Here is a 72,089-nt window from a genome sequence, read left to right as displayed (position 1 = left end):
TGTTTAGTTGACATTACTCATCATTTGTATTTACATGCAGACCGACCCAGGACATCATCCACACTCATTCTCACAGATTTCAGCAAAGCGTTTGATCGCGTAAACCATAATGTCGCCATCGAGGAATTGCTGAAGATGGGTGTAAATCCGCAATATGTTGATTGGATTGCTGATTTTCTGTATGAGAGGAAACAGTGCGTCAGATACAACTCCAGCACCTCTGACTGGATTGATCTTCATGCAGGAATTCCACAAGGGACCAAGCTTGGGCCCATAATTTTCCTCGCTCTGATCAATAGTGCCTGTTTGGATATCGACAACACTGTGAGGAGATACAAATATGTTGATGACTTAACACTGCTAGAGTCTCGCGAACACAATCAGCAATCGCAGCTTCAGGGAGTCGTAGATTCTCTCCAGGCCTTTTCAGCTTCTAAGTACATGAAGCTGAATCCCTCGAAATGCTTAGAGATGGAAGTATGCTTCATGAAACGACCACCTCAAGCTCCACTGGTACAAATAGCGGATGAATCGATCACTCAGCAAGAATGTGTTAAATTACTCGGCATTCACATCCAAGCTGATCTAAAGTGGGATAAACAGGTTGGTGAGATGCTGAGAAGAGCAAATGGTAAGCTCTACATGCTTAGGGTTTTGAAACACCACGGCGTACCAGCGAGAGATCTTCTGACAGTCTTCAATAGCTTTGTAAGACCGACACTGGAGTATGCGGTACCAGTGTGGAACGCTGGTCTTACAAAGTATCAGGTTAGAAGGATTGAGAGCATCCAGAAAAGAGCCTTGAAGATCATAATGGGCTCTCATTATTCAACCTATGAGAGCGCTCTTCTAAACTATGGTATGGCTACCCTGGCTGATCGACGTTATAAACTGTGCAAAGACTTTGTAACTAAACTGGACTATAAATCCCGATTCAGCCACCTCTTTCCAACTGCCCCCGAAAGAGGATCAGCTATGAGGCTCCGAAGGAGGGTGAAGGTACCAGAGATAAGATTTAGGACAAATAGACTTCGGGATAGCCCGGTACCCTACTTGATCAAGCTAATTAATGAATCGTGATCACCAATAAGACATTGCCTATTTTGATGTATATATTGTATATTTGATGTATATATTGTATATTGTATATTTAAGTACCTGTAAAATAATATACATATGACAGTCATTTGATTTGCATTCTGTGATTTGGTCAAGTTATGGAATTAAAAATGAATTTAAATTATGATCAAATAACATCAATAAATAAATCAAATGTCTCAACAATTGAAATTTAAAAAAATGCAATCTCATTTATATTGTATTATATATCTACCAATGTATTAATTATCTGTATATATATATTGTACATAAACATTCAATTAATTTGCATTTTGTAATTTTGTAAATTTTGTAAACTTTGGTCAAGTTTTGAAATTAAAAATGAATTTCCATTATGATAAAGTAGCTTCAATCAATCGAATGCCTTAACAATTAAGATTATATCAATTGCAATCTCATTCTTGTACTATATCTACTTAATAATTATCTCAATCTTAAACAGCTCAATTCACAAACTGATCGATGCATTATTTAGTAGCTAGTCGCAGTTATTGAAAAATTTGCAATAGTTTCTCAACTTCTCATTCAAATCATTCCTAGTTAATATTATTTCATTATTGTCGCCATTTCACATTTTGTTCTATACATTCAATTAACTACTTTTCAAAATCAATGTTTATATTATATTTATCAATTAATCTCCTGTTTAAATCAGTTTCAATTCAATTTCTTCTAGTTCACAATTATCCAATTCCAATTATTGATGCATCAAGGATTACAGTTACATTTGCGATTAATGAATTTTAATGAATTTGCATTTTAATCATACTATTAGGTATTTATATTCAACAATACTTGCGTTCATTATTATTCATTTCAATGATATGTATTCAATTTTGATGTATTGATTTATGTTTTAATTTATATGTAAATGCATCACAATTCGGCTTGGCCGCCATGATGTATGAGTTTTATCAAATAAACCATTTATCTATCTATCTATCTATTTTATGATAGATAATAATATAATTGATTGTAACTTACAAAAGGCTTTTCTGAAAGGTATAAATGGATGTACTGAACATAATTTAGTGATGCATGAAGTGCTATAAAAAAGTGTTGTAAAAAAGTGTTGTAAAAAAGTACTGCGAGTACTGCAGTAGTATTGCGGTACTACTGCAGTAGTACTGCAGTACTTACAGTACTTTTGAGGTATGTGCAGTACTCCTGGTACTTTTGCAGTACTTTTGCGGTAGTACTGCAGTGATACTGCAGTAGTATTGCAGTACTTGCAAAACTTTTGAGGTATGTGCAGTACTCCTTGTACTTTTGCAGTACTTTCGCGGTAGTACTGCAGTGTTACTGCAGTAGTACTGCAGTATTTGCAAAACTTTTGAGGTATGTGCAGTACTTATGGTACTTTTGTGGTAGTACTGCAGTACAACTGTGACAGTACAGCAGTACTTGCAGTATTCCAGATACTGGTGCAGTACTTTTGCGATAGTACTGCAGAGATACTGCAGTATTCCTGCAGTACTACCGCACTACTCTTAATACATTAGAGGTACCTGCAGTACTTACAGCACTTCTGCAGTACTTTAGCTGCTACTGCATGTAATACTGCATAAGTAACTCATATTCACAGAACTTTTGAAATAATTGTGGTGCTTATGATCTTCTTTGCTACATTTCCATAGTTGCTACAGTGATACTGTGGTACAATAATGTCATGCTCATAATTTGGAGTTATGTCAAAAATTACAAAAGTTATGACAACAAACGTGTAGAGAAAAAATGTTAAAACGTCTATAACAAAAGGGTTGAAAAGAAAGATATGAACACATGTTTTCCTTTTTTATTTTTTATTTTACAGCTGTTCCTGATTTATACATGCAGTAATGACAAATGGTTGATATGTTACCAGTATGCAAAGTAACAATTTTAACAAAGTATCAGGTACACTTCCACACTTGGACAATTCAGATTTATTTGATGTGTAACATAATAATATTTTCATGAAAGGAATTGCTAAAATTGTAATCACAACAAATAGCAGTTTAACCCTAAAAAGACTGGGGGGGGCTGATTCAGCCCCCCCTCGACATTTTTCGCGATAAATCCGCTGCGCGAAATTTTTTGACCGCGTCGTTCACTGACTTTTTACTTTCAAGTCTCGCGCAACTTTTGAGACCAAAATTGTGACTCCCGGGTACGCGGTTCCAAAATTACGCAACATTTCGTAAGTGCATGCAGACCCAAAATTACTCAAAAACATGAATTTGTGTACAAATCCAATGCAAATAGTGTTCTTAGCCAAAATTCATAAATGTTTCATTATTTTTCCTTTTACTGCTTAAAATCAATTGATTTTATCTTGTTTATGGTCAAAATAAAGTCCCCGACAATTTCCATTAAAAAACAATAAAAAACAAAAAGTCGAAAAACAAAGAAATACATAAGAAATTTAGAAAACAATAGAATACATAAGAAAATAAATTTGATTTTGAAATTTTTTTAAAATCAATTTGATCAGATGCCTATCTAGAGTATGTGAAACAAAAATTAGCATTTCAGGGGCATTATTTTATTAATTAGAGCAAGCTTATGATTTTACGCATAAATTAGCATAATTAATGAGACATGAGATTTTTTGCCGAATTTGATGTTATAGTTTTGTAGATAATGCCATGGGTAAAGCGTGTGCCAATTTTCGTCGCGATCGCGCGATCAACGGCCAAGATCATAAGGGGGGGGACTGAATCAGCCCCCCCCCCCAGTCTTTTTAGGCGTCGAAATAGCCCAGTCTATTTAGGGTTAAGAATAGTTATATAAATTGAGCCAATTCCATGTTTTCACATAGAAAAAAAGTTATAATTCTAGTGAAAAATTATTGTACTTTGCAAAAGTCTATTACAAAATCTCAGGATGAAAATTATTGTAGCCAAATGACCATAAGGCAAATTACAAAGTGGAGTCCCGAGTGATTGGTTAATCAGTGCAATATAGTTATATAAGTGACGTATTGGGCCTAAAGATTTGATAGAAGACGGTTTCACTCTAGTAGTAGCAATACTAGGCAACAAAATAATTACATCAATAATTACAACAAACAATTTGTTTTGTGATTGATGCCGGATAGCTAAATCAGAATGTGCTCTTTGAAAAGATAGTTCTTAATGAATTTAAATCTATTAATTAATCTATTAATCTAATTAATTTGTTCAAAAAAATTTGATGACAAAGGGATATGTTGTCAAAATTTACTTACTGCTCAGCTTAATATTACCCCACCCCCTTCCCTCTCCAAAAAAATGAATTTGTCTAATAGTGAACCAATACAGAAATGTGATATATTACATGCAATTTATTTGTAATTTGTCCAATAGTTACGGTAGATTTTTTTTTCTTTCGCAATCTTTTTTTTTGTAAAGTACTGTAAAAATCAATAATTATTCCAGGTAATGGATTGTTTTTACATGCTAGGAAGAACACTGTAAACACACCTTTATTTCATTCAACAGTTATATAATACCTAAAACTGATAACATTTTTGTGTTCTGATTATCTGTTAACCAAGCATTTCTACACCTGCATGCTACAACTGCATTGATGGGGTGCAGGGACTCCAGGGAGGAATCACATATGATACGGTGATATACTACCATGATAAGAATTTAAGTATAAAATGTATCATTTCCTTCTGATCAAATATCATTTTCAGGACACAGATTTCAATCAATAAACCTATGTTATCATTTTCATATGCTTCACTTTTCCTATGCCTTAGAACCTGAAAATACATTTTTTTGAGGTAGTCCTCACCTGCATAACTTACTTGAAAATGTTTGAACATTTGTTGATGCAAGGAGATTGAAAGCAGCAGACCCCTTTACACCACACCCCGGATAAATCTTGCAGTGAACTACCACCACACCCCATGATAAAGATGACTTTGGGACCAGGGTACAATGAATGTTATATCCCTGGTCTGCCATAAGTTACTATTTCTGTTTGAGAGTGTCATTTAATCTCCCGAGACCATATTTGGAAGAGTGGCAACATATTCAACATCATTAATTGAAAGGAGTATACCTTTTGTGATAATATTATCACAGTTCATTGCAAAAATACTGCCTCTTGAAACTTCATTGATGAAATCAATTGTACTGCCCAGTTCTTGACCATTCACACATCTGAAAGGTCTATTTACATCCAACCTATCTACCAACAATAATACATGTTTGTAACAAATACAATCGTCAAGATCAACACAATTGTGATTTTGGAATGAGATAAGATGAATTATTTCCCCAAGGAAATCTCTTGTTTTTATGGTAGAATCATTGCGTTTGAATTTATGTGAGTACTGCTTAGTTGAGAAAAGAACGTTGTTAACTACAAATCGTTCAAAGCATTCTACACGAACAACAAGGAGTTCTTCTCCAAGAAATTGTTGAACAGCATTTTGACAGGCTTGACTCAAATCTAGTAGTCTCGACCTTCCAAGACATACTACCTCAGCAGTGCCACTTCTAAATCTTGAAATATTTTTAAGGATTCGTTCACTGCCAATCATTTTGGAGACGTATGCATCAGCACCCAGTGAGGTTATGAAAGACATATTCCTGACTAGGGTTTGTAGTCTACATACTGACTGAAATATTTGCTGTGGTACATAACTTGTTCCAGAGAACAATTTTTTGATATAACCATTGTAAGATTCAAACGGAAAGGCAGAAGTAGCCCACAAAGGGCCCCACTGTTTAACACTGTCAGTCAAATGTAATAATAAGTGTACATTAAATGTTGCTTCTCTTATACCATACAAGGGTTCAATAAACATGACAAATTTCCTCAGCATGAATTCACTACACTTCAGCATATTGGGTGTTATTCTTGTTGAAGTCAAATTGTAAATTGCACCTATTAGCATTGTCCAGTGGGCCAAATATCTATTAGGAAGTATATCTTTTAAAATCACTGGAGATATGTACATAAATGTTCTCCATTCAGATGCCTTCCAGAAGTGTACATCACTCAGAGACCTGGGCACTCGTGAAATGGCTTTACACACCTTCACAGAGAGTATCCTCTTGTTAATTTCCTCTCTCCTGTTTCCCACATAGAAGGGTAATTGCCTGTTGGCAGGGTCTAACCACATGTTAAGAAATCTCCTTATGGTACCTAAACACACTGCGTGCATATAATCCGGCACAAGGCTAGAGATGATATTGAAATAAACCAGGAATGAGAGCACACTTACTCCTTTCACGCCCTCAATACTTCGTCCTGATTCTGCAGCAAGTATGCTCTGCCTCATTGTCTCACCAGGTGTTCTTTTCTCTGCAGGAGGGTCCACATAAGGGTATTTCATGGCCCCTTCTGCATATGTACCTTTCTGCTTACAAAACGAACACCCATAAAAACCATTGAATTGGACAAAATTCTGTAGAGCTGGCCTTGCTACAGAATCAACACTACATACAAGAGGGAAAACTCTTGACGTCTTTTCTTCACCAATGTGTGTCCACTTTAGGCCTGTAGAAGAGAGGATATTACTCTCGTCTACAAAAGGTTTAAGGAAAACCGACATATCTGGCTTTTTGCCTCCGAACCATAGTGCTGTGAGAATAATGTTCTCACTTCTCATTTTTTGTGGCAACTCATTTATCAAGCATAAAATGCGCCACATGGATGACCTCGATGATTTGAAAACAGGCACACCATCCGTGTTCCATGTCAGGGATAAGTTGTTGGGATTGGAAAGCAGTCCACTTGTAACCAACTCTTGGTACAACTCCCCATCAGTGATGTCAGATATGGAATCACCAGTTTCAATAACTCTGTTCAGAACTGTAGTACCAACAGCTGTACTCTCCAAAAGATACTTTAGCTGTTGGGCTAAAGACATTGTCAAAAAGAATTTTCCTTCTTTTATCTTAATCTCATGATCAACATGCTCTCCACAATAATCACACCTTTCTGGAAGCTGCCCTATCTTTCCTAAGTAATTAAAACAGTCACAGTAGAAGTGGAACTCACATGTATCCTTGTAATTATTTAATACTTTATTAAATAGATACTTTGATTGTGGTAGGGACTGAGGGCAGTGCAAATTGATTAGATGTATCAGGTCCTGAAGGGCCTCTCCTGTTAGGTGATGCTTCAGTGCATAGGCAAGAACTGCCAGGAGACTATCCATTTTAGTCAGGTCACTTCCATCGCTCGAGATAGCATCATTCCCATTCGGAACCTGCATATGATTCCTCTGAAAAAAGAGTATGTAAAAAAAAGAACTGAATCAGAGATACCAGACCACATATCACGTGAATATATATGAGACATGTTCCAATTGAGGAAGTATTCGCAGTGTCTTAAATTGAAAACATCAGTGGTAACTGTTCTTCTGTTCATATTTTGATGATCCCCCGAGAATATATAAATGAAAGAAAATAAAGAAGAGAAAATGTATTTAATCAGTTTGCGTAATCAATCTTAGACAGTTTTACTAAGAAATTCACATTCATGTCACCACACATTTAGTTGCACATCAAATGTAGGAAAGTGTAAAAAATAATAATAAAAAAAATTCCAAGTACAACATTAAAATCTTGTCTGGCATTTACTTCTTCATATCAAGATGGAAAATAAAATGAAGTTAGTATTTCACAAAAACAGGAAAAACAAATTCTGTTACGGGTTCAAATATTAACAAGACACTCGGCAAATAGGAATTGATATTCTCTGCAGCCTAACTTGCTAACTCCAATTTAGACTTCTTTGATTTCCATGATTTCTAAGGACAATACTCCATGAAATAAATTACAGAAATTAATATTCAAATTGGTATTAAAAATACATTGTTGCCTTTTCTATGAAAAGAAGATTCTGTGAATAGATGTACCAACCTCCTCCACAAATTCTGGAATCCTTTGTCCATCTTCTGATCCCTCATCAGAGTCAGAGTCATGGTTGAGATCAATGTCATCCTGAAAAAGTTATGATGGAAAAAGTGTCACACACTGTCTGTTTTAATTCATTTATCTATTTTTTAATGAATTTTTTTTTAATTTAAATTGTCAGTCAACTAGGCTTGAAAATATGTCTGAGCTAGAGAGATGTATGATTGGCTAATTTAGGAAGGCAAGAATTAAGGGATGGAGTCAGCCACAGCTGCATGGAGTCTAGGATCAGGTTATGCACTTATCTCCTCACTGTAGCTTCCAGCTTAAGTCCTGAAATTTGCTAGTGTTGCAAAAAAAATAATAAAAAAAATAAATAAAAAATAAATCAATTAAATCTGGGCGAGAAGGCATATATTTTTAAATTGTGAAAGCATGAAGATCAAGATTTCAAAACTAGAGGAGGGGTTGAAGCAAAAATTGAGGAAGTGACTTCAAGTTCACACGCACACACACACACAAGCACATTAGCGGTGGTAGGTGACAGATTACTTCGCGCATGCGCAGCGCTCCCAAAATTCCTTAATCTCGTACGTCCACATGGCACGTCACAGAAAACTAAAGCCCCGTATTGCCTACGGTGCTCCTGAGATTTTAATTTCCACTCAAAGCATTTTCTGACTATGTGTGTGTTGGGGGGGGGGGAGCATTTGAACACCACTGCTAGGATTATCAAAATTGCATTATGTAGGCTATAGTATGTTCCATCTTTTAAGACATCATGCAACATTGACTATTCATGTTGGATAAATTTAACATCTGATCCAGACATATCATATGGTTTCAAACCATATAATATAGGTAAGATTTTGGTTTCAAACATACCTCTTCCCACATGCCGTGCCTCCTTTCTTCATCATTTGATCCTTCTGACCAGTCTTCATGAAGATTAATATCCTCCTGCAAGCAATGAAATGAAGATTCTGAAATAATAAATGCATCACAGTTCAAGACCTTAGTCTGCTTTTTGGGGGGATAATTGAAAATTGAAAATATTTTGTTTCACTCCTTATCTCTCCGACGTCAGTGCTTAGTGACACTAAGTACATTCTGAAATGCTGACAGAAGTAAGTTTTATACAAAAAAATAAGTTGAAAATATGTGAAAGCTTTTCCCCTCTATTTAAAATAATATCAATCAAGTGGGAAAAGAAACATAAAATACAGTTACTTTACAGTGTTATTTACTGAATAATTTTCTTATCATTTGGGAGATTTTGGCAGGCTAAGAATGAAGAGAACTTCCAAGATTTTGTCTTTTTGATGACAAATACCCAGGTATTGTCTTACATTTGTACACAATCTGTTTGGTTGTACTTACACTTGCTTGACTACTGTTGGAATGGCCATCATGATGATCATCACTCAGACTGCTGATGCTGTGTATGTGTGGTGATGGCAAATCTGGCACATCATCGACCGATTCTGGATCAGAATCTGTAAAGTATGCAAAAAAGGAGAAAAATACTTAAGAGTCTACTCCTCAATTGCATGATTTGCATAACCCATTAACACAGCCCCATGGAGTCCAGGGGTGGTCACAGACCATTAGACATTGAACTAATTAGAGAGGTGTACAAAAAAATAATAATAACTTTATCATAATTTATGCTAATTCCGGATATAAAGTTACTATGTCTATGCCTTTGATTTTGCTGAACTTAACAATAAATAATACTTGCTGAAAGTTTTGCAGCAGCTTGTCCATGAAATGATTTCTGAATGTGATCGCAGTGATTAATACAGGGATTGCATTGTGAATTTTTTTTGCCCCCCTCCCCCCCAAAAAAGTCGGCAAATTAAACCAAGAAGGCAAGAACAAAATGAAGTGCCTGGGCCTGGCACAGTGCACTCTTTCAATGAACAAGTTTATGATATAACCTTGTTCTCAGTTACATCTCCATGTGTGGCAAAATAAGGGTGGCAATGTTTGGTTTATTTTCTCTTTTTCTATGGGACAAATGCTTGATTTTTCTTACACTGACAGTTTTCATTACAGCTATCTATCATATCACTTGGATCTTATGCAAATTTAATTCTTTAAATTATTTTTTTCTGAATTAAAAATAGAGATTGAAAAATGAAAATTTTCTTGCCATATTACTTTCCACCAATAGAGGGCGTGCACAAAAATATGCCCCCAAAATTCAAGTTTTTGAGCGCTCTAGTGAATACAAAAATTATTCCCAAGTTACTAATGAAATATTAATTGCAACTGTATGGAAATAAGTAATTTTGGTCACAAAAGTGATATTTCAATGATTTTTTTAAAGTTCGTGCTATGTACAGCATTGGCATACCATAGTCCTACCTGTAGATTCCCCACAGGCAGGATGGTTGCAGTGAAGAAGTGCACAGTGCATTACATTTACAATTCGCTTTCTTAAATTCTAGTAGTCTACGTAGCTAGATCCTTAACCTTACCATGACTGACAGTTAGATCGACCAGGACCTAATGAAATTTTTGTGATTCAGAAAATTTCCTGCAACAGTGCATGTGAGGCTGGGCCAAAAATAGAAGCATTGATAGAAATTAGAAAACATAAAAAATAAAATTATTTTTTTTTTTTTGGAAAACTAAAAAAGTTGGATAAACACAATGAATGATGAAGTTGGATAATTACCAGCACGTCTATGAGCATGAGCATCAGAATCCTGATCACTGAAAACATCTTGATTTTGAACAAAATCTAACAACTGCTCAGCCACAGGAGCGTCATCTTGATGATCATGATCTGATTCTGAATCGGTTTCCAGCTCCACTTCATGTTGCCGTCGTCGTCGTAGAGCAGTAGTTCTGGGCATTAAATTTTCCCCATCCTCCAGCAAATAGCGTTTGTAACGTCTTCTTTCGTTGTCCATGGTAGTAACTAAAAATGACTTAGTCTACTTGGCCGACTAGTTAACAAATGCACGTCTTACTCATCTCTTGGCTTTCACAGCACATGGATCTGCGTGCAAGTACCGTATATCACCTCAATTTCAATTATGTGATTCCACGCGCCCGGCCCGGGCGCGGCCAGGGCTCCCCGCCGCCCTCGCCCGCGTCGCCTGTCTCGCCTCGCGGACTGCAGGTCATCAGAGCTAGTTAGGGCCGTCGTTTTATTGTGCCGTGCGCGCGCTTATCATTGGAAATAAATCATAAAAAAATAAAGCTGATGGGGGGGGGGGGAGGGACTCTGTGACATTTGTTCGCCCAACCCCCACCCCCTCCCCCCCAAAAAAGAAATATTGATAATAATAATAGATGAAATAAATTCATAGAAATAGAATAAAAGAAAATTGCAAGTTAAAAAAAAGATAAGAATTAAGATTTAAAAATGGTCCCCCGATTTTTTTTGGGGCCCCCTCTAGATCCGCTTCTGCACGGTAATTCTCGAAGAGCAGAATCAAGCTTATTATTTTTCTGTTCACCTAACAGGATTTATGTCCAGCCTAAGCTACAGCCGCATATTTTAGGGAATTATACCGCTGAGATTTAATTTGGCGGCACTGTATTATGTCCGCACGGCACGTCGCCTCGCTCGCTTGGCTTCGGCCCGGCCACATCACACACTCACAACAAGCCCACCGACAAAAAAATACAAATCGGTACCGGTACTGACAACAGAGTGCACGGTACGGGCATGGGCCGGTACGTCGGTGTATGTTCATGCTGCATTGGGCGCTTGGCAGGCGGGGTGCCGCCGTTCACACCGCTCGCGATCGATCGCGATATCGCATGCATGGCCTATGCGCGCGCAATTAATTTGGAATCAGATTCCGCCATTTTCAACTGTAACTTGTGGATGTGTATTCGGCTCGCTCGATGTTCGTCAGTGCAAAGAAAGTTTTAACATAGAGCACGAACGTTCTTCACATTGCTAGGACTCGTATCAATTTGTCTACATATTGCAGTGACAATCCCAGTGAAAGTGAAAAGGTATTCGATAATCAAATTCAAACGACAGAGTCAAAGACAAAGTCAGACGTCGACTCGTCTGTGACAATATGGCATTGGCCGTGCAGGGAAAGAAATTGTACTGCCTGTATGAATTTGACGATGACAGCGTGGAAATCGGCCCTGTGGACTGGATTAAGGATGTGGGTTCAGACGTAAATGTTGACTGGATCATAGAGCTATTAGAGAAGGAGAACCATCTCCCACTTTCTCTGTTAATCCTTTGTTATCGCTTCCTTCAGGCGAAGGAACGATATCTAACATCAATCGGCGAGCCGCCAGGCGAAAGTTAGAGCCCGCTTACGCAACGCGATAAGCCCTCTCGTAAAATCTGAGGTCAGAGATTTTTTGAAGGACCCTGCGAGGCACCGCCGTAAACAACGTTCTTCCACGTAACCTCTCTACGAGCTCAGTTTTTTTTTCAAAATTGAAACACGACTTGCTGTTCTTCTGACATCCATATCTCTTCGTACGGATTCCTGATGTACGTCTTTTATGTATGGTTGAACTTCTGAGATGATCCCCTTTGCATACATACCAAATACGTCACAATCTCATTTGATTCAACAAAATTATAAACGGAGGAACTTAGAGGTTGGCCATTTTAGGTATGTCTGTTTTTCTTCCATGGTTAAATCTTTTCCTACCCGTACCTGTTTTAGACATTATAATAAGATGAAAGAGCATATTTTGAGCTAAATTTTCATGCCAAGATCATTTGGGTGAGTACAATAGAGTCGATAATATAACGACGAATCTGCGGGGCATTTCTGTGGCGATTGTCGCATCGTGGAGTACCCTCCGGTGCCCCACGTATTCCTTTTTGTGTAAGTTGAAAGTGAGTGTAATGAATGACGGGAGATCCGAGTTCGCTCAGCTCGTCACTGCTCAGCTCTGGTCTCTGGATCTTTTTTGGAAAATAGCAGGGGCCGCGGAGCGAATAAATATAATTTACAAACCAGTATAAAGGAGAAGAGAGTACAAAAATATAATTCTACATAATAAAGAACTTAAAAAATGACATGTTTGGGACCACAGTCACAAAGAAGTACAGGATCAGGACGATCCATTTTATTTTAATTTACAAAGTCATTTGTAAAATTTTACAAGCAAAGTTTTACGATTTTTAGGACAAAAATATGATTTTAAATATTATAGAGAAGAAAAATAAAAGGTGATAACAACCTTTGAATTCTTATTTTTAGTTTAATCGAAAGAAAAGAGAAGGCTTCCAAAATAAAGTGTCTGGACACCTGTCCCCCCCCCCACAGCTTGTTTACAATTGGGGGCCCCTGAGTTTTCAAGGGGGGGGGGGCTGATGCAAATGTAGGGGTGCTGACCATGCAAAAAAAACACAATCATGTGGTCATTTTTACATTTTTGTTCACGGTTTTAGAAAAAAAGTGGGGGGGGGGGGGCTGAAGCCCCCTGCTTCCATGGATACTACTGAATACTACTGGGATACACTCATCCTATGAACGAGGTTATAATATGCTGGGATAGGTCAAATTAACGCAGTTGGAAGATATATGATTTGTTAATTATGATCTATGAATTTTCTTTCTATTAATAATATTACCCATTTGCCATTGGGACCGAATATTAGCATTTATTATTATTGACTGAGCCTATTCAGAATTTCATCAAGTTCAAGTCTGTCATGTACTACTAACTACTACTGGCCCATTTCTAATGCCATAACAAGGGTATTGAGTTGAAATAATATATTTTTTTAATTGATTCAGAAGTACAAAAATAATTAGAAGTTAGTTCTACAGTCTTGTCTATATGATTTTTTGCCATGTTTTTTTTCTTTTTTTTGATGGGGAAATTCAATGATTTCTCAAACACTTTTTATTTGGTTTTTGTGATTTTGTGTAACAAATCACTTATAAACCATTAATAAACAAAACAGGTATTTTGAAAATAATTTTTTTTTAAATGCAGCATACACATTTGTTTACATTACAAAAGTTTTTGTAACATTGGCGGCATAGAGCTATTAATAGCTCTATGTTGGCGGAGTACAGCAATTAGCTTCCATATATGCCCACTTAACCCAAGAAAAGTAGTTAGTTTAGACATAACCATAGAGCTATTAACTAAGGCCTGGTACAAGTAAACTTGTAATCCATTGATATCATTCATTCATATCAAATATAATAATACTATTAGTGGGTACCTGTTTTAATCGTTGATCTGGACGTGCCCCACACTACTCTCTGGATTATTGAATCATGTATTTTTAACTTTTTTATATTCCATTTCAGAAATAGAGGCCTTGTGATCATGGAGTTCAATGTTGTGATGATTGAAGCTGAATCTGAAGCAGTTTTTGTAGATTCTTGAATTTTCCAAGGAAGGGAATCATGGAAGTGGAAAAACACTGCTCCCTTCTTCAATCCATGTGCCGGTTGTGCGGATCAAAGAAGTCAAGAAGATTTTTTCCCAAGCATAGACTCTGTGCTATTATACAGAGAGCATTAAGTATTGATATTTCGAACGATGAAGAATCCGTTCACCCTCCAGTTGTATGTGAAAGGTGCCTTGCCAAATTGGAGCGATTTAGAAAGAAGAGTAACCGAAGGATAAAAGTCACACACACCATTGTACTACACCAATTTGAGCAACATGGTGAAAACTGCAGTATATGTTCTAGTGATGGTGATACTGGAGAATCATGGTTTTGTCATGTTGGTAATGAAGCACAAATGAGGGGTTTCCTTGCCAAAGTTTGCAAGGATGGTGGCAATACTGTGATACTTTCCATTGATGAGGAAGGTAATACAAGATGGTGCCTGCTAGTTTCTACGGATGGGGACTGGTCTGTGAAAGTGTATGGACGAAAAGTAAACAGTGACGTATTTGATAATGTCCCTTCACAGATATCTTCTCGCACCCACATCATAGCAATTCTCGACCAACTACAATCTCTTCATGTCTGCCCTGGAAATCCAGAATACTTCTTCCCAGAAAATGTGCTTCGAAGTCGACCAGTTTACCTTTCTCATTCCTCTTCCACAACAACGATCCGTCATTCATCATGCCCACTATTGACAAAAGAGATGACAAGATGTTTGCCATGCCGCATTTACAGGTCAGATCTTGCTAAATTACACCACAGATACCAAGTTGAATCCTCTCCTGCCCCCAAAACAAACTTCCGCTATCTGTCAAAAGAGAGACTTTCAAAGAAACTTGAACGCAAGAAAATGGAAGGAAAAAGTTTGAAGAAGAAAGTAAGCAGATTAGAAAAGAAAATTGCAAAAATGTTTGAAAAAACAGCCATCATCATCACAGAGGAGCAGAGCAATTCTTTTTCCTCTATCTTGCAGAGGGAAGCAGACAATGTTACAGATTACTTTGAGGAGGGCTCTCGTATGAGCCTTCTGTGGAATGAACAGGAAAAAGCCCTGCAGAGACACAAAAAAGGAATGCGATGGCACCCAGCAATCTTGAGGCTTTGCATTGCCCTTCATTCCAAGTCATCTGGGGCCTGTGACCTGTTGAGGAAGTCGGGATTTTTGTCCCTTCCGCATGACAATACTTTAAGAGAGTACACAGGATTCGACACCAACAACCCGGGCTTCAATCCATCTGTTATTAAGCGAATCTTCACTGATATTGGGATCGATAGCCTCAAAGACCATGAAAAGAATGTTGCTGTTTCGTTTGACGAAATGAAAATATCAGAAGGTTTGGTGTACTCGCATTCTTCTGGCGATTTGATAGGGTTTACATCCTTGGGTACGCTTGATGATGAACTGGATAGATACAAGCGAACGTGTCCATCCAAACAGCAAGGTATGGCGTCACATGTCCTGACGGTAATGATCCGTGCTATATGTTCCTCCTATAAAGCAGCCATTGCCTACTTTGCTACCTCAGGAGCAAGTAGCGATCAACTTTATAATATCATTGTTCGGACAGTGGAAATTCTTGAATTGTGGGGACTGAAAGTTCGTGCATTGGTATGTGATGGGGCGGCCCCTAACAGAGGTGCTTATGAACTCCTGAGCTCCTCAGAAGAAGACAATTTCTACTTTACAAGCCCCTTTACTGGAAACAGAATTTACTTGTTCACTGACACACCGCACCTTATAAAGAACGCCCGTAACAACCTAGAGAACTCTGGTTACCGTAACAAGTCTAGGAATATGATGGTATGTTAATGTTCATTTTAATGTAATAATGACCCTTTCAATCATGTACAGTTAGAAGTAACCTATTTAAATGTGAGAAACTGTATTGGGAAAATGTCTGAAAATGTGCGAGATTAAACAGTTACTTTAACGTCAGTTGGCTAGGCTTTCAAATGTACGATAATTTATTTTTGCATGTACATTCAGTTTCAGTCATTGCATTGAATTTCTAATAATAAAGATTTTATTACATACACTACATGGATAAATTATTGCTTCAAATATTAGATATTATACATGCTATTGCTCATTTAAAGAAAACAATTCATTTGATTCATTTTATATATTTTTTTATAATTATCTGCTTTTACAGTTCCGTGGCCTGAGTATTACCTGGAAGCATATCATTGGTGTTTACGAATGGGACCAGCATTCAAGTGGACTGCGGATGTTGCATCGAGTCTCATTAGAGCACCTTCACCCAACACCTGCCCAGCGTATGAAAGTGAAACTAGCTGCTCAGGTAGAAGATTAACTGTTAAAACATGACTTCTGAATGATTGTGATTAGAACAAAACAACCTAATTGTATTCAAAATAATCATGACACATGAGGTTCCTTTCCAGCTTAGAGATACTTAGAGCATTTTCTGGTAATTTTCAGGCTTCATTAATATAGCCTACTACACTGTACATGAATTTTTTTACTACCACTACATGTATAATGGAGATAATTAATATCTCCATGTTTGCACTATGGAGCTAATATTGCAGGGTTTTTGAAGGGAAAGTAATCCACCCTGACTGAATTTGATGTGAAAAAGTTGGTCAAGATTTCTGAGAAAATCGATAAAAAATAAGAAAGTAATTCTTAATTTAAAGTTTCTAATTTATGACATAACCACGAGGGACTAGCCCATGTATCATGTTAGTGGTTCATGGTGAATGAAAATGCTGCAGAATGATTTCTATACTGATATTCTGAATATACAACCTTTTTTCTCTCCTGTTCTCAAAGATATTGAGCTCATCTGTGGCAAATGCCTTAAGAGTCCAGGGTAAAAGTGAGACGTCAAGCACAGCACTGTTTCTTGATTACATGGATCAGTTCTTCGACTGCCTAAATGTAGCTCATCTTGACACTGGGAAAAGGAAGCGGAAGCCTGCACTTGAGCCATATCGTGATTCTTCTGATTGGAGATTTGTGGTAATAATCTTTCCTCATTAATATATTTTAATTAGTTTTAATCATTTTGTTATATTGTTTGGACATAGTATCTTCATTATAATTTTTTTTCAAAATTAAGAAATGCAAAATGGTGAAACCATTGAGTTAGTATGTACTATATCCATGGTGAAATTAGCTTTGAATATAGAAAGAAAGTGAAGTATTCAGGTTCCAGTGTAGCTTATACTAATACTTTATGAATACACAGATTGGTGAAGACTTGGTTATATCAATGTATGTTTATTATTTTTCATTCATAGATCATACATGTAGTCCACCCAACACTTATATTTCTATTATGTTTACAGTGGCTAGAAGAAGACTTCTTAGGTTTCCTTGAAGAGTGGGAGACTGAAGGGAATGTTACAGGACTTCCCGCTTCACAAAGGGATAAACTTTGCTTGAGTAGACAGACTCTTGATGGACTGAAGATGACAGGTGGGTAAATTGGAGGAGACATGGCACAAATAAGGAATATCATTCATTTCTGTTGTCTCAATCTCCCCTTTTTTTTTGGGGGGGGGGTGGTATTGGGACTTTGAATGATTTAGCCATTTTTGTATGCATGTTTCCCTGAACAAAACGTCCACAACATCCTTTTCCTCTGGGGAAGGTGTGTTTAGTATCACACATGAAAAAACTTTTCACTCTGATCATGAATTAATACAGGTCAACTTACTAAAATCTCAATTATGCATTACCATTTATATCAAGTAGTCTAGCATTGATTTTCTTAGAATTTCATTACTATAATAATATTTTATATATATAACTCACCATTTGATGTTGTGGTTCATATGGTTATTAGATTTGGGGTTGTATACACTTAATTAGAGCCAATTTGCTATTTCATGCATGAATTAGTGTAAATTAATCAACAAAAACATCTGATTTCAGAACAAATATCCATAAACTCTCTAAGATTTTATCACATACAGTACTACCACTGCAATCATTTGCAGTGATTGTGCCAAAAATCTCAGGGGTGTGTGCTGATTCTGTCCCCCTCTGAATGGAGATGGGACCAAGTAACCTGGTTCTATTTTAATCTTTTATTTTAATATGAGAAGAAAATTAGTGAGAATATTACCTACATGTAAAAGGCATTATGAACTAAATGCATGATATAAATAAGGTATAAAATTGTGACTTTAATTGAAAATAAGAGTATGTTTTTTTATTTTAATATTTCATCCTTTATTGCAGTGAAGTCTTTTGTCTCATTGACAAGAGAGATGCTTAATGAGCCAGGTGTTGACTTCATATTGAGTGAGAAATTCTCCCAGGACCCCCTTGAAGAGTACTTCTCGAAGCAGAGAGGAATGGGGGGGAGTCATGACAACCCAACAGTATTACAGTTTGGAAGTAATATGACAACCTTACATGTAGCTGGAGGTGCTGTACGTGCATCCAAAAGAGCAAATGTCCATGTTGCAGGAACATCAGCTATCTGTGATGACCCAATCCCAAGGAAACGTCTCTTTAAGGACAAGAAATGAATACTTTCACTTTCTGTATCAAATGTTATGGTCGTCATGTAGCTTTACAATCGGACATTCACGTGTATTGAAGATTTCTATTTGTCATAATGTTCATGGCATGACTCAAATGATTTTAATAAAACTGCTCATTTTGGGTATAGATGAAATTAAACATCAGTATTATATTTTGAAAAGCACATTGATTGAAATTTCTAATATTAAAAGAAATATAAAATGTCACATTTCAGGCCCATATTTCATGGAATTTCCCAAAAGCATGGAGTTATTATCAAGTATTAATCAGTTTGTAATGCAGCCTATATGTACCTCTCTTATCTTTCTTCTCTCTGCATTTCGCTCTTATCTTTCTTCTCTCTGCATTTCGCTCTCTTCTCTTTCTTCTCTCAGCATTGTGCTCTCATCTTTCTTCTCTCAGCATTTGCTCTCATCTTTCTTCTATCAGCATTTTGCTCTCATCTTCTCTCTGTATTTCGCTCTTATCTTTCTTCTCTCTGCATTTTGCTTTCTTATATCTCTTCTCTCTGCATTTTGCTCTTTCTTCTCTTCGCTTTTTTTTCTTTACAAACTTGTGATAAATGTAAGGCATCTTCTGTTGTTTAAACATGTCTCAGAGCAAGTAAATCACTTGTAAAGGTATTTGGAGATGAGATGTTTTTATTTTGCCAACTTTTCATTATTCACCATCTCTCTTTTTGTGAAGTGATTTTTGCTGGAAATTTGATTTGATTTTCTTTTATTTTTCAATAATAGTATCATTTTGCAATATGATCCTGTTTTCTTCATTCTCTCTTCCCAGTTCTTGCTTTCCTCCCTCTCTTAATATTTTTCTCATTCAACTCTTTGTTTATTCCTACTTTCCATTACACATGTACCTCAGTCTCATTTGCTCCAAGGTGGCCGCATGGCGACAAAAAAACCCAGCCATTTTCGTTAATCTTCAAACCAACTATATGCCGCTGATGAAGATATCAAATTTTCTTATTTTTGACTTACTGTACGGCCGCCATAGAGCAAATGTGACCGAGGTTTTCGTCTCATGATCTGTAAATGTTCATGGTCATTCCCTTCCAGAAGAAAGTGAAAAATCAATGAAACGGACAAGATATTGATATCACATTTGAATTGACTTTCTTTTACTCATGTATATTTACAAGTACAACTTTCATCAATTACCATATTGTACAGAATACAGTATTAACCAGAAAGAAATTTCAATAACTGACTGTGGTTAAATGCCTATATTATTTGTTGTTAGGGTGCTTTACTGGAATGGTTGGTGCTTTCCATCAGGTATATTATATATTTCATGCATAACTGCTCAAATGTACTTTAATATCACGCCAAAGTTTTGCCATTTTTTTTCCAAACATACATTAATCTATTAAAATTTCATGATTTACTTTTGTCTTCACATTCTAAAAAAAAATGGAACTGCTTTTACACTATAGCACCTTGTACACATGTATTTTCAGCACTGAAATAGTTGATAAAAAGAGTAGGTGGAGAACATACCATATGTTGGAAAAGGATTTGAACTTCATAATTATGTGATGCAAGAATAAAAGTCTAAAATGTGTGACTGCCAATCACACATGTAAATGACATATTGTTTGTAAACAACAAATTCTGCCCTATACTTTTTTTCACATCTTTATTCACATCTTCCAATTTGAATTCTGCCTCGTGTCGAACAGATTTACATGTATTTGATCCAAGAGTATGAATATTCTCACTTTTATATAGTGTATAAAATTACTGTTTATAATGTACACGTATAAGGACATCGTATTTTGAACAGCTAATAAATATTTTTTTTTATCTCAATGAAATGTGTCCAATTCATTCAGTTTAAATGATACAAGAAGTCTATCATACAGCATAGTGCATACATGTACATGTACTTGTAGATTTCCACGATTTTATGAGTGTTTACAATGCCTAACCTCAAGTCAAGACAAATTCTATCAGATAAGAGTATTACAAAAATATGCAAATAATTTTATCAATGTGATTGTACTTCAAACTTTTGTATACTGGTATTGCTGAAACATTTTTTAAATTGACCTTCCATACATGTAAATTGTAAGTGAAACATTTGCCGCAAGTGGCAACAATCTTTTTGAGACCAGACTACAGTAACGGGTACATGTATGTAAAAAAATGAGTACATGTACATGTATATAAATACATGTAAATAAAATTTACAGTAACAATATCTAAATGTCATGAGTTACAACACATTCAAAGCAAGGCTTTCTTATAATCTTTCTGTGCTTTCTTTAATGTGGGTATCTGTAATTGTCAATGTTAAAAAGTTAATTAAAAATGAACATACAGTAAGATGAAACTTCAGTCAAACTTTGCAAAGGAGAAATCAGCTCATGGATGGGTTAGTCAATTGCAATGAAATTTATTTTAGGAATGTTGGATGTTTATCTTTTTACAGTAATTAATCAACTTCTTGTTGGGTGGACTTCTTTAAATCTGGTTTATCAAAAGAGAATGCACTAATAGTCCAAAGACTGGATAAGTGTTAGCTAAATGAATCCAATATTGCGTGGCTGGCAAGAAACAGAGTTTACAAGCTGGCATCTTTCTGTTTTCCTTTGAGTCCTTTTCGAAGGCTCTTTTTTGATTTCCTGTCATTTCTTTCCTGATTTTTTACGATGCTAACATAGGACCTAACATAGGCTGAAACTCTAATCTTGATCCAGTATTGGATAATGGTTTGAAACAAGCTCTCTGCCAAGTTCTTGCACAATTCACTTGAGAGCACACCCCACATTCTCTGAACATGTGTGCTCCCACACAAGTGCTTGATCAATTTTTCTTTGATTGTCTCACCTCCCTGTAGACAATTGCCAACAAAAAGTCTACGGGAAACAAATTCAATGGACCTGAAAAACAAGTATACATTGTCTGATACTACAAAAAGTCCACCCCTGTTTTGGTAGGTCAACCACACTGAAGTGTAGTGGAGAAAAGTATCTGCATTAGTATCGTCATCATCATCTTTTCTCCACCCATTAAGAAAAGCTGCCAATTCCTTTGCAGGGTTTGACTGAAGTTTGCTATAACGCCTGTGGAGAGCAAACGGGATGTACCCAGCCAGGTAGCGGAGGGCTTGTTCCTCCTCACGTGATAGTTTATCTACTGGAGCTCCAGCATCAAAGTCCTCCTTAACACTGTCTTTCATGATTTTCTCTAGCATGGCCCGTAGCACATACTGCTGGAAAAACTTTGTTGACTGGTTGTCACTTCCAAGCAACTTCACGAATATGTTGTAAGACCGGCTACTTGTCTGGTAAACTTGATAGTTCTTGATGATGGCACAGTTTGCAGATGATCCAGGCAGCTTGCCTTCTGCTGACATTACTATTTCCAAAAGATCCTTTGTTATCACCTCTGCTGCTTCATTGAAGTCTTCCCCATTGTAGTCAATGTCGCTGGCCAGTTTCACAATCTTTTGTCCCTCAACAGTGTTCAGGTACACTTCATCCTGTCGGAGATCTTCAAGTGCATCCCGGGCAAAATAGTGTGCGTTGGCGAGGATTTCCTCACGAGGCTTCATCAAAGCACCAAATCCTAAAGGAAATAGATACACAATTTGTTATAGAAGATCACTAATGACTGACAAAACATTTTGTTAACTCAATATTTTAATACTTTCATATGCTAACTTTTACAATTATTACCTTCGGAAGAGACACTTCTGTTAACATCCCCTATTAGCATTTACCAAAATATTCTTGAAAATCACATATTGATTTGAATAGAGGATGAGCATCATTGATTGATATCAATTTTATTTGAAAATATTATAACCACCTCAAATTTAAAGGTCAATTCCACCTCAGAAAAATGTTGATTTGAATCAATAGAGAAAAATCAAGCACAATGCTGAAAATTTCATCAAAATCGGATGTAAAATAAGAAAGTTATGACATTCAAAGTTTCGCTTATTTTTTACAAAGTAGATATATGAACGAGCCAGTTACATCGAAATGAGAGAGTCGATGATGTCACTATTTCTTTTGTTTTTTATTGTTTGAATTATACAATATTTCAATTTTTACGAATTTGACGATTAGGACCTCCTTGCCTGAAACATAAAATTTTAAAATAATGGAATTCCACGTGTTCTGGGAGGAATGAAACTTCATTTCACATGACAATGAGAAAATAAAAATATTTCATATAATAATATACAAAAGAAATAGTGAGTGAGTGATGTCATAAACTCTCTCATTTGGATGTAACTGGCTCATTCATATAACTATTTTGTTGAAAATAAGCAAAACTTTAAAATGCAATAACTTTCTTATTTTACATCCGATTTTGATGAAATTTTCAGCGTTACGCATGTTAAATTGTTCTCTTTTTATTCAAATCAAGTTTTTACTGGGGTGGACTTGTCCTTTAACTAACCAAAATGTTCACATTAATAATATGACAAAGCTTGAAAATGTGTATTGTAGGTTCCCATGCATGGTAGAGATCTAGTTCTCACTGTCACTGTCGGATCTTATCAGATCCTGAGGTCGGCCATGGCAACTGCTTTGACTGTTGAAATAAAATTGGATATACAGACATGGAGATACTAGTAATGAACATGGATGGGGAAGTTGCAAATCCTCCCTGCCCCCAGATTAAAGGAAATGACTTTACAACAAATACGTGCATAACAACATGCTCATGAGACATCGAATGATACTTACTGGGCAGAATTGGTTTAGCTTGCTTGGCAGTTTCCTTTGGTCCAGGTTCAGGCATAGAGCTGTTACCAGGCTTCCCGCTTGACAAAACTGGAGCTGTATGAAAGTAAAATTACAAATCATAACTGTTGGCAAAGTTACAGAGATACATGTATTGTGATTGGTTATTTCTACAATATACATGTACATGTATATTGAAGAACACAATGGACTGTGCTACATGTATATCTCTTTCGAATTTTAAACTTTTCCCAGTTAAAGTTTTTCATAAGATCTCTGTCCCTATAGTTTCAGCAATGGGAATAGATATAGAAGAAAGGAGACAATGTCTATAGCATTGACCGGGGGGGGGGGGGGGTAGGATATCCTACATGTAATGTCTCGGGTAATCTCAACATGTAATTGAAAATAGTTTTAAAATTGAGTTATGCATGGTAAATATTTACTGATTTTGTACCCCAAATATATCCGCTTGCGTGCAAAAATCATTATTTGTGTAAAATTATAAGACTTGTAATGTAATCATTGGCAAAGAATAATAGACATTAATGATGGTTTGAAAGTGGCTGAAAAATTTGACACGCAAAATAAAATTGGGTCATCAGTAAAAAAAAGTCATCACTCGTTTCATGGGTATGCAATTTCAGTGGCGTACACAGGGGGAGGGGGAGTGGTTACAGGGGTTCAAAATCCATTTATTTATTTTTTTGATACCCTTTTTTAAAACACCTTAAAATTTCTTACATATTATGTCAGACCTTTTTTGCTTGTCAAATTTCTTGAGGTACTTTAGAAAACAATGTTAAAATGTGTGAAGAATTTTTTTTTCCTTTTCAATTTCTTTTTTGTCAGAAACGACCTGTGATTGGTACTATGAGTAAAGACCTATTTTTGGGGGTTGTCAAAATTTCATTCAGCCTGAACCCCCCCTCCCCCCCTCTCTTTAAAAAATCCTGCATATGCTAAGTGCAATTCAGAGAGATCTCCATGTACATGCTGCACATGTAGATCTCTAATAAAATACCAGAAAGATCTGTAACATTTTTTTTTAGTTCTTACCAGTGCAGTTACTGCAATGAAATATTTAAAAATGTATAAAGCAGTGTGGCAGCTTAAAGGGAATTTGCTGATTATTTTTGTCAACCAAATACTCCCACAAAATGAAGTACCATAAATGCAGGGTCCAAATACTAATTATTCAAATAGAATTTTTTTAGGCCAAACAGATCGAGACCAAATTGACCAAGCATGGAGGAATTAATCAAGACAATAGGTACGAGGTGTAGGCCTACATGTGATCGAATCGGGGACAGCTCAGACTGCGGGCCGAGTTGCCCCACCTCAGTTTGTAGTCCAAGATGTCTGTACCCCATGTGGTCAGTAGCCCCATTTTTCAAGACGGTTTTGGGGGTCAAGCGTGTGGCCAACCCTACATGTACCCGTCTGTCATTTACCTTTTAAGCATCTACTCTTCAACTGACTAAGTAAACATAATAAATAGGGCGCGTCAAGTTTTATTATAATCTAACTTGTAACTCGTTAGTAGGCCTAACTTGTTAAATAGAGCTACATGTATTAATGCCTGTTATGGTAGTCAATCATATTAGTGAACTTTTCATGAATTCAATCATAACACAATATTTCCATAAAATTCACCAAACTTCTACCATAAATACACAGATACCTATATAATATATGTAAATAACTTTGCTGAAATCGTTTGTCTTTTTTTACGAAATCGGCTTCGAATCAAACCCCTCTTCGCAAGGGAAATGTTTTAGTCACTTGAAAAAGGTACATGTATCGAATAGTGAACGTTTTTTTTCTATGGGAAAAGATGAGAAAACAAAAGAATCACTCATGAGATATTTTGACCATTCATAGTTTTGAGGATATAAAGACACAGAAAATGTGGGGGGGTTACCATATTTCACCATTTTTCTGTTCTTCAAGTTTTCTTTGGAAGTGAAAAACTTTTGAATCTACATGTAAGTTTTATTTACGAAGTATTTTTCAGAGGCGGATGATGCGCACGTTCGGTAATACAACCACTCACTATAGTATGTTCAGTTAACAATAGAGTAGGGCTATTATACCCAGACCCAGTTCTTGTGTGTCAGGAGGCTGGATGATCAATTTTAAAGAGTAATTTGGAAAAATTAACAAGCAAAGTTTAATCAATCTTTAATAAAAAATGTTATAAAATATTATAGAGATCAACATAGAAGATGATTGAAACTATTGAAATCATTACTTTAGTGTGATCCAAACATCAAGAAGGCTTCCGAAAAAGTGTCCTGAAATCCAACCCCCGCTAGGCCCTACAGGTATGATTACCTCGAGCGGAGTTCATGCAGGCTCCACTCGACTTCACTACCTCTACACTACACTCCACCTACCCGAACTTCAGGACGGTAAACTCAATCTGATAATCCGAGTGACAAAGGTGGGATTTCATGGAGGGAAAATATAAAAACATGCAACATCACAATCTTTAAAAACTATTAAAACTAATATTCTTACTTTGCACAAAGTTTCACTTCTTTTCCATGCTTCTGTCTGGTGATTTAGAGCCAACATGAAGCTCCACACATGCATAAATAATTCGCTGCCGATTTCAAAACATGACATGCGTGAGGGTCCAAGCTCAGACTGGACCCTGTACCTCGTGCATATCGCATCCCCATGGGATGTTTTGAAATTGGCAGATAATTATTTATGTGTGTGGAAGTGGAACTTTGATTGTTGGCTCTAAATCACCAATTCTGAGACTGATAGACACATGGAAACAAAGTGAAACTTTGTGTACGGTAACTGAGAATATTAGTTTTAGTTTTGTTTTTAAAGATTGTGATGTTGCATGAATTTTATATTTTCCCCCCATAAAATCCCACCTTTGACTCTGTCACTAGGAATATCAGATTGAGTTCACAGTCCCAAAGTTTGGGTAGGTGGAGCGTAGTGTAGTGTAATTAGAAAGTCATTTGGAAAAATTTACAAGCGAAGTTTCATCAATTTTGAGTACAAAATGTTAGGAAATATTATAAAGAAAAAAAAAGAATATTGCAAGAATTAAACTCATAATAACAATTTTAACTTTAGTCTCATAATAATTTTAATTTTAGTCTCATAATAATTTTAACTTTAGTCTTTTTTGTCCAAGACAAAAGAGAAGGCTTCAAACAGAAGTTAATCAATGTACATTGTTAGGTCCGCGTCCGGACACCCGACCCAAGATGATACCGGTATTTGAATGCATATTTTTAGTGTAATCCAAAGACAAGAAAGAAGGCTTGAAAACGATAAAGTGTCTGGACACCGGACCCCCAATCCTACGCATTTTCTATGAGTTTGAAAACAAAAGTCAAAAATCACCTGTCGAGCTCGAGCCAGAGCCAATTCCACGCGCGGAGACCGAGGCCGAGTCGCTATCGCAGAATTCACAGATCCAGTCTTCGACGAAGTCGTCGGCCAATCCAACACATTTTCTGTGAAACCATGCGATGGGACAACCTGAACTTGAGCAGAAGATCATCTCATCCGTGGACGGAGTCCCACATATACAGAACTCTTCGCTGGAATTGTCCGTTTCCCATTCAGTTGGTTCCAAAACCAGATTTTCATCTACGAAGTCGTGAGCCGCCATGTTTGCATAAAATTTGTGTAGCCGATGTGAAATGCATTATGGGTGAAAACGCTACTGCGCAAGCGCAAATCCGAGCTGTCTACTGCGTCGATCAACTTTCCTTATCTGATTTACGAGCGGCCTGTGTAATGCGCCGTGAGGGACCCTGCTGAGAGGGGATTAGCGGTGCCGCGCATGGGGCAAAGCGTTTGAGAGAGTCAGATCTCCTTCTGTTAATAGCTCTATGACTGGATGAAAGAACCCCATGAATTGGTGAACGAGGAGGTGATGGTTATTTGGGGCAGTGGAAAAGGTACTTCCACCCATCATGCAAAGGTACTTGCGGTGAGCGGTAAGTTACATTTCGTGATTTACAATGAAAAAATATGTATTAGGGCCTATGTCGGCCTAATCCTTGTCTTTGTTGACCCTGTCCTTGACTCGACCTTAGTTTCATAAGTAGAATTCACATTTTGATGTATGTCAAAGCGAGTAGTAAAAGTCAAAACTACAGTAGTATGATTTTACAGTACTTCAAACATGAAGTAAATCTTAATTTATGTTAACTAGCTATAGGGCCTACTAGGCCCTACACTGATTTGTAAAAGACTCACGTAAACTTGACAGGTAATATAGAACCCAATTAATTAAAATGAATGTGCCATTAACAGATGAATTCACTATTCAATGGACAGTCGCTTAATATTAGCCCATTAGACTGTGGGATGGACAAGGAAAATGTCTCTAGTTTTTCATTTCCGTGGGGCGGCAAATACAACCACGGTTCTTGGACATGATAATATGTAAAATATTATGAGTGAATACATGCACAATGTTGCCATCGGTAAATTCTGCTCCTGACCTCAAAATTAAAATAATAATATGCAAAATCGTACCATTGATTCGACTGGAAATTCCGCCATTCACCCCGTGTGTTAAGGACTTCCGTGAACGCGCGCAAGCGTGCACAATGCATGTAACCTCGTTCGCGTTTTATTTATTTTTTATTCGCTGTACATGATATACGTTATATACAGAATATACGATGGCGGATAAGATGTCGTCGTCTTCTGACAGCGAAAATGACGATTTATCACTAGCAAATATATGCTACATGCACGTCTTACCCAAGGAAAGAGGGCCAGTAAATTCCTTTCAAGTAAAGAGCTAGAACAAATTTAAGCCTTTGCTGCATTTGTTGATGTAGACTACCTGGGACTTCAGAATAAAAATAGCTATTCGTGCAGCAGAGAAGTTTGCGATTGACTTGCATGCAACCCGGCCCATCCCAGGGAGCAGTGGCTTAACAGTGCAGGGGGGGGGGGCAAGCTATCCCCCCTGGTGGAGTTCACCGGGAACTTAAAGGGGAAAAAAGGGGGAGAATGAAAGGGGAAAAAAGAAAAGGGGGAGAATGAAAGGGAAAGGGGAAAAAGAGGAACTGGAAAAGGAAAGAAAGAAGAACAGATAGATTGTCATGAAAAGGTGATTTTATTTTTTTTTAAATAAGCATGCAAAATCATAAACAAAATCTTGTTTACCGTGGCGTACAGACCAAGAAAAAAAAGGAAAAGGAAAGAGAGAAGGGTGAAAAATATGTTATCTTCTTTAACATTATGTCAAAATCTGAAATTGGATTTTTGTAATAAAAATGTATAATTTTTTGCTCACTCGCATTGTTTTTTTACCCGATACACCATATCGCCCCTCAAAATGTTGCCTCATGACGCCATTGCCTGCCCCCCCCCTTTTGAGAAGCAAAATACTAAAATTTTTAATGTAAATATGCCATTAAAACAAAGGTGTGCCCCCTCTTTTGAAATTGAAGACCCTTTTTTTCGTGTACGAAATATACTTCATTTGTGGGTGAAAACCTTTATTTTTATTTGCTTGTCAATTGGGGGGGGGGGGGGGGGGGCTGGTCGAAACTTTCCTCTGAAAAATTAGCCCCCTTTTGGAAAATCATGGATCTGCCCCTGATAAGACCGGAGATTTTTTTGCTCTTGCCCCTCCTGCATGGCCACCGACCCGTTACGCTCCTGCCCAGCCCGACCAGCATTGCAGCAAGATCCGAATGGATCAAACTAACGTTATAGATGTAACGCGTTACATCTTGCTCAGAGCCAGGTCAAACATCGTTCGTATCACCAGCATTCCAGCAATCGAAGGTGAAAAAGATACAGAGGATGATTTGAGATGGTGATCCTTGTTATAGCGATCTTTGTCCATGCCAAAATTGTTTCACTTTGTGCTTTTGCATTTCATTCTCTGCAAAAGTGAAGCAGTACAAGCTTTGATGATTTTTGTATAGGTCTAGATTTCTTAATTGAATCGATACATAATGTGACTCATGTCATGACTTACTTCACCGCCACATTTACAAGCCTATGAAGACAAAGTAAGTCATGAGTCACATTATTCATCGACTCAATTAAGAAATCTAGATGTAGACCTATACAAAAATCATCAGTTTGCACCGCTTCACTTTTGCAGAAAGTGAAATGCAAGAGCACAAAGTGAAAACAAATTACCTTCGATCGCTTGATTGCTCAATGCTGGTGATATACGAACGATGTTTGACCTGGCTCTGGGCAAGATGTAAACGCGGTAGGCCTACATCGAACATCTATATTTATTTTGATCCATTCGGATCTTGCTGAAATGCTGGTCGGACGTCGGGCTGGTCTCCCGGGCCGGGCTGCATGCAAGTCAATCGCAAACTTCTCTGCTGCACGAATAGCTATTTTTATTCTGAAGTCCCAGGTAGTCTACATCAACGAATGCAGCAAAGGCTTAAATTTGTTCTAGCTCTTTACTTGAAAGGAATTTACTGGCCCTCTTTCCTTGGGTAAGACGTGCATGTAGCATATATTTGCTAGTGATAAATCGTCATTTTCGCTGTCAAAACACGACGAAGACGACGACATCTTATCCGCCATCGTACATTCTGTATTATAACGTATATCATGTACAGCGAATAAAAAATAAATAAAACGCGAACGAGGTTACATGCATTGTGCACGCTTGCGCGCGTTCACGGAAGTCCTTAACACACGGGGTGAATGGCGGAATTTCCAGTCGAATCAATGGTACGATTTTGCATATTATTATTTTAATTTTGAGGTCAGGAGCAAAATTTACCGATGGCAACATTGTGCATGTATTCACTCATAATATTTTACATATTATCATGTCCAAGAACCGTGGTTGTATTTGCCGCCCCACGGAAAGTCACAATTTTAGCGACCATCCCACAGTCTACATGGCCAAGACCAGGTCATAAAAGTTTTAGTTTTGAGTTTGACGTGTGGAGAAGTGCGCACCCCATCTCGATCTATCCCGAAAAAATATGGCAGCATGTCGGACCCTGCAGGTGTGGCCATGTCACACACAAGTGCAACTTCCCAGAATCAAAACCTAGTTGCCAGTGTACAGTGTATAAGGATTTACTTAGTCCTTCCCTTTATTTACAGATTCCAAAGAGAAGCTCATTACAAAGAGAAATAAACTGTGTAATGATCAACCCATTGATACCGACATTGAGACTGGCAGAGGGAAGAGGAAAAAGAAGCCAGTAAAATTCAACTATGACGAGAGCGAGGAAGAGGAGGAGGAAACTTCATGTCCGGCTCCAACTAAGGTGTGTTTTGGGGGATTTATTGCAAATATCTATTACAACACCAAGTAGTCAGATGTTTTCCTTTTTATCCCCAAAGGACCTACATGTACTGTCGTCTATGGATGTTGAAAATGAAATGTTAAATATTAGCAACCTTATCTATTTTATACACTTTCTGCAGTAATTCACTGCATCTGGTCGGGTTTTCAGTGTACTGTATGTATATGAATTGTGGCAAAGGCATACAATTCACAAAATAGTTTTTTATCCCTACATACATTCTACATTTTCAAAAAGGTATTTTAAATTTATTTGTATTATGATCTTGTGGCTTGTGACTGCATCCACTCCCTATGTAAACCTGTATTTTTAGTTTATTTTTTTATTTTTTTCTTTTTTTGGGGGGGGGGTTGGACCTCCAGGAAGTCGGTTTATCCTCAAATGTTGATTGCCGATGATAGTGGCCCTCAACAGAAATCTCACATTTCATGAGTCCCAGGAAACTCGGTGCAACAATGTTGCTGACAGACTTTCCATCGTTCATGGTGACAATTGTTGTTATTCCTCATTATGGGTATTATACCAGGAGGCTGTTATTTTGTTTTTGTAAATGTTTTAAATGTTAGTACAGTGGTTTTACGTTTGATGTTATTTCAATGTCGTCTCTTGCTCAAAATTTCTTTCCCTTCCATGTAATCATAAATTTTCAAAATGTTTTTTCCAACAGAAAGTGAAATCTAGCAGCAAGCTGGGTCACTGTAATGAACTGGCAAAACAGCTGAAGAGGCAGATGTTTGGAACAAATGAAGCAGTACATGTGCATGTATGCCATTCTCATTTTTATTTACACAGGGAGAGGGTTTTTGTTGGTAGACTTATTTTATTTATGATTAAGTTGCACAGTGAGTTCTTGAATTTTAATTACAATTAATTTAATAAATGTATTTTTTTTTATTTAGCCATACTTAATTTTCTCTTGCATTGTTCAAACATGACAATTACTTAGATCTTTCACAATACTTACTATTTCCTGTTCATATCATTTCAGTTTATTCTCCAATCCTTGGGAAAATACTTTTTTGCTCTGCTCAAAAACTTATAAGCAGGTTTTTAAAATATCAAGTGCCAAAATGCAGTACAGTATTGTAGCTAGTATTTAAGCATGGTGAAATATTAAAGCTCACCCATTAATAGCACAAAAAATTGTGAGAAGAAATGTACAGAGATGTTTTCCATGTTTATGAATGGAAATTGAAATTGGTCTTTCTCACATTTTCCAACAAATGTAGCAGTATTTGCAACCAAAGCCAGTTTTGGGGGAAAATTAATTGTAATGGTTTTTCATAGGTGTCCCACTTTGGGGAGGGTAAGAAGTTTGCCCAACCACTTTATCTTTAACAGGGTATTTGATAATGTACATGTAGTACACCCAACACAAACAATACAGATGGAGAACATTTCTTTTTGGTTTTATGTTCGAGAATTAGCAAAATCAGACTCCATGTTATAAACCAACAAGTTGGATGTGGTTATCAAATATGAATTGACTTAATTCTTGATTTTCAATTATGTGTAATTGTTGTTTCATGTTTTTCAATCATAATTTCTAATTATTGTAGCAGACAAAATCAAGTGCTAGCACTACAGTCTCTCGGGAGTTGGATCAAATGAAAGAAGAAGTGGAAAAACTGAAGAAGGAAAAGGAGGTGCTGCAAGGAAAGCTCATAAAAGAGAAGGCGTCAAGAGAAAACCTGCAGCAGCAGTTGTTATTCTTAAAAGGTATTCATTACGTGATGCAATATCTACTTGATACTGTGGCTTACCTGGCCTGGGCTCATGAAGGACAACGTTCTATTAAACATTGGTTTAATGTGATATGAATCTTGAATCTACATTGCAGTTTTATACAACTTAAATTTTATACTTCTTTTGTAATTGTATGTATTTTTATCTTCCCTTTTTACCCCTACACACAATTGGATTTCATAAAGCTTGTTATCTTAAAACTAACTGGATTTAGCATAGCTAATTTGCCACTATCCAATCAGATTCAAACATTCTATCTGTTGCCATGATTGTGGCAATTGATTGTAAGTTACAATTAAATGCAAAGATTTGTGCGACAGGGTCTAGGTCATTTTTTTATTCTTTTCTAGAAGCGATAGTGGGAGTAACTTTTTTTATTCATTGTTCTGAATACTGTGCAATCATTAACAGAATTTTAATTTTCTTATTGATTTCTAGGTGTGCCAAAATTTATTGACACTTTCAATGGTTTCATGAGCAAAATGGAGGATTTCTCAAGAACAGTCAAGGTATGTCAAAAATCACTTTCAGTAATCCCATGATGGAACATATTCAGTTCTGTTAAAATGTTAAGATACTTTGTCCCTTCTGTAAATTGTTTGAAGCAATAAACAAAATTTTACAGAATTGAGGCGGTGATTTTTTCCCCCTTCTGCAATATCAAGGGTTATAATATATATTGATTATATGATTTTCATGTGTTTTTTTTTCTTTTTTCTCCTTCCCAAAACAGCACAACAACATTCGAGGTTACAATGGCAGCAATGACCAAGTCAAGATGGCCAGCCCATTGGATGAAGAATCTTCTACAGTGGCATCACCATCATCTTCACCATCCACCTCATCTAGCAAGAAACCCAGTAATTCACAGGTAATAAATGTACAGTCAACTTTGGAGTTGTTATTTGGTATGATATTGGGCTCATTATACGTGAGGTTGTAAACTTTATAAAAGCCCCAATAGTTGTGTAAAATAATAAGTTACAGTGTAATTTCAAATACTATGATTAGAATGCTGTTCTTTGTAGCTCCCATTGCTGAATATCAATTTGTTTTTTCATTTGAACCAACAGTGTATTTTTTATGTATATGATTATTTACGATAAATTTGGTGTATGGCATGCATTTTGCGTTTGAAGTGTCAGGTGTGCACTGTCAGTGTATATACCCTCTGAGGCAGTATAACATAATTTTATCTTTATTGAAAACATTTTTTTTTCAAGCAATAAAAAGAATATTTTCCGTCAATCATAACAATATAAACTTTTTTTGGGGGGGAGATTTAGCTACATGTATTCTGAACAATGTTTTTGACAGGGGGCTCAACCATTTCTTACTTGTCTGTTTAGGCAAGTGAACCATGAATTTGGTTGATCTTTCACCAAAATCAAATGTTTTACTAAGTTGTATTAACCCTAAAAAGACGGGGGGGGGATGCTGATTCAGCCCCCCTCGACATTTTTCGTGATAAATTTTTTGACCGCGTCGCTCACTGACTTTTTACATTCAAGTCTCGCGCAACTTTTGAGACCAAATTTGCGACCCCCGGGTACGCGGTTCCGAATTACGCAACATTTTGTAAGTGCATGTAGACCCAAAATTGCACAATAACGTGAATTTGTGTACAAATCCAATGCAAATGGAGTTTTTAGCCAAAATTCATGAATGTATCATTATTTTCCTTTTACCGATTGAATTCAATTAATTCTATTTATTTATGGTCCAAATAAAGTCCCTGACAATTTCCATTGAAAAAACAATAATAAACAAAAAGTCGAAAAACAAAGAAATACATAAGAAATTTAGAAAACAATAAAGTACATAAGAAAGTTAATGCGATTTTGAATTTTTTTAAAAGTACATTTGATCAGATTCTTATAAAGTGCCTGTGTACCAAAAATTAGCATCTTAGGGGCATTATTTAATTAATTAAAGCAAAATTTTGATTTTTTTTCGCATAAATTAGCATAATTAATTAGCAATGAGATATTTTGCAGAATTTGATCTTGTAATTTTGGAGATTATGCCATCGCGATCATATGATCGACGGCCGAGATCATAAGGGGGAGCTGAATCAGCCCCCCCCCCCCCCTAGTCTTAGGCATCAAAATAGCCCAGTCTATTTAGGGTTAACAAAGAGTCAACATTTTTGCTGAAATTTTCACTTGCCCTTTTAGACAATTGTAATGAATGTAAACTTTCCCGCCACTGATTTTGCTTGCCCCAAAGAGCAGGCTAGTGGATTTGCAAAACCCTGAAAGTTTGTTGTGTAGTAAGTGGATTTCTATTTTTCTTTTTTTTCCTTTTGTGTAACAGAAAAGAGATAATCATTCTTGTTATCTTTTCATGTTTATCTTTACAGACCCATATATATCTGACCCCCACAGTGACCATAACCAAATCACTGTTGCAGAATTGCAACAGCAGCGATTATCGCAAATATACGTGTGATTTAATGCTTGGAATGTTTGGGAGGAAGACACTTGTGAACTCCTCTCTCACCGGAGGCAAGAACTCAGCTGGACAGGCGAAACCTCCTTTGGACAGTGAGAAGGTCCAAGCCATAACAAGTAAGAAGTTTTGGACATTTTCTTTGCTGAAACTGTACATAGCTGTTGGGATAATATATGTTTGGGGTATTATCTTATTTTCAAGGGGAATTTTGCATAGACATCAACCAAACAAAATAGTCATGAAATACATTTGACGTTCAGTCTAAATAGCAAATCTGCTGGAATATAGGATTCACAAAAGACCATATCTCCATTGACTATGCTAAAAAAAAAATTAATAAAAAAAAATAATAATAAAAAATACACAAAAAATCAGTAATTCAGGACAGACTGAGCAGTTCAGCTATCTAAAGGAGAATCCACTAATTTTTAGTTATATATCACACATTTTAGTTGTTATCAGGTAGAGAGAGCAGGATAAGGATTTCATCAATATTTTGAAAAGTAATGTCTTAAAAGTTTTTTCTTTTTTTGGGGGGGGGGGAGTTTCTTCAAAAGATCTGAATGTCCAAACATGATCAGCCAAACGTAAATGTGATGTACTCTTAACATTTGTAAAAATCTGGGCCATAGGCTTTCCTTTTTAATGAACTTGGCATTGCTTTTTGATAAAACTTATTTTCCAGCCAGCGCTAACTTGCATTTTGATATAATTTCTTGCACACCTGCACAAGTGGGGAAACTTAAAGTAATAGTGATATATTGCTTATAGTAATGAGCACTGGGAAAGCAACAAACTGCTTTCGCTCAGCGACGCACAGGGAATCAATGACGTGGGGTGATGGGTGAAAGGGGGTGGGCTGAGGTCTGCGTTCCTCGATAAATTTTTTGTTTCGCTAATTGACCAAGAACGTAGCACATACAGAGCACAGAACCATGTCTATGCAATGCCATGCGATGGTACAGTACAGCGAGCACACTACACACGCAGGTGGACGAGCGAAATGTATATCTCACAACAAGTGCGCTGGTTGGCTGTTGCTTCTACGGATCACTAATCACAGCCAAGGACCCAACTCTCGCTTTGTTATCAACGCGGACGTATAGATCTCAGCAATTTATGTTGAGTATTTTGGCTCAACAACGCAGACTGTGGAGGAACTGAAGGAATTTGCGGATTTTTGCACACGAACCGCTAATCCTACGCCCTGCGTTCTCTTGCAAAAGCCCACTGATAGGTTGTCTTGGACTGTGTCCGACTTTAAAAATCCTTCAAGACCTTACAATGTCTTCCTGATGCCCTTTTCTATTATTGTTTGCACATACTATTACCTTATTTATTTTATATCATTGAATTTGTAGCTTTATCACAATTACTATTAATTTTTAATTTTATTTATTTTTTTTTCTTTTACAGGCCATGTGATGTCCAAGTTTGGGAGGTCGGTTGTAGACGTCCGCACAGTGATGCTAAACAAAGTAAGCAATGAGGTGAAGCTTGCTAAAAAGAGGTCTGCTGCACTAGAGGCCAAGAAAACGGACCCTGGCAAGGAATCAGAATCGAACCCAAAGGAATCGGATAATGTACTAGACACCGATGAATCGGACCTCGACGATTAAGAGCTCAAATTTTGCCTAAGTCGAAGAAGGCTGCAAAGTGAATCATTCACTCTTTTAAAGGAAACCAAAACCCAAGAAGAGAAGTAATCTTATTGGAAAGAGTAAAATGAGAGAAACAATTTAAAAAAAGTTTCATCAAAATCAGCTATGAAATAAGCAAGTTATGGGAGTTTGAAAACTCTTGTACTTTCTATGGGCATCCTCAAATTGGCAAACGTGCTTCAAAATGGCTGATTTTGTGGACAACTCTCCATTTGTTTTGTACACAAATTTTCAGATTTTCCTCATTATCTTTCAAATTGCATCTTGCCTCCTTCTGAGCACAACATATGTCAGGGGAAAATATAATCCACACCATATATGTCAAGGTCAGGAGGAGATAATGTGAAATATGTAAAATAAAGGGGAAAATATGTGTACAAAACAAATGGAGAGTTGTCCACAAAATCAGCTATTTTGAAGCATGTTTGCCAATTTGAGGATCCACATAGTAAGTACAAGACTTTTTAATCGTCCATAACTTGCTTATTTCACAACCGATTTTGATGAAACTTTTTTTAAATTGTTCCTCTCATTTTACTCTTTCCAATATGATTACTTCTCTTCTTGGGTTTTGGTTTCCTTTAATAGTCATTTGTATATTGTCTCTCCTCCTCTCCTCCTCTCCCTTTCTTTTTATCCCCTTGTTGGAACCGACTGACTGCCACTGCCCAGCAGCCGGCACGGCCTGCTACATGTACATGTGTTGCTACTGCAGAGCAGTACGTAATCTGAGCTGAGCTGATATGTTGGCCTGGGATGGGTACTCGTATAGGGATAATGTACACATAATATAAACTTTAAACTCAAGAATATGAGAGTAAACTCAGAATTTTTGTTTAGTTGTTGGGCCAAAAGAGTGTTATATTATATAGTGGGATTGCAATTTACATGTTACATGTGTACTAGTATCTGCCTCGTTCTTACCTAAATATTTCTTGCCTTGTGCCAAAGCAAAGGTAGGCTGCATCATTGTTGGGAATATTGTGTATTCAGGGTATGCATGGATAACGGGTGAAAAATAAAAAAAATAATGCGTAAGAGATATTGTGTGCAGGGATCGAAGAAATTAAATCATGTAAAATGGCCAACTCATATAACCCTATAATGAAAACTAATAAAAACTCAGGAATATGAGAGTAAACTCAGGATTTTTGTTTAGTTGTTGGGCCAAAAGAATGTTATATTATACAGTGGGATTGCAATTTACATGTTACTTGTGTACTAGTATCTGCCTCGTTTCTAACTAAATATTTCTTGCCTTGTGCCAAAGCAAAGCCTGCCATGTGTATTCTATGCAACTAATTCAACTTATATGTTCAGGTGAAAAGTGGAAAACTTATATATCTAATGGTACCAGTGTGAGATAGCAGCTGAAATTATAAAGAGGATAAGAAGTGTGCTACTTGTGACCTTCTACAGTATACCAGGTATCATTTGAAAGGAAATTTTGTGTACCATATTAACTATTTTGAAAATTGTGTTTATCAGTTTTATAACATAAACTCTTTTAAATACGTGCCATATATTTGTAGCCTAAATATTTGTTCTTGCCTTGTAAATAGGGTTCATATCTTGGGAGTTTACAAATTTTGTAGATGAACAAGCTATAATATACACAACTTTATCTGGATAAAAAATGTTCACATGGAATTTAGCAGATCCAGAGTCTCAGACAGTTGACTGATCACATTAATTCACCCATCTTTTTTCAAATGGAGACATTTTTCTCCGATTACCTTTACATCAAACTACTCAATATATCGACAGATTTTTTTTCTTCTGTTTCCTTTTTCCATTTTCCAAGGACTAATTTTACAATGTTAAACAGTGTTCTTGGACATGGTTGATAGTTTCCCTCTTAAACTTCATGATCCATATCACCATCAACAGGCACTGTGTAACAACAGTATCAAATAACAGAATATGAACATTTTTATATCAAGTTCTGGAACAAAGAGCATTAGTGTGCTGCTATATTGCTGGTAATGTGTGTGTTGTAGAGCTGGGGAGTTGTATATGATATGACCTTGTAATAAATGCGGTCATTGTTGGGGTCTCTCCAACAAGTGTAGTTCTGGGGCATTTTCTAAAATTCACTTGCCATTATTTTTTTGTTTTGTTTATGACAAGATGAAAATTACTGCTTCTTTTGAAATCCCATATTTTCATCTACATTTTCAAAGATTTTTATATGCATTCTTTCCAATAACTTAACTGACATGTGTAAAGTGTGTGCAGAGCTGAACCAAATTAGTATTTATTTCATGTTTTATTTATTTTATTCTTTTACATATGCACATGTATTTAGAAGTGTTTTTTTTTTTAGAGGGAATGTATTGTAGATTAGAAACAGTTTTTCACTAGATTTATTTTAACATTTCTAATAAACTTTGTTCAGACTGGAAAACTTAGATCATTTTGAAAATTATTTTATTTATTGATTTTTTGTTTGCTGTGAATGAGGGTACAGATAAATGCCAGATATTCATCAAGAAACCCGTAAAATGAAATGAACAATTTTACCAGAATCACATATTAATGCAATGCAGCCAACCAAGTGCTTTTGTATTTATGTATTAATTCACACTATGCATTTATTGTTCATTTATTTATTACTCTGCAGATTATTTTCATTATAACTGCTAGCTCTTCTTCCTGAATGTCTGGCCATAGCGTGCAGCACCGGGAGTAATTAACAATTCTTTGAATACTGTAGTATTCTCAGCCATGCTATAGTACTGCAGTCCAATTGCGACAGTGCTAATGTACTACTGCATTAATGGTACTGTGAAAGTACCGCAGTACTAGTACTGCGAATGTACCGCAGTACTAGAACTGCAAAAGTGCCGCAGTACTAGTATTGCGAATGTACCGCAGTACTAGTACTGCGAAAGTACCGCAGTACTAGTACTGCGAAAGTACCGCAGTACTAGTACTGCGAATGTACCGCAGTACTAGTACTGCGAATGTACCGCAGTACTAGTACTGCGAATGTACCGCAGTACTAGTACTGCGAAAGTACCGCAGTACTAGTACTGCGAAAGTACCGCAGTACTAGTACTGCGAAAGTACCGCAGTACTAGTACTGCGAATGTACCGCAGTACTAGTACTGCGAAAGTACCGCAGTACTAGTACTGCGAAAGTACCGCAGTACTAGTACTGCGAATGTACCGCAGTACTAGTACTGCGAAAGTACAGCAGTACTGGTACTGCGAAAGTACCGCATAGTACTGGGAAAGTACCGCAGTACGAGTACTAGCTGGGAAAGTACCGCATTACTAGTACTGCGAAAGTACCGCAGTAATACTGCAGTACTTTGTCCAATTTACTACGGTAATACTGCAGTACAAGTACTGCAGTACAAGTACTGCAGTAATACTGCAGTAGTACTGCAGTACTTTTTCACAAGGGCAAGCACATTAAATCAATGGGATTATCTTTAAAACCCTCAAAATGTCGCTCTCTTTCTCTTACATCTGGAAAGTTCAATGAACTGGAGTTCATGGTTGGGGAAGAGCAAGTGTCTTCGATTGGCAATGACATTCACAAATTTCTCGGATCTGTAATAACCAAAAACCTTGCCTCTTCTGACGTTCATGCGTATATTTCAAATAAACTTGAAACTCGTTTGAAATATATAGATGATTCTTTGATACGTAACGAATATAAACTGAAGGTTTACTCTCGATACTTGTTGCCATCACTACGCTTTGATCTTACCGTAAATGATATTACCCACTCTCATTGTCTAGCTTTGGATTCTGTATCTAATGTCTATCTTAAGAAATGGTGTGGTATGCCTCCCTCAGCAACGTTGGCTTTTGTACATATGCCAAATGGTCTAAACATTCCTAATATCTCAGATGTATATAAAGAATGTCATACACTTTCATACGTAACTATGAGAGAACAGGGTGATGAAAATGTAAATCACTGTTTGGATACTCGACTGGAACGAGAGAAGAAATGGGTTAGGAAGAAATCAACTATTGTTCAATCGGATACGGTATATTCTCAAATCGAACAAAATAGCTTGAAAGGGAAGAAAACTGAAGCGAAAAAGCTGCTCACTCAAGAAGTGAGTGAGATTTGGCATTCACATGTAAAAAATCTATTAGTTCAAGGTCGGTTTCTGGATCTCCTGTCAACAGAAGACAATTGTGTCATCTGGAAAAGTATCATGTATAACTTACCTGTACGAGTGCTAAAGTTTCTCATAAATTCTGTTACTGACACAACCAACACTAGAGCTAATTTGGTTAGATGGGGTAAATCTGTTACAAACAGATGTAAACATTGTAAAGGTCTTGAAACATTAAATCACGTCTTGAATAGCTGCCCTACTTTTCTCTCACAAGGTCGCTATACATGGCGTCATAACAATATTTTGAAATACTTTGTACGTCTGGCAACAGAAAACACAATTGATAAACCCGAACTGCAAATATTTCACGACATCCCAAACATGAATGGTTATTCTCCGGCCTCGACCATCCCCGTGTCATGCACCCAAACGAATTTAAGACCAGATCTTTGTATCTTAAATGAACGTAGCAAAAGATTATTAATCTTAGAACTAACAGTTCCTTTTGAACTTGCAATTGACAGAGCGCACCAATACAAAACTGAAAAGTACACTGCCTTGATTACCGACATCGAGAATAATGGCTACCGAGTAGATTTCCTAGCCATTGAAATTGGTTCAAGGGGATTTCTTTCCAAAGAAAACACCCAACGAATCAAATCTTTCTTCTATTTTCTTGAGACCAGACGTACAAAATTTTCTTTGATTAGAGATAATATGAGTAAAATGGCGGTTGTTTCATCTTTTTCAATATATTGTGCAAAGGATGAATCCATCTGGGGCGATTACAATCTGTTGGAGCAATAACTCATACTGTTCACTATTTCCGTTTTCTCCTCTCCTCTCTCTCTCTTCTTTTCTTTATATACCCCCTCTTTTCTCTCCTCATTCAATCTCTTCCTATTTCTATTTCCTTCTTTCTTTTTCTATTGCTTCCCAATAATGTACGTGTTTTAGATATTATACTGACATCGATGACATTCACTACCCATAATCTATATTTCAATGTTAGGCCTATTAGTATTATCATAATATGTTTTTATTATTTAGGATATTTGCTTACGCTTTGAAGATTGGCCCCAACCTAATATTTGTAAACTTACCCCAGCGTAGTCTGTTATTATTTCACATTTCACTTTTATTTAATATGCTGTATGTCTATGTTATGTACCTGTTTTATTGAAATTGTATATTGTTTTACACTATATTGCCCTGCATCGACAGTTATGTGTCATGACCTGGGCCTATCTTAATTTTATTATGTTTTGTATTGACTTTGTAAATTTCTTTCCTTTATTGTGATTTCAATAAAGTGATATCAAATCAAAAAATCTAGCCTCCTAGCATCGGCTCATTGAGCTTGCACGCACCGTTCGATGTTTGCTTTCTACTCAGCTCCACACACAGTATACTGCACTCAGTTGATACGGGGATTTCTTGATACTGCGCATGCGCCATGACGTACTTCATCAATATGCATGAGGTCGTAATGAATATGCACGATTCGAACGGTGTTCTAATATCAATTTATTTCTTAACCCAAGAGGGCGATAAATAAGAAAAGCCTAAGAATGTACGGTTAACCGATAGGCATTATGATATATGTTTCACCCCTCAATATCATGAAAATATAAAAGTTATGCAAGTTTCTTTTCCGTGATAAAATAGAGCAATAATATAGGTATTTAATGAATGCAATAATTTCAAAATTGATTCATTGCCCTTGTCTGATTCCCCGATATGCAAAGACTCACAAAAGGGTGCATTTTTCATAAATGTTATGTTCATTGCCATGCACTTACTAGGATTTAGTGTCATATGATTACTGTTTGTCCATTCTAATAAATCATGTAATATATATTGTAATATTGATACTTTATGTAAGTTTCTGTTTTCAAGTAGTGTAAGATCATCAACGTATTTGAAATAAGGCAAAGATTGTTCTTGACAAGCATCATTAAACATAATAGAAAAATGAAATGGGTCCTAATTTTGTGCCTTGGGGCACTCCCGCATGGGTGATTACATATTCTGAAAAATGATTCTGATATTTCACGCACTGAGATCTTTGTTCTAAAAAACCAATGATCCAATCAATAATAAATGGTCTAACTCTAAAATCAATCAATTTTCTAACTAAAATATTATGGCCCAACTTGTCAAACGCTTTGGAAAAATCAGTACAAATAATAGTTGATATAGATTTGGGTTTCTCACAATTTTCTAAAATACTGTGCAATAATTTGATGAGATAATGCGATGTTGATAATCCAGGAATGTTGCCATATTGGTTTAAATCAATACATTGAGAAACATCTTCCAAAACCCATTTAACAATGAAGGATTCAGCTATTTTAGATAGACGGCTTGTTAAAGCAATTGGGCGGAGTTGAGTAATAGTAGGGGTTGTGACTTTGGGAGAGGAACAATCTGACTCTTCTTCCACTGCCATGGTACAATACCTAAATTAAAAGATGCATTTAAGATATCAGTAACAGGTTTACTAAATAAGCAAATTCACGTAAAATGCGAGGTGGAAGGTCTTCCTTCAAACATGCTTTATTGATCTTTATCTTTCGAAGGGCATTGTATACTTCATATTGTTGAACTCCTGGACATTTATAATTTGAAGGCAAGTATGCGGGCAATCTGTTCTTGTTAAGAGGTTCTAGATCCTTAGCTACCAATATAAATTGTTCATTGATAGCATCAGCTATTTTAAGAAAACATTTAGGGTCATTATCTGAATTACCTTCTACACTTATAACAGGGGTGTTTACCTGGCCTTTAGTTATTATCTTTATTTGTTTATACCAAGCACCTGGGTTTGTAGTTTTGAGATGTGATATACGAGTATTATAATAGTATTTTTTTCTATAACTTATCATTCTACTTATCTTATTTCGTAAACGTCGAAAAAGCGTTTTATTTTTTGTTTGAAAAGCCCTTTCCCTTTGAATAAACATATCTTTTATTTGTGGAGTCATCCATTCCTTATCATTGTCATTTAGTTCTACTTCTTTGGTAGGTAGAAATTCATTCAATTTAGATAATACCGAATTGGAAAACAATTTGTAATAATTTTATCTAGTATATTACCCTCTCTCGTAGGCACATTTACAATTTGATTAAAATTTTCAAGATTGATAATACTCTGAACATCTAGGTCATTCATATCACCTACTATAAATATACCAGCATTTGGATGTTGTAGAAGTATAATATCAATAGTTGAAGTAATATGTCTGATATATTCATTTTGATATTGACAGCGAGGTGGAAAGTACATAACACAAGTAACAATACATGAGATTTCACGTGGCAGTGATCTTGGTCTCAAAGTGACCCAAATCGGTTCAAGTTCTTCAGGTATATTACAAGGAAACGTACGTGGGTAAAAATGATTATTTGCATACAAAGCTACTCCTCCTCCCCTTCTTCCGAATCTAGATTGTAAAAATAACTGATAACCGTCTATGGATAAGTGATCGGGAGGTATATTCGCATCTGTCCATGTTTCTGTTAATGCGATTAAATCTACTTTCTCAATCCTAGCAACAAACTTCACTTCATCAGTTTTTTTTTATTTAGAGAGCGAACGTTACTCAAAAGCATAGAGGGTAATTCAAAATGATTTTGTTTTAACAATGTAACAGTGTTTAGATTATTTGCCTGTATATGATATTTCCTTTTCTGTTCTTTCCGTTCTCTTATCAAGACAGGTATGTTATTTATGTCTGAATTAATCGTTTCCGTCTTCCTTTGGATCCGCGATGTGTTTTGCGCTTTCGCGAAATACCAAGTTCGTGGATTCGCTTCCACACATCATAGTTCAAATTTACTGGTTGACTTGAATGGTAAATAACATCTGAGTGGTAATAAGTTCTTCTCAGTGGGTAAGCAGTTGTATTTAACACTCCAATACTATTGACATTTAGTCTGCGAGGTTCTTGTCGTTCCAGATGTTCATTGTTGTTACATGTATATGGTCCTGGGTTGAGTTCTATATCTCCACAAATAGTAAGGGAAATCTGGAATGTTGCAGTTGAGTTTGAATAATATTGAATGTGGTTGCCCAAATATTTCAACTTCAGTTTTCTTTTCATCAGTGAGGGTTGAGAAAAGTGTAAATACTTAGCAGATGTAGAGTTAGTGACACCACAATGAAATGTATTCCATTCACATCCAAGCAGGGTTAATAAAAGAAGAACACCAATGATCCATTTCAATACCATGATGTAAGTACAGCTGTTAATGTCATTTGCATCAAGTTACTGAAAAGAAAACTTTCCATAGATACCATCTGTAATCCATCACCATGGAAAGTCTTGACACTGACTGCATGTAGTATTGGCAATATGGTGTGCATGTAGACCTGTGTCAGGTTCATCAGCATCCATAGTCAGCATATTCGTTCTCAAATTTCCCGCACAAACCCAGCAAAACAACTCCTTAAAGTTTGTCCACAAGATGCTAGAAGTTCTAATAAAACAATGTTTGCAATATAAAAGCACAATATATAAAAATCCAGGCAAAATCCAGCAATTCGCAGAGAGCTGTGTTATGGGCAACCTCCAAGGTGCACACATATTAATATAATCGCCCCAGAATCAATTTTAAAATCTCTGGAAAACTCTCAAATAGCTGATTCATTGCGAGCATGGTATGTCTATCGTGAATATGCTACTCTAGAATCATATAACTCTAAATTCTCTGAAATTGGTACTTGTCAGATTTTGTGGTTTAATAGACTCATTTACTCTAAATCCAAAAGGTATTTTTATTATGAATCATGGGAAAACAAGAACATCTAAAGCATTTCAGATCTTCTGAACCCACCCTTACCAAACCATAAATTGTTTGTGAAGAGTTGATTTTAGACTTTGACATTCCTAGATTAGATCGAAGAAAATACATGTGTAAATTTTTGATCAAACACATTCCAGAGGACTGGTTAGACGTTCCTTTTGTATATAGTGTAAAAATTCATATTTCCCTAGTTTCCTCGTTACTTGCTATTAAAAAAAAGTACCTAAGTATGCCTATACGATAATGAACATGATGAATGTACCTCATATCCCTGAGAAGAGGTATGATTATTGGAAAAGTCAAATTACTGTTCCTGAAGAAACCATTTGGGAGAAGGTTCATAATGTCAATTTCACTTCTACTATTGACACTAGATTGCGCTCTTTCTATTTTAAAATATTTCATAAAACAATAACATTGAATGATTTTTTATTGAAAATCAATAGAAAGGAATCTCCCAACTGTGTATTTTGTAAAAAGGAAGAAGAAACAATAGTACACTTATTTTGCGAATGTGAAAAAGTGACTATACTTTGGAAATATGTTAGAAATTCATTATAACGTATAAGGCAATGTTATTAATCTTACGAATTTCGAAAAACTGGGATAATAACTGATAATTTTGTAACTTACATTTTATTAAAGGTGAAATATTACATATATAATTGAAAAATTAGAGGTGATACTCCAAATGTTGAATCCTTTAAGAATTTTATCAAATCTGAAAGGGAAACTGAATACTATATGGCCAAAAAAAACCAAGCTCGCTTTACATAAAAAAAAATGGAGATTTGAGCTATGAAGAAGTGCACTTGTAAAACATGTATTTTTTATACCCCGCAAGTACAGGTTAATATTTTACCACGGCTTATTGCCTGATATATTGGTTGCGCGTATGTTTTCAGACTCTAATTGTTTTAGTTTGTTCTGGATTATGTTTCTTGTTACTTTTTTTCTTTATCAATGTTGTTGTTTTATTATTGTTTGTTTGATTACGATCATGTCTAATTATGTAAATATTTTGATTTCTTGTAATTGATTATTCCTGAAAACAATAAAAACATAATTAAAAAAAACCAAAGTTTAAGGTGAAGCGGCAATGGTCTTGGTCATTAAAACAAAGACCACAAAAGAGTATTAACTTCAGAAAAACCGGAATATTTCCAATATCTTAGACCAACTTGAAACACACAAACGTGTTTAGATGTAATGTCGAGTATTTATGATTTAGTCTTGAAGAAACAATTTATTCCATGTTGGTGCATGTTGTTATACCTACATGAATTAAGAGCGATCGTTTCAATTAATATACATTATCCGTGAAATAATTCGAATAATGAAGTGACATAATGAGGCAAAAGGTATGAGGGGCGGACATGGTGTAACCGGCAGTTTTGTTATAAAACTTTGACCTGCCTATTCACTCTTAACAATGTTGGGCAACATACTTTCCACACAATTAAAACTTTACCCAATTCTGTGTTGTTTTAGCCAATATTGTGTCCATTGGGTGAAAACTACACAGTATTAGTTGGAAACTAACCAGCATTGAATCATTTTTAACCAGTTGTTGAGTGAAAAGTATGTTGCCCAACATTATTTAAGAGTGTACACAAATCAAATTTTGTGATATATTTTATCATAACACTCAGAAATAAATATATTTCATCCTTTTTTTCTCCCTCCCCCCCTTGGTCTTATCTGTGAAAATGAATGGAAAATCTATGGCCCCGAAGCCCCATCCCCATCTGTACGCCAGTGAAAAAAGATAAGGTAAAGTGCACTTGCCTTAAAATTACGCGTGGGATTTCGACCAGTAGGGCATGGTTTCTGGGGTGGACAAGGATCGCATTTCTTTCTACTGTACACCTCCCTCTTCTCTGCATTCTCGGTCAGCTTTCTTTCTGTAATCGAATATATGTTGAAATTATTATATTTGAAACCAATCAAAGACACAAAACAAGGGCTACCTTACATTATAGCCCTGTGACTTAATACTAGTATGATGAATACAGAAAATGACATTTACAAGATGTGTTTCGAAAATAGTGTATATGTAATCAATATTAAAGGTCAAGTCAACCCAAGTAAACAATTGTTTAAAATTAATGGAGAAAAATCAAACATGAATAACGCTGAAAACTTCATCAAAATCAATCGGATGTAAAATAAGAAAATTATGATATTTTAAAGTTTTGCTTATTTTTCACAAAACAGTTCTATGCTTAACTCATTGATATGCAAATGAGAGAGTCGATGATGTGACTCACTATTTCTTTTGTTTTTTATTGTTTGAATTATACAATATTACAATTTTTACGAATTTGACAATTAGGACCTCCTTGCCTGAACAACAAAATATCAAAATAATGGAATTCAACCTGTTCAAGAAGGAATGAAACTTAGTTTCACAAGACAGTGACGAGAAAATCTAAGTATTTCATATAGTAAAATACAAAAGAAAATAATGAGTGGATGGCGTCATAGTCTCCTGATTTCCATACCGGCCAGGATGTGCATATAACTGTTGTGAAATGAAATAAAGCGAAACTTTAGAATATCATAACTTTTTTGTTTTACATCCGATTTTGATGAAAATTTCAGTGTTATGCTTGTTTGAAGTATCTCTTTATATTCATATCAGCTTTATGTTCGGCTGGACGTGTCCTTCAAAGTAGATGGTGCATATTAGAATAAAAATGTTAAATATGATTTAAAATGTAACATATCCATCGGGAGGATGCGGGTTGACTTATATCCATAACAAAATACCCCAATAAATAGCAACCACAGTGTCGGATGCATACACAAGACCGGACCACTGGCAGAAAATAATTAAGGTGTTTTGTCATCAAGAGGTATAGATGAAACGTGATATATGGTTTGTTCAGTAACACGATATTCGGTAACACAACCTTATAGTGCTATCTAATACGTTCAAACCAATAATTTGTAAATCAAGATTTCAGTCATAAGCACTGACACGTAAGCTTTGATTTTGATCTTGACTACTGTATAATATAATTTGGGATATTAGACCTCTTTCCTATACTGAACTCCCATACGGTATGGTCTAATAATGAACGAAAATCTTACTATTTGCCACTATAAAATCCAGACATATTAATGAAAGAAATAATAAAGGGGACTACACGTCACCTTGCGGGACACATGTACATTGATGCTTTTCCTTCCGACCATTTGTCATGGTAACATGATGTTTTCATTATGTTTATTAGGTAAAGGTGCATCATTGCTTACATTTCATGACCAATTAGATAGAAACACTTGGGAGATTTTCAGTAAACATGCACAAACTACTTCTTTTTCATTATTATCATCATTATTATTGTTGTTGTTGTTCTTATTATTATTATCATAATTATTATTCTATCATTATTATCTTAATATTAATTTTATCACCATTTTCGTCTTCATCTTCACTATTTTTATTACTACCATCACAAACATTGCAGTGTTGTATTGTAGTATTGTATTGTCATAATTATCTTCATCATGAATAATATCATCTGGATGGTTCATTGCTAGAACGCCCGCCTCATAAATTGAAGGTCGTGGGTTCGATCCCCGGTAGACCGGTAGATATCAAAGACCTCAAACATTAGAACTTCTCCTTTCTTGTCAGGAGCTGGAAGTTTTAGGATGGAGAAGGATAATAATAACATTATGTCATGCAAGGCCTGCTGAGACAAAATTTCGTAGATCTGAAGTGGCTACCCTGGGTAAACAAGAAGATTATCATGATGATGAAAATGGCGTTGAGGTTCCATGTCCCTCGTGAAACTCCAATTCATATAATAGTTTGGATGCAGATGCCAACAAGCTTCTTACCTTCATACTTGGGAAGATAACTCGGCATTGAGTTGAGATAGGTGATACTCAGTAAGATACTGGCTACAGTGACCAACCATATGCAGACAAGACGACATAAATACGGTGAGAATCTGAGGACAATATAAGATATCAACTCGACAGGAGTTACATTGCACACCACTGCATTATAGTGAATTCAAGGCCTCCAGCCCCCCCCCCCCCCCCACCCCTGGTTCCGCCCCAAAATTAGATGTATACTAATATTTGACCGAACACTGACAATTAAATGGGAATGAAACCTTTGGAACAAGTAGGCTTGTGTGGAAAGAAAAAAACATCAAGAATAAGCAAGATCAAAGAAACTTTTAGAAAATTAGACATAATAAGAAAGTTACGAGCATTTAGATATTGCGACCACTAATCCATGGAGATCCTCCCATTGGCAATGCGACAAAGATGTGTGATGTCACATGTCAACAACTTTCTCTGTGATGGACTATAAAATAACCCCAAAATGTCTCTTTTTGCCTTTTCTTATGTGATACAAACTCTTTATCCATAATGTATTCTTTAAAAATCTGTAATACATGCCCTCATTGAGAAAGGATACATGATTCAATTCAATTTATTTCACACTTGCATAAAAAACAATGCATACAATTATAGTGATAGAAGGCATATAATACATGAGATCACATAAAATACAGAGAATACAAATGTGTGGAATCTAACAAAGGCCAAAGGCCTATCAAAGGCAAATCTCAAGCGTTTGTAAGCAAAAAAAAGGTGTTAAAAACAGAACTAACCAAACACAAAAGCAAACAACAAAACGGCATAAGGAACAATTCATGAGTTTATAAGATATTTTTTATATTTTTTAATATTCGTTTAAAAGGGTTGAGTGAAGGATATGATTTAAGATCATTGGGTAAACTCTTCCAGAGAGTGGGTCCAACATATTCAACTGTAGTTCGTGAGAAATTACATTTGAAATTAATTTTGGCAGACTGTCTGGTAATGTAATTACAAACATATTTGTTTTTCACAAATAAATCATCATAAAAAGAGGGAAGAGAATTGTGAAGAAATAAGTACATGAAATTTGCAATTTGATAGCTGTTTATATGACCTTTTGTTGGTAAATTATCTATTGCTGTTCTTCTTTATTCATCAAACAAAATATATTCGCAGTTTTAACTTTTTGCCTCCATTTCTGGACGGAAATACATGGTTTCATGATTTCACATTTTCTTCTATCTGTAAACGATATCTTAATAGGTAAAACAAAATATTAAACAGCCTTTAAATCGTCATTTTCCTGTTAGTCTTTTCCAGCGAAACATTTATCAATAGTATATAAGGCATAATTCAAAATTATATCTACATCATTTTTCTGTTTTGATCGAAATGAAATTCCTGATAGTATTGACATGGCTGGAAATGAAAATTTGGCAAAATATATTCCTGTACATTTTCTTCAACATTTTTCCAAAATATTATCATTATGTTACAAAAGAAAACATATGACTGCAATCTCCTTTTTTATCACATTAAAAACATTGGTCATTTTCTTTTAATTTCCATTTAAAAAGGTTAGCTGGTGTTGCCAAAATATTATTCATGAACTTAAAATTAAAATTGACCAATACATTGTCCTTGAAAACTTTAACTTAAATAACCAGACATCTATCCAAACTGGTAAACAGTCAAAAAGTAACCTATTTCTCCAAAATTCCTCTGCTCTAGATTTTTCGGTTTTTACTTTGATCAATTCATAATACATTTTCCTGTCAATTTACTTAATTAAATAATATCAACCAATCTAATATCATTATATACATTACCATTGGATCTAAATTCTAAATACTTCTTTTGCAATAAACCTGTGCTAGAAGAAAAAAGACATGTTGCAACATAAATGAATAGCGTGTCTTATACGAGTATATTGACTGTACCACCTTCCATCCTTAACTACTATTTTTGCGCTAATCTTATTTATAGGTAGAAAACCCCTATCATCCATTAAATCCCCCACGAACAAAATATCAGAGTTTATCCAATTCATATAAAATAACAATTTCCCTTTGTATAAGATGTCTTTATTTAGCTAAATCATTTCTGCTTGGATATTTCTTGAATAGTTGTACATTTTTAATAAGAAAACGTTTATATCAAGTTAAAATAAAAAATAAGGCATCCTGTTTTCCAAAAAAAAAAACATTTGTTCTTAATGTTGTATTTACAATTCATAATAACTTTTATACCACCCAGTTGCTGAAAGCAGTAATCAAACATACATTTACATCCATGGTTTAACTCATCACTCAAATATTTACAAAGCCAAAATTAATTCAAAGACGGAACTTTTGTTTCAACATCTAACATATTTATACCCTTTTTACACACGTTAAAATTTCCTTAATTAACCCCGTACTATAGGTGGGGCTACATTGCCATTTAGCCCCACCTATAGTACGGGGTTAAGCTTAGCCCACTTTCTTTTTACTCAGCATTTTTGCAAAGTGGGCTAACCCCACCTTTAGTACGGGATTATTTGGCCCTGCAAAAAAGCAGGGTTATCCCAGCAATTGCGCTGCTAAGAGCGATAGCATGGGGTTAAGATCGCTAGTGTAAAACGAAAGTGTGCTAACCTTAACCCCTTACTATAGGTGGGGCTAAATGACAACTTAGACCCACCTATACCCTAGTACGGGGTTAAAGGAAATTTTAGCGTGTGTGTGTACTTGTACTAGCATGAGCTACCACTAGTCCGGGGTTAGCGAGTTTCGTGTGTGAAAAGCAAGCATTCCTTATCCGGGGTTAGCAATAACAATTTGGCATGTGTGAAAAGGAAAAAAAATAGTACGGGGTTAAGGATAGTACGGGGTTAGCGATAGTCCGGGGCTAAGAAAATCCTGTGTAAAAAGGGTATTCGGTCACATTCCTCTATTGTGCTAACTACATTAGTCCGTTAAACCTTTGCGGGTCGTCCTTTCCATAGGAAATCCAGAAATAATTTATCGAGCCCCTTTACTATTTCTTTAGGACAAGAAAGAACTTGTGTTGTATAAGTTATTTTCGACATAATCAACAATTTTATTTCGACATAGTCAACAATTTTAATATTAAAATTTTCCCTCTTAACGTAAGGTTTCTCTGTTTCCATATTTGTAACAACTGTTTAATTTGTAATATTCTTTGTTCAGACCAATTCATTTCTATACTTAAATGCTTCTTTTTACAAAAATAAATACCAAGAGACTTAATGTAAACGTCTTCCCATAATATATTTCCAATATTATATTTGTCGGATGGTCGTTTCCTAGCCAAATCGATTTTGTTTTGTTTTCATTTAAGGAATTCCAGAATATGTTTCAAAGTTTCTAATGATATTAATAGATGTATTGCCTGATATAACTGTCTTAACAAATAATGTCATATCATCTGCTAACTGCAATATCTTAAAGTATTCTTATTTTCATGTTTGTAACCAATACTCAAATCTATGATATTATTATTCTGTCTTATGTGATTTGCAAGGGTTTCAATGCAAAGTATAATATTAATGCGGATAAGGGACAGCCCTGTCTTATACCACACGATGGGTTTATATCTCTTTGCATTGACGCCCAATGGCGACAATGCATTGTTCTTGTTCCATATTCCTATTCCGTAATCTTCTTCTTCTTCTTCCACCAAAATCCCATTTGTTTAACACATGGTTTTGTTAGCTCTACCCTGACTCCGTCCCTCATCCAAATTCATCCAAATTTGGTAGACATGTTGTCCAGCATCCCTAGTTGTGCCTCTCGTCTTCCATTTTCCAAAATCACTCATGCATGACCATCCAGGCGCCATTTTGTCCATTTCAAGTCCATTTGCATACCATTCTTCATTCTTTCATATCTCAATTATCCTGCATGCTACAGACTTCTAACAAATTGCTATAGATAGTCAAAGAGTTGCTCCATCATCTGCGACGTATAACCTGACCTTCAAAATGCCATCTTTATGTCCTAAATTCAAATCCGAAATAGCCTTCCTTCAAAAACGTCATATTTATTGAAATGTAAAGTAAAAAAATCGTAAAATGGCCATAACTTTCTTGTTTTTATTCATTTTTAGCTCATTCTTTAGGGAATTGATAACGGTATCATAAAATACAATTTACTGAATTTTCACGCATCATTGACCTTCCGTCATTGAAATAGCGCCCTCTAAAGTTTCAAAAACGCTTACCTTTGAATGCTCCTCATTGCGTCATGCGTGGCCAAACCCGTACCCTTTTTTGAATTTAGGGTCTTCAAGATATGATCTTTCATGCCATTTAAAAAAATATATACCTTACAACTGACGAAATATCTCAAAAATGCTCCCGAAAATCAGCAAAATACCCAAAAATGCACTTTACTGCCAGCACAACTTCAACTTGCTCTTATTTCCTTATTATTGAAGCTTATTCTTTCTAACTTGGCTGATATGAGTATTGATATATACTTCAACCGTTCGTCAACCTTTTGTAACAGAAACTGACAAAAATCTGACGTCAGCTTCAAATTATTGTGCAAAACCTTCATTTTTAATGTCTTTCTTTATATGGCATTTACTTCCGGTCTATTGCCTGCGCACAAATAAAAGTGGTATCAATGTCACCGCATTGGAATACTCTTTCCATTGATACCAAATACGACATAGGTTACAACAGAAAATTTCAAGATAAGTCAATCTGAACACATGGTATACTGCTCACTATGTACACATTATCAACAACAGAATTGTACAGTGTCTATTGCATCGGTTTCGTGCAAAAACGAACTGAACGTACTATGGCACGCCATTTGTCCAATAAGGCGATACACTCAGTTTATGCATGCACATCGTTCTGATATGTACTTAACACTGGGTTACGTTGATGAATTGTCAGCGAATTTGTATGCTTATTTCCATTACTCTCTCTGCGTCTTTCTCTCTCTTTCTTCAGCGGCCACATGGTCTAAAAATGGACGAAATTTGTTTGACTCGAGAATGTAATTTCCTATGAAAAGCAAAATCTGCCAAAATCCAATTTGATTAACATGTAATTTTTGTTAGTCCTCTCCTGCCTCCGTTTCTCATCCAAATTCATTCTGATTTGGTAGACATACTATCCATAATTAGGGACCATAACCTTTAGAAATAGCGCCTTCTATTGCAAAGTCTTGAAATAGTTAAATTGCCATAACTTCCTTGTTTGAATTTATTTTTTGTCTCATGTTTTCAGGGTTTGCCAATTGTATCATTTCACATACTCCAACTGTGTTTTACGCATCAGTGATCATTCCTTTAAGAAATAGCGCCCTGTAATATTTTGAGAATGTATATCATCTAGAGTTTTCTCTTGATCTCCTCCTGTTTCTTGCCCTCTATTAAATCAGAGGCGTCAATGCATGCACATCGTTCTGAAACGATTGCAGTTCTAGTTTTAACTATCCGTTCGTTCATATATTAAGATGGGGATCATTATGTACAACTGAAATCCATTTCCTAAAACTATTTTTAAAACCATTTTTAAACAAGCATCAATAAACTTCCGTTCTAACATGTCGAACGCTTTCTGAAAATCGGCGAATGTCATTGCACCATCGGTTTTGTTAAATATGCTGTAATATATAACATCCTGGATTATTCTGGCATTATAAATACCACTCTTGCCCTTGATATAGCCTACTTGGTCTTCATTAATTAAATGACTTAAAACTTTTTGGAGTCTGTTTGATAGTACTGTAAGAAGTATTTTGTAGTCAGTATTAAGAAAAGTAATTGGTCGCCAGTTACCTAATTCCGTCGAGTATTCACCTTTGAATAACAAAGTTACAACACCCTTTCTCTGCAGAAAACTAAGCTTACCTTTGCTATAACCTTCATTTAAGCTATTTATAACAAGATCTTGTATATCAACCAAAAATTCCCTAAAAAACTTTACTGTTAATCCGTCGCTACCGGGTGTTTTATTGAGACTCGTTCCCTTTGATGCATTTGTGGCAACTGTAATGCAGATCAGTCCCTCGCATTATTCGGCTTCGCTACCAGATAATTGAGGATGATTAATTTCTTTAAGGTCCGCTTCGATTAACAACAGATCGGGATTTTGTGTTGTGTATAATGAGGACTAAAACTTTCCTACAAACTTTATAATTTTGTCCCTATCAGTTACTACGTTCTTTCCTATCTTTATCCCTGATATATATATTTTTGGTACTATTTTTGGTACAGTGTTCTAAATTTTAAAAGGTATGAAATATTGCTTTCATTTTATTTAAAATGTGTAATTCTATACCTAATTTTGCACGCTCGCATTGCTTTTTGTAATACATATTAACCTTCCTTTGAACACCTATCATCCGTTCGTCTATCTCTGAATTACCTGCACAAAGTTGCACACGTAAACATTCTAATTCTTTTCCAATGAAGTCAATTCTTCCTTCTCGGCTTTCATAAACTTCTTAGCAAAATATATAGTATGATCTTTAATTCTCAACTTACATAGGTCCCAAATATAAGAGGATCACATTCTGCTTGTAATTCATTTTAAGTATGAGTGATAACATTAATGACACCAGGGGCCCGTTTCATAAAACATTTGCCGCAGCGGCAACTCCCATTTTCTGCGGCAAATCTCAAAACAGCAACAAGTTTCCGTTTCATAAAACTTTCAACAGCAAATGACAATTTCTGCGGCAATATTTGACGCAGCTATTTGAGCTGCGTCAAATATTGCAGCAGAAACAGCTTTTTCATCAAAATATCAATTTGGAGGGCCTAACAGCCATATTGCTTAATTTTTTGATGATTTTGATTGGATAAATTGCTTTTTGTCACTCTAAATAGAAAATACAGGTATTTTTACTCATTGACAAAAAAGTAGATATTTATTGAATCATCATTCATTATTTTTAAAGTCAAATTTAGGAACATCCATTGTGTTCCTGTAAATTTGCACTTTCAAAAAAAAGCTTTTCTTTATCCTGTAAAAGAATGAATAAATGATGTCTAATTTTGTAAAAGATAATGCGTCATTTGCTTTTGAGTTTCAGTAAGATTCATTTCAAAAGTGCTTTTTTTTGCTGCTGTTGGTTTTTGCTGATGTGTTTGTTGAAACTCCAGCTGAAGTTGTGGTTGCTGTTAGTGTCCCCGGAGTGGTTGTTGGACATCTTGATGTTGTTGAGGTTTTCCAGTGTGATTTTTGCATCTCCTGCAAAAATTGTTGATGCTGCTGTAGTTGTTGCTGTTGGTCAATGTAGTTGTTACATCTCCTGTGTGTTTGCTGCTGTTTTTGCTCCTACTACTGTTCATGTGATTGAAGTACCTGAAATTAATTTATAATGCATATAAGCAAGATGCTAAAGTTATTCCTAATTTCACTTTGATTATTAACCCTTAATAGAGTGGAGGGGGGGGGGGGAGGGGTGAGGTACATTTTGGTACTTTGCAATATTTATCCAAATGGACAAGATCCTCAGGCACCCCCGGGATGACCTACCAGAATAGCCTCACCTCGTAAGGTGTATTAACAGTATTTTGTACTGATTACATTCAGTTGATTTTGCATGAATTAAATACATCAAATGAATGTAAAGGGTCTACTAGTAAAAAAAAATCTTCGGGTAATCTTTCTGAGTCCTTTTACTCCGTTACTGAAAAATTAATCATTAAAAACATGATGAAGTGAGTTTGACAGTAGTTTGACATGTTGCATCATAGGTGGTAGTGGTGGGGGTCAATCATTAAAATAAATGCAAAATATTCATATACATGTAACAATTTGGCAAGAGAAAGCAAGTCACATTATCTACCAATGATTGATATTGGTTTGTTACTTTTGCAGCTGAAAAAAAAATCATCAACACATCAAACTTAGAGTTTAATTCTAAAATTTTGATTCTTGACAAAGAGCAAATCAAGAAGACAAAAATCAATCAAATTGTTATTATGTGACTTACTTCATATGCCAAAATGAATCGGAATTATAAATAAGTTTAACTTACGGTTAAATCACAATTCTAGGCTCTTTATCTGGCTCTCCAAACCCTTCAGTCGTTGATTATGGCATGGCTTTCTGATACTATCTTGTGTCTTTCTGGAACTGTGGACAAAGCCTCACCTGGAGGAATAAATTAATTTAAAATTTTCAAAAATGTTTGGCACTACATATTTTTTTCTCACATGGATACATTACATGTAAATCAAATGAAAATAAAAGGAAACTTCATCTGACTAGTAGGTTTTTGTCAGGGGCGGGAGGGGGGGGGGGGGTAAAGGGGTCAAGATGGGTTAATATGATGAAAAAAAATGCAAACATGCATCGGTAAATAAAATATAAGGAATCTCTGGTTGAGAAACGTCACTTCATGCAATTATTCCTCATAAATCATCTTGCACATAGAGAAGTATTTACTGAATGTTATTGCGTCAAAATCTTTCCAAATATTTTATTTCTGTATTAAAAGGATTAAAAACTTTGCTCACTCCATTCGCTCTCTTGGAGAACATTTGTTCCATCTGCCATATTTAGCCCTCTCAAAATATTTGGCTCATTACGCCACTGAATTCAATTGTAAGAATTGTATGTTTGCTTATTGTAGACTTAATCTAACCGGGCTAATAAGACTGCAAGGGTCTTTTGGAGGCAGGAAAGATGGGCGGAAGGGGGGGGGGGCCCTCAAGATCGACCGTTAATTGCGCAATTGTGAAGAAAGGAAAATGCCTGCCACAGATGATAAAATTGTATATTTGATCATTCTAAAATTATATAAATTTACGGTATTTTCAATTCATATATTTTACTAAATCATGCATGAAATTAGAATTTGGCTGGAAATCTATAAACAAAGCCCTTGAAATTTTTGTTCAGACACATACAAATTAATTGATATAAAATGCCTTTCATCTGTATTTTTCCCCCTTTCTGAAGAATTTTTTTTTATTATTTTTTTTATTGTTCACAAAATTTTCTGATCATAAGCACCATGAAATTAATTGATTTTAATCAGTAAAAATAAACATTAACCGGTATGATGCAATAATGAATTCTAGCTAGAAACAGATTTTGCATTAGATTTGTTCATGAAATCACATTTTAGAGCAATTCTGACATGTATACTTACAAAATGTTGCATAATTGCAGAACAGGGTACCCAGGTGTCACAAATTATGTCTACAAACTCATGAAAAAGGCATATAATGATGCGGCACCATCTTACACGTTGTGGATTTATCGTGAAAATTTTGACCCCCACCGCCTTTTTAGGGTTAAATCGGATTGCACATCATGATGGGTTTTACCGATATTTATTTTGCAACCCATATTTTAAAGACTATACATCATATCTGACATTGATTTTTACCTGTGGCAGTATGTGAGTCTCTGCATTTCTACAACTGTGGCCAAATATTCTACTACAAGTTCATTAGATGGGCCCATGGCATTTTTCTTAATGTAGGAGACCGGCAAGCCCTGGCTTTGAAGTTCCTGGTCTATCCTCCAGCTGCAATATCTGGTCAGTTGAGGACTAGGGGGCTTTGTGTCAGGAGTGGTCTTGGTAGTGGCGGTGGCATTGGTGATAGAAGTGGCAGAAGCAGAGCTGCAATATCTGGTCAGTTGAGGACTAGGGGGCTTTGTGTCAGGAGTGGTCTTGGTAGTGGCGGTGGCATTGGTGATAGAAGTGGCAGAAGCAGACTCGGTGGTGGCGGTGACTGCAATTGCAGCATTGTTGATGGTGGTATACGCCTCATCACGACCAACATTAGCTCTTGCTGATACGCTGCTGGTCTGTATCTATTATGTTCTAAGTAGAATAAACATTAAAACATTTGATTATTAACACATGAACTTCAGAACACTAGCATATTGATAATAAACTTGTAGATATAGCAGTAAAAGCATAAAATTAACTTCCACAGAAGAGTATAGGTACCTTCTTCTAATAGAATATCAGACCACCTTGAGGATGTTATGCTCGAAGCAAGGTTTTTATTTGACAAAATTGGTCAGAGGAACATGGATTTAAATGTCGATCAGGATACAACTGGTATCATTGGTTGATCAATCGTACTGTACAATACCCCATTTAGATATATGTTGACCAATAATTTCTTGTTGAAACACATGTCTTTGTTATGAATCTTGTAGGGTATAGAGTGCATGCTGATTCTCTTGTTATCAGTGTTGTATACCAAGGCTGGCCTCGGGACCAGAATTTGCATCCTCGAAGCCTGATGTCTCGGCCTCGGTCGCTCTGTCTTGATGTCTCTGCTCCAAGGCCTGACAAATGCAGTCATTTCCATCACATAAATTGTGTCCATCATCAACGCAATGTGCAATTTCTTTATGCACACATTATTATTAGATCTAGATTCCACCCCCCCCCCTCTCTATAGATTATAAATACCGGTAATATATATATATATTGCCTGTTTTTTTTATTCTATTTATTTTCTTTTTTTTTCATTAATTCATTTTTTTCTTCTTTGAGGGGGGGGGTCAATGGTCAATTGAATTCAACAAAAAACATGCAAATAATACTCTAAATAGCCCTTTATTCCCTTCATTTTTCTCAATTTAAGCCCGCTAAATGTGCATGCGGGGGTCAAGTTAGTGCTTATCTTGTTGCCCGAGTCGAATTCTGAAGTTAGGACACGTGATTACCCCGGCTAGGCTGTAGGAATACCCTTCAGGCCTCTCTAAAAAAAAAATCAAAAATTAAAAATTTCATACCCTTTTGTTCACTGAATTTTGTCCCCTAAAGTCCTCGTATTAGGGCAAGCCAGTGATTTTATGGGTGCCCGAGACGTGCTGCACCTTCTAAACCGCCTAGCTAGCTTTCAAAACCCCTAATTTCTTAATATCGAATATTGAATATCCGTCCAACTTCACACGCGCTTGAATATCGAACCTGAAATAATATCAAACAAAATTCACAGTTTGAATATCGAATATCCAACCAATTTCCTGGCCACCAAACTTTTTATACTCGCAAGCCACCCACCCCCCCCCCCCTGAAAACTGTAAGAAAAACAATCCCTCACAGTTACAGAGTATACAATATTTGTGTTAGTTAACCCCCCCAAAAAAAAAAAAAAAAAAAACCAAAAAAAACATGCCCAAGCAGAGGCCAAACATGAGCGTAAACTGAACACCAGTCGAAACCCTTTATGGTTCTCGAGGCTTGACTTTATATTTGTCACCCACAACAACCCAAGCCACAAAAAATAAAGGCTGACTCTCACACAGCTGTTCACATATCGCACTGAATTAGGTAATTAAGGACTAAAGTCAGAAAGAAAGACAAATGCAACTCAAGACAGTCGCAACGCCGCTCATTCGAGCTCCACCCCACACACATCAACACTACTGCCGTGTACTACGCCGAAGCTCCGGGATAGCGACCACTCGGCATCTCGTTGATGCCTCCACGATATCCCCGGGCAAAAATTATGTTTACCTCGTAGAAAACGATGGAAATATGATATGTATTATCAATGTCATTCTTTCGGAAGTGATTTATTTATTACTTTATCAAATTATGTAATAATTGAATAAATACGATAATTACAAAGTACTTACATCTCCGATTCAAAATTTCCGTAAATTCTGTCACCATCCAAATTTTATAGCAGACGACGTGTGTGACGGAAAAAAACGGCTGTTAGCTGCGTATCAGGCTCGTTTACGAACAATTTTTTCATTTAATTATTGTTTATTTACGTTAACAATTTGTCATTGGTTTTATGAAACGGATATTTCCAACTATGACAAGTTGCCATTGCAATAACAAGATTTGCCATAGATATGGGAGATGTTACAGTTGCAAGTCAAAAGTTTTATGAAACGGGCCCCAGTTTTATAATCGCTATTTTTCAGGAGTGAATTGTTTATTTTCCAGTATGAAGAGCCACGGGCAGCATTACGTAATGAATGTATTGTCATAGTAATAGCACAATGGTCTGGACACATTGAGACTGGTTTAATGGACATATTATGAATGTAATTAACAAACTCATTTTGAACTAACCAGTAATCAATCCTCGATGACATATTCAGATACTTACTTCTATAGGTATATTGTTTTTTGTTTTTGTTAATTTTTCTACATACATCAACCATCCTATTTTTTTTTGTATTGCATATATCCATTGGTTTCTTGTTTATTGTTTTATTACCTATCACGTCAATACTTGAATCGTTAACACAATTAAAATCACATCCTATCAGTGTAGTAAAATCACGCGAAATCGTCATTACGCAAACATGTAATAAAATGAGGTCACCACAGTGAATCGATAACAGCGAGAGCGCTGCACATTGCCAGCGGTTCACGGAGATTTGCACGCAAACCTATGAGAAACGAGCGAGAGCGAACGATTCCACGAGCTCTTCCCCTTCTTTCCCTTCCCGGCGATTTGTCCCAAAACAAAAGGATTTCTGCAAAGTACGATACTTTGTTTTTCAACTTTATTAGCATTCGATCTATCCGCGCCGATTTTTTTTTTTTACCGTGGCATTTTGTTATAAATTACCAAAAGAACCTGTACATCAGTTTTGCCGAGCTGAATAAAACGACTGATAGGCGTTTATGACAGCCGTCATTCACGTAAACTTTTGTATCCGATATGTAAACTTTCATTCTACACGTAGTGTACTGATCAATATGCACACAACGTCGTACTTGAAGGTTCGTTATAGTATTAATATTCATTGGTGATAGCAACGGGGAACATATGATTGACATGTACAATAAAAACCAGTAAAAACTATTTAAAAATGATGAGTCCTTGATGCAGTTCACCGACACAGTGAAGGATCAGGATCGTCAATTACAAAACAGATGAACATGATGAAATTATAAAACTTACATGACTTGTCCAATATCGCAAGAATCATTAATATCCCTTATTTTTCCTTTGGCTTATGACTGTTAAGTGCAGAAAAGGGGGAAACGGTGAATAATTTGGTACTGGCTGTATGGTCCCGTGGTCAGTTAGCATGCGTGTTTGTAGGCCTACATTCACAATGATCACGTCGATGGTCAGAGAACAATTTCCCTCATTCATCTCAATTCTCTCTTATCATGCTTATCATTACATGTATCATGTGTATACCAGGGAGATGGGGTTTGGTGTGTGCATGAACGTGTGCATACAAGGAAAGATAGCCGAGGTATAGGCATTAGTTTGTGTGTAAGTTCATTGGGCATGTTGGGTCGTCTCTTCGGTCAAGAGCGTGGGTGCTGTGTGCATCATTGCACGGTGCAAGCTTGTGTGTCAAATACGCGCGAAACGACTAATAACAGGCTACAAAAATCACTCGACCATGCTGCCGCTATGCGAATTCGGTGTGCGAAGATTACGTAACTTTCACCGAAATTAACGCTACACCGTAATGACGATTTCTCGTTATTTTACTACACTGCCTATGATTAGAACATGTGAACCAGTAGTCTTACAGTCATAATTACATTTTTTCATTTATTTTAGCATCTGTAATCAAAATCCTTCCATCATCTGATGAGTAGATCAAATTAACAGGTATTTTGGTATTCGTTTTAATAAAATTGAAACTCCTCTGCAGCAGCTATGATTGCTTCCGTATCAATTAAAAATTATCCCATTCCAGTCTCTGTTAACAATGTTCTTCATATCTTCCGTGAGAAAAGCTTCCTGTAAAAATGTAACATCCTTAGTTTTCTTTTTTAAATTAAATAGTAACTTTCTCTTTTCTTTATTTCTTATACATCTCACATTGAGGGACAAAAGAGAGATTCCCTTTAAATCATTCATTTCTTGCTTGAACTTTTCTGTGCCTTTTCCTGGTTTTTCTTCGACCTTTCTCCCGCCGACTACCTCTCGAATCACGTGATTGCTCGGATTCTGATTCAAACGACTCGCTATCATCGGTTGAATGATCAACTGGATCTGACGACTTCTCTACTTGCGCCCACATATCTCGGATACTCTGCTGCTTTTTTGTCTCTCTCTGTTTTTTTTCGGCCTGACGTCTTGTGCTCTCTCTACCGTAGAACCCTCTGTTGTCATGTGATCAGCTCGCTTTCCTCCTGAAGTAGACACGAAGGATGCCGTCATTTTCTGGTCACGCTCAAATGCGCGATGTCCGGGATTCTTGCATTGTCTGCAGACAAAAGGCTTAGTACAGGTAGATGAGTGATGCCCCGTCGCTAAGCACCGTAAAGACGTAGCTACCAATGCTTCAGTGATCTGACCTTCTTGAAAGATTCGTGCCTTGAAAGTAGCTATGCTGCTCACAACAAGTTTCCATCCTTCTAATTCAGCTACAATGAGATCATCAAAGACAGATAGTGGAACATCTTTGATAGTGAGGCTCAAAGAATTTTCAGATTCGTATGAAATAAATGGGTTTCTGTCATAAATACTCACCATTTGTCCTCTAAGTAGAATTCCACTGTTAATGAGAGCGATCCTTGCCTCATTACTATCTATGAAGATCCTCCACAAACCTCTAACCTTCTGCACTCCAGTTAAGCGTTGGTGATCGACCACTTTGGCCAAGGCTAGGTACAACACTTCACAGGTTGCCATGTTATTTTGAACATCCCGTTGCCTGATGTAAACTGGTTTATCTCCTTCCCTTTGAACGGGGTAATGGGTGTAACTCTACCAGCGTATGTTGTTGTGGTACGACTATCGCCTGCTTGGTCTGATTGCACAAATTGATTTCTCTCATTTTTCTCACCTTTCTCTACATTCTCTTGAAATTCTCTTTCAAAGTTTCTTCCACTAGCCATCTTAATCACAATGGTTTGGTGCAAACTCGAAAAAATATTGTCTTTTCCGTGAAAAAAGGGATATTTCTGGACACCTTACTAACACCCGTGGTTGCCTTGAAAAACGCCCTCAATGACTGTTTGTATGACTGATAGTGAGTTAATTGAGTATTTTTTTAACAAAGGATATGAACTGATTCCTCGGGAGGAATTGGTAGTAACTCTTATTGCACGTTTCTGTAAAACAATTATTCGGCTTAAATGGACAATTGCACAATTACCCCAGATTATATTGCAATAATTGAAGTAGGGCAAGACAATTGATAGATATATCATTAGAAGTATGTTTGATGGAATAGATTTTTTTTTCATTTGTTGATTGCCCCAATGGATTTAAATACTTTACAAAATAAATAATTTATGTGATCTTTCTCAGTCAGTCTGTTGTATACGACTACACCCAAAAATTTCATAAAATTAGCTTCAAGAATTTTTCTATTTGTAATGAAAATGTCAAAGTTATCAGATGAAATGCTTTTTTTTAAGTTGAAATATCGGGGACATCCCGATAGTCCGCGGGTCCAATAGACCGCAGGTCAGATAGTTCGCAGGTCCGATAGACCGCGGGTCCCATAGTCCGTGGGCGCGATAGTCCGCGGGGTCTATGTAAAATGATATGACCTTCTAAAATATATAGCCTTTGTCGATCGCCCCTGAAACCAGCCCCCCCCCCCCCCCCCGTTGGACCGCATGTTATCTTTATATGTCCTAATCAATAATAGGCGGATCGAGGGTGTGAGGGGCCTGGGGCCCACTATTAGCGGAGCAAAAAACAAAGAAAAAATGGGAAAGAAAAACAAGGAAAATATTATATAGGGTATTTATATTGCGCACATTTCCACCTTGTTAGGTGCTCAGGCGCTTCTATAGTCCCGGCTAAGGTAGGCGTTCATAGCGCACACAGCTTTTTTAAGGAATTACTTTCTACGGTACCCATTTACCTCACCTGGGTTGAGGGCACATTGTTGATCAGTTTCTTGCCGAAGGAATTTACGCTATGACTGGGATTCGAACCCACAACCCTCTGTTTCAACGTCCGTAGACTAATCCACTGGCCCTCAACACTTCACGTATGAGAAGGAAGGCGAGTGAAACGAAACACGTATGCTCGTTGCTTCTCCGGAAATGTAGGGAAAATTTATATTTGTATAGAATTTTTCCCGACTTTTTCTTTCATTAGGGGATAGTTTTACGGATAGGTTTTCGGGTAAAAAAATAATGGTATTAGCACTAAGGTGTTGAAGCAAAACCAGTTTATACCAGACAGTATGAAGACAACATCGATTTGATTAATAATAATAATAATAATAATGATTGGATTTATATAGCGCTTTTTCCATAGGATACAAAGCGCTGTTAATTGCAAAGACAAGTTAAGGTTTATGGTTATATAAGTGTGTTTTGAGATGTTTTTTGAAGAGGTTAAGAGAAGAGAGGTTTCGAAGAGATGGAGGGAGTTTGTTCCAAAGACGGGGGGCAAGAGATTGAAACGAGTTGAAACCGGCCTGTTTTCTGGACTTTGGAATTACATAGGAAGGAGCAGCAGTAGAACGAAGTGAGTAAGTAGATCTTTGTTGCTGAAATAATGAAGAAATGTAGGAAGGTAGTGTGGTTGACAGAGACTTATAGGTTTGAACAAGTATTCGATAATGTATTCTATCAGAAACAGGTAGCCAATGAAGTTCATTTAGAAGAGGGGTAGCATGACACCATTTTGGTTTTTGACAGATTAATCGTGCACATTTGTTCTGAAGGCGTTGAAGTCTTCCAAGATCCTGTTTACTAATACCCCCCAGCAAGCAACCACCATAGTCCAGCCTGGAGAGCACAAGAGCCCTAACGACATTATGACACGTGTCTTTATCAAAGAAACTTCTAATGCGATTGAGATTATATATTTGCCAGTTGAGAGTGCGACACAAGTATGTTACATGTTCGGTCATTTTCATTTCACTATCAAAAACAACTCCTAAATCCTTAATGGTTGAAGATAATGGAATATCTATACCATTAAAAGAAAAAGAAAGGTCAAGGAACCGATTAAGGTGTGCAGGAGATGCAGCAACAAAGAATTCTGTTTTACAAGAATTTAATTTCAACTTATTATCAACAAGCCATGATTGAATGTCAGACAAACATTTTGAAATACGAAAATACGAGCAGGCTGCATCTCCAGGCTTGGTAGGATCAAAAGTGGTGAACATCTGAATGATTAAAAAATGGTATAAGCACTAAGGTGTTCAAGCAAAACCAGCTTAAACCAGAGAGTATAAAAACAATGTCGATTTTGATTCTGATTTGGACCGTGAGTTTTCCGCTGTGTGGTCGTTTGACAAAACGGAGTGTTTGGAAAGCCATTTTTATATTAACAATACACATATACTATAAATGATTTTTCTCAGTCTTACTAAAAGAATGTCGAAAAGGGGAAGTCATCCACATGAAGTTGAACAGCATGCTATAATTGGATTTTTTTTACAGTATATCTGTATTTTGTGTGTGGTTAACATACATGGTATTCTGAACACAGTAAGATTTCGTAATTCCGAAGGTTCGTAATTCCAAAAGACGTAAATTACCTACACATCTCGATGTTCGTTAATACGAAAGCGTAAAAGGGTTTGTTAATCCGAATATTTGTGGTGCTATTTCGAAGGTTCATTGTTCCGAAGGTTCGTTAATCCGAAAACGAACTAAGGTTCGTTGTTCCGAAGGTTCGTTAGCCCGAAAAGGAAATAAGGTTCGTTAATCAACACGTGCCCCCCCCCTCCCGTGAAAAAAAATAGCGGAGCAAAAAAAAGGAACGAAAAGGAGAAAGAAAAAAAAGAAAAGGAGAAAGACTGAAGGAACACAGAAGAGAAAAATAGGAAGAAGACGAGTGAATAAAATAATGTGAGGGGAAGACTTGGAAAAAAAAAACCCAAATCTTTCATGTTACTATATAACAATTTTCGCTTGCGCTTCGCACCAGAATTGCTTTTTCGATGAGATTAATATCTCGCTCAATAGGCTGATATGGATCTTAAAATATCAAGTTTAGAAGTCAATATACAAAAAATATTTCAGCTTGGACATCGAGCTTTCATATTTTTTTCCATTTACAAATTTAAGATTTCTGTAAAATGTTCGTTTTATGGTCTGCATATCAACATTACATTTTAAGCTCACGCTGCGTGGTTGCATTATTTATATTGTTCATATTGTCCTCTGTAGTCCATAAAGTTCTCTAAATATCAATTTTCAGATGTGATTGTCAGAGGTAGGCCTTTAAGTTATCGCTATTCGTTCGCATTTTGATTGGTGAGTACTCTTTATCAATTATCTAACCAAACAAGCTCCCCCTTTCATTACATTTTATTTTAAAAATTCAGCTCGCGACTTGCGCTCGCTTTATTATTAAAAAAAGTATTCACTATTGTAATGCGTATTCATATTAACAAAAGGCTTAAGATCTCAAGTTTTCAAGCCTTAAAAACAATAACTTCTACGCTGTCATTACGCATATTAGATTAAAAAAAATAAGAAAATAATATTTTCATGAATTCCTAATAAATAAATTTGGTCTATTTAGTATGGAATATCGACAAGCTTAAGAATAATAGGAAGAAAAAATATCCTTAGAATGTAGCGGTCCTTTGTTAAAATAATAACAAAAAGTATCAGCTCGCGCTTCGCGCTCGCATCATTCGTTTAGTGTGATCCACATCCACTTCACAATTTTCCTACACAGTGCTTGAAATAGTGTTTAAATTTACCCTCTTCAGATCGGTATATCAAATGTTTTTAGCTCGTGCATGCATTATTGATTTCCATGATTCAACAAATGAATTGAGAATGCCCAGATTCTAGGTCGAAATCTAAAACATGCGCCAAAGCCTGCATGTTCTTTAGTTAAAATGTGTTTAGATTATCCAGTTTCAGATCAGAATATCAATAATTGTCTGCTCACGTTTCACGTTCGCCTTATTAATGATACCGAAATAACCATATCCTATTCACGATATACAAAATATGAATAGAGTGTTCCCTTTCAGGTCTAAAATCTAAATTTCTTCCTCTCGCGCTTTGAATTTGCATCAATTATTTAGTTACATACTTATCCCATTTGTGATTACAAAAGCAGCTTAGAATGGCAATTTTTTCAGGTCGGAATGTCACAAAAATTTAGCTCGCGCTTCCATTATTGAAATATGTACCGTCTTCCTGGGTAAGTGTAAACATTCCTTAATATGTCAATTTTTATCATGCTAGAACAGTTATCAAAAAGTTATATCTAGTTATATACGCATCTTGTTCAAGATCAAAAATTACATTAAATTTTTAGGACAATACACATGAAATAAAAAAAAATTGCTCGCTTTTTTTAGTGGGCTTACGACATTATTTCATGTTTATATTGTTTTATAAGAATAAAGCTAAGAAGTGACTGATCGAGGAAAATACAGGTGAAGATAATTTTAAATGCCTTACTTACAATTTCAGTAATTGCATGATTTCACCGAGAAAAAATAAACACAGGTTCAGGATTTTCTGAGACGCACTGTAGCCTATATTTTGTGGAATCTGCTTCTAGGAATGTGTACGGGGAATGTTTGTCAATTTCATTTTGCTATAATGAGGGGCACTGCTTCACTCATTTCGCGGGGACTGATTTGGGCATTTGAAACATATCTCGGAGAAGAAAAAAAAACATTGGAGACGTCTTCCATGCGCGTATTCTGGGGGTGGAGGCTTTCGGGGCCTAGCCCCCGGGTAGGCGAAAAAAGGATTAATCGTATGTTATCATGTAATCTTCAGAAAGGGTGAATAAAAATGTTACCTTTGGTAATTATTTGCAATAAAAAAATCGTCTTGTAATGTTTTGTGATTTGTATGATTATGAATGTATTAAAAGTCTTGAAAAATAAAATCCTTAAAGAAGTTGTATAAGGGGGCGATTGCGCTTTTGGTTATAGTTATAGAACCCCATTGTCTCGTATTATTTGACCTTTTGACCTCTCAATGACATTATAAGCTCAGTATATCCTGATCATATTTTACACACACCGCGGACTATCGGACCTGGTCTATCGGACCCGTGGAATATCGGGCTGTAACCAAAATATCATACAGCATGTCTTGTCAACATTCAATTTTAATTAATTGGCAAGAAACCACTCATTCATGTTTTTTCAGTTGTAAATTCATTGTTGAAGTTAACTCCTCCATGTCATCCCCAAACAAAAACAAGTTTGTATCATCTCCAACAAAAATTTATACATATTCGACTTAAATGGACCATTGCACAATTACCCCAGAGTATATCGCAATAATTCAAGTAGGGCGAGACAATTGATTGATATGTCATTAGAAGTATGTTTAATGTAATTGAATTTTCTTTTATCTGTTTATTGCACCAATGTATTTAAATGCTTTACAAGATATACAATTTATGTGATCTTTCCAAGTCAGTTTGTTGTTTTTTACTACATCCAACAATTTTGCGGAATTAACTACAGGAATTTTACTGTTTTGAATAAAAATGTCAAAGTTATTAGAAAAAAGTTCTTATTTTTGGTTGAAATATCATACAAGATGTCTTGTCAACATTCAATTTTAATTTATTGGCAAGAAACCACTCAATTATTTTTTTCAGTTGTAAATTCATTGTTGAAGTTAAATCATCTATACCATCCCCATTAGAAAAACAAGTTTGTATCATCTGCAAAAAAAATACAGAATGTAGGGTATTACTAGCTTGCTGTAAATCATTTATAAAAAAAATACAACAAAGTAACGTGCCTAACACAGGACCTTGGGGCACTCCGATGTCGACATGTTTCATGTCAGAATACACTTTGTCAACAAAAACATATTGTTTTCTGTCCTGAAGGTATAGTCTGGTCTGTTAGCGAAATTATGGGGACTTGGTGGACCAAAGCATGATTTCTTTTCTCCAGACCTTTGTTTATGTATAAGAATTAAAAATGGAGTATGCTCCAAAAAATCTGGCTGCAGGAACAGTGAAAAAACGGGTGAAAATGTCAGAATTTATGAGTTTAAATTGGTCTGATATATACATGAAGACTAGCGTTAGTGCAAAACTCAATAGCAATGCATTATTTTGCATTGGTTTAGTTCTTGAATTCAGACCCCTTTTGAACAGATGTTATGTTTGTCCTCACATCTCAATGTACCAAATATCTGAATACAGATGCTAAACAAGCCAAAGGGTGATAATGGAGGGGGTTTGTTACACCCACAAATGTAATAATCGCCACAAATGTAATAACGCCCACAAATGTAATAACACTTTACCCACAAATGTAATAACGCCCACAAATGTAATAACTACCCATAAATGTAATAATTTCACCCACAAATGTAATAATGCACTTTACCCACAAATGTAATAATTTTTGATCGCCCACAAAATTAATGTAAGAATGACTTTACCCACAAATGTAATAAATTTGAAGGGATTTTTTGGCAAATCCGTTCTGAACTAAAATCGTATAGTAATGCGTTCATTTAGCACAAAAGTGCAAGTCTCTTTTCCTGACCCGGTCGATTAACAAATTATAATATCAATCCAAAGTCTTTATTCCAGACCCGGTTGCTTCAAAAAATATAATATAAATCCAAAGTCTTTATTCCAGAATTGGTTGTTTCGAAAAATAATATGAGCCCAAAGTCTTTATTCCAGACCCGGTTGTTTAAAAAACAATAATATGAGTTCAAAGTCTTTATTCCAGACCCGGTTGTTTCAAAAATTATAATATAAATCCTAAGTCTTTTTCCAGACCCTGTTGTTTCAAAAATTATAATATAAATCAAAAGTCTTTATTCCAGACCCGGTTGTTTAGAAAATAATAATATAAGTCCAAAGTCTTTATTCCAGACCCGGTTGTTTAAAAAATAATCATATGATCCAAAAGTCTTTATTCCAGACCCGATTGTTTCAAAAATGATAACATAAGTCCAAAGTCTTTTCTCCAGACCCGGTTGTTTCAAAAATTATAATATAAATCCAAAGTCTTTTTCCAGACCCTGTTGTTTCAAAAATTATAATATAAATCCAAAGTCTTTATTCCAGACCCGGTTGTTTAAAAAATAATCATATGAGCCAAAAGTCTTTATTCCAGACCCGATTGTTTCAAAAATGATAATATAAGTCCAAAGTCTTTATTCCAGACCCGGTTGTTTAAACAATAATAATGCAAGTCCAAAGTCTTTTTCCAGACCCTGTTGTTTCAAAAATCATGATATGAATCCAAAATTTTTTTCAGACCCGGGTGTTTAAAAAAATCATGATATAAATCCAAAGTCTTTTTTCCAGACCCGGTTATTTCAAAATTATAATTTTAGTCCCAAATGAGATACATTAATGATATTCCAGTGGAATAAAAATGAGAATCGAGCTTAGTCTTTTCTCCAGACGCTAATGGTAAATTGAAAATCAAGCATAGTCTTTGCTCCAAACCCGGTAACTAAAAGCTGAAACTTTATAGTAATGTGTTTATATAGCACAAAAATGCAAAATCTTTTTTTCCAGACCCGGTTATTTAAAAAAAATATAATATAAGTCCAAAGTCTTTTTCAAAACCCATTTATTTCAAAAATTATAATAATTATAAGAAACAAAGACCCACGATCCTATTTATGTTGAATAACTTGGAAATGTAGCGTAGGGTTTCTGTCAGACCCAGTTATACAAGTCATTAAAAACACAACAACAACAAAACAGAGACCCTGCAACCATTAAAGGTCAAGTCCTCTTCAGAAAAATGTTGATTTGAATCAATAGAGAAAAATCAGACAAGCACAATGCTAAAAA

At 35.9% G+C, this 72,089-nt stretch overlaps 3 protein-coding genes and 1 long non-coding RNA gene across 4 annotated transcripts; 1 reads left to right on the top strand and 3 right to left on the bottom strand.

Annotated features, from left to right (window-relative positions):
- Positions 1–5,822: 5,822 nt before the first annotated feature.
- LOC121412416 lies at positions 5,823–11,038 on the bottom strand. The gene is made up of 6 exons (XM_041605227.1): positions 10,645–11,038; positions 9,342–9,457; positions 8,847–8,921; positions 7,968–8,048; positions 6,323–7,327; positions 5,823–5,828 (listed from the first exon to the last, which is right to left on the bottom strand). Exons 1-6 carry the CDS (start codon positions 10,880–10,882, stop codon positions 5,823–5,825), a joined length of 1,521 nt encoding a protein of 506 aa, XP_041461161.1. The 5' UTR covers positions 10,883–11,038.
- Positions 11,039–19,319: 8,281 nt separating this feature from the next.
- On the bottom strand, positions 19,320–27,419 carry LOC121413213. Its single transcript, XM_041605964.1, has 3 exons — positions 26,922–27,419; positions 23,550–23,642; positions 19,320–22,416 (listed from the first exon to the last, which is right to left on the bottom strand). Exons 1-3 carry the CDS (start codon positions 27,190–27,192, stop codon positions 21,410–21,412), a joined length of 1,371 nt encoding a protein of 456 aa, XP_041461898.1. The 5' UTR covers positions 27,193–27,419; the 3' UTR covers positions 19,320–21,409.
- A 2-nt stretch (positions 27,420–27,421) lies between these two features.
- Positions 27,422–36,666, top strand: LOC121412415. The gene is made up of 8 exons (XM_041605226.1): positions 27,422–27,523; positions 30,642–30,808; positions 31,515–31,610; positions 32,407–32,566; positions 33,032–33,102; positions 33,327–33,464; positions 34,956–35,229; positions 36,464–36,666. The coding sequence occupies exons 1-8, from the start codon at positions 27,424–27,426 to the stop codon at positions 36,664–36,666; spliced, it is 1,209 nt and encodes a 402-aa protein (XP_041461160.1). The 5' UTR covers positions 27,422–27,423.
- A 20,004-nt stretch (positions 36,667–56,670) lies between these two features.
- Positions 56,671–59,045, bottom strand: LOC121412500. The gene is made up of 3 exons (XR_005969618.1): positions 58,820–59,045; positions 57,461–57,576; positions 56,671–56,781 (listed from the first exon to the last, which is right to left on the bottom strand). It is a non-coding gene; the product is annotated as an uncharacterized LOC121412500 (long non-coding RNA).
- Positions 59,046–72,089: the final 13,044 nt, after the last annotated feature.

Source organism: Lytechinus variegatus, chromosome 4 (genome assembly GCF_018143015.1).
Source record: "Lytechinus variegatus isolate NC3 chromosome 4, Lvar_3.0, whole genome shotgun sequence".
Taxonomy (NCBI): Eukaryota; Metazoa; Echinodermata; class Echinoidea; order Temnopleuroida; family Toxopneustidae; genus Lytechinus; species Lytechinus variegatus.
Note: the sequence above shows the minus strand (reverse complement) of the source record. Positions and strands in the feature narration are given on the sequence as shown.

Excerpts from the sequence above, each read along its gene's own strand:
- LOC121412415 (XM_041605226.1), top strand. The coding sequence starts at position 27,424 with ATGAAAGAACCCCATGAATTGGTGAACGAGGAGGTGATGGTTATTTGG. Across the intron at positions 30,809-31,514 it reads CATGTCCGGCTCCAACTAAG|AAAGTGAAATCTAGCAGCAA; the intron begins GTGTGTTTTGGG and ends TTTTTCCAACAG. Across the intron at positions 32,567-33,031 it reads GCAGTTGTTATTCTTAAAAG|GTGTGCCAAAATTTATTGAC; the intron begins GTATTCATTACG and ends ATTGATTTCTAG.
- LOC121413213 (XM_041605964.1), bottom strand. The coding sequence starts at position 27,192 with ATGGCGGCTCACGACTTCGTAGATGAAAATCTGGTTTTGGAACCAACT. Across the intron at positions 23,643-26,921 it reads CTCTGGCTCGAGCTCGACAG|CTCCAGTTTTGTCAAGCGGG; the intron begins GTGATTTTTGAC and ends ACTTTCATACAG. Across the intron at positions 22,417-23,549 it reads AGCTAAACCAATTCTGCCCA|GATTTGGTGCTTTGATGAAG; the intron begins GTAAGTATCATT and ends TATTTCCTTTAG.
- LOC121412416 (XM_041605227.1), bottom strand. The coding sequence starts at position 10,882 with ATGGACAACGAAAGAAGACGTTACAAACGCTATTTGCTGGAGGATGGG. Across the intron at positions 8,922-9,341 it reads CCAACAGTAGTCAAGCAAGT|GAGGATATTAATCTTCATGA; the intron begins GTAAGTACAACC and ends CATTGCTTGCAG. Across the intron at positions 8,049-8,846 it reads GGCACGGCATGTGGGAAGAG|GATGACATTGATCTCAACCA; the intron begins GTATGTTTGAAA and ends TAACTTTTTCAG.